This window comes from Orbicella franksi, chromosome 4 (assembly GCF_964199315.1).
Source record: "Orbicella franksi chromosome 4, jaOrbFran1.1, whole genome shotgun sequence".
Taxonomy (NCBI): Eukaryota; Metazoa; Cnidaria; class Anthozoa; order Scleractinia; family Merulinidae; genus Orbicella; species Orbicella franksi.
Window position 1 is genome coordinate 27,900,089 of NC_138148.1, and position 72,089 is coordinate 27,972,177.

The 72,089-nt window shown below is 39.0% G+C and overlaps 2 protein-coding genes, 1 long non-coding RNA gene and 1 pseudogene across 3 annotated transcripts in view; all 4 read left to right on the forward strand.

Moving 5' to 3' along the window:
• LOC145485375 (lactadherin-like) overlaps window positions 1-5,579 on the forward strand; it is an 8,696-nt gene extending 3,117 nt beyond the window's left edge. Inside the window, exons 4-6 of the mRNA XM_081464049.1 lie at window positions 1,419-1,557; window positions 3,715-4,031; window positions 4,993-5,579. Of these exons, the coding sequence (XP_081320175.1) occupies window positions 1,419-1,557; window positions 3,715-4,031; window positions 4,993-5,139 (603 nt within the window). The 3' untranslated portion in view covers window positions 5,140-5,579. The remainder of the gene's footprint in view (window positions 1-1,418; window positions 1,558-3,714; window positions 4,032-4,992) is intronic.
• A 1,565-nt stretch (window positions 5,580-7,144) lies between these two features.
• On the forward strand, window positions 7,145-8,424 carry LOC145485678 (retinoschisin-like; the record flags this gene model as incomplete). Its single annotated transcript, XM_081464311.1, has 2 exons — window positions 7,145-7,540; window positions 8,278-8,424. Coding segments are annotated over 2 exons (543 nt in total), but the record flags the coding sequence as incomplete, so codon positions are not given.
• Window positions 8,425-18,264: 9,840 nt separating this feature from the next.
• LOC145485377 (uncharacterized) lies at window positions 18,265-20,389 on the forward strand. The gene is made up of 4 exons (XR_014049194.1): window positions 18,265-18,506; window positions 19,390-19,518; window positions 19,682-19,810; window positions 20,191-20,389. It is a non-coding gene; the product is annotated as an uncharacterized LOC145485377 (long non-coding RNA).
• Window positions 20,390-26,368: 5,979 nt separating this feature from the next.
• LOC145485679 (autophagy-related protein 2 homolog B-like) lies at window positions 26,369-52,824 on the forward strand (annotated as a pseudogene).
• Window positions 52,825-72,089: the final 19,265 nt, after the last annotated feature.

The following is a 72,089-nucleotide window of genomic DNA, read 5'->3' on the forward strand; positions in this document are numbered from 1 at the left end:
ATTGCCATAGCCGTTACCATTACCATTACCATTGTCACTGCCACTGCCACTGCCACTGCCATTGCCATTGTCATTGCCATTACCATTACCATTACCATTACCATTACCATCATTACTGCCCAGACCATTATCATTGCCTATACCATTACCATTGTCATTGCCACCGCCATCGCCACCGCCATCGCCATCGCCATCGCCATCGCCATCGCCATCGCCATCGCCATCGCCATCGCCATCGCCATCGCCATCGCCATCGCCATCGCCATCGCCATCGCCATCGGAGAGATTGAGAAATCGGCATTGAAAAAGAGTTTGTTCTATTTACTGTCTTTGCAAAGTACTTATCTCACACGGATTTATAACATTCTATAAGGAGACTTTCTCTTTCTCGCTTCCCAGTCTCACTTTCGATGTTTGGTTACTGGAGTAACCAAAATCGGCCCAGTGGCCGGCATTGAGTTTCAATAACTATCATATATAGGGTGGCAAAAGTCCAATAAAAAGCAACTAGTTTTCCCTTTTTACCTTCACAGCGAGGCCCTAGGCAGATATATAAGCAACAGCCTCTATTTTGCGTGAAAATATACTCAGATATTTGTCCGCGGACATTATCTGTTCCGAGAGGCAGACAGTTTTTCGAGAGCGTAGCTCGAGGAAAACCTTGTGCTTTGAGGAACAGATAATGTCCCAGGACAAATATCCGTGCATATTTTCGCGCCAGAATCGAGGCTATTGTTTTTTTATCCTTGAAATATTTTTCGCAACACGCGCAGTTTTTAAAATTGGGGAATATCACTTGGATATTCGCCAGTTTTAGCTGGGGGATATTCAGTCATGTGACGCGTTTAAACCAATCGCGCTCGAGCGAAAGTATTTGATGAATTGTAAGAAATGTTGATTATTTTATATATTTTTTTTTTATCTCGTAGTGCTTTAAATTCTGTAAAAACGAAATTTCGCCCCGACGATCGCCAAACACTAGGTCGCGTAGACCATAAATAGTATCTTAGCCAGCGTCGGGTCGAAACACGTGATCATTGTTTTATAACAGGAATGTTTTTTCCCCAACAGCGCTTGCTCTGATTCGCCACTTCGATATCAGATGACACTTAACAAATGAATAAAACTATGTCCGGCCAAAAGACTGAGAGGGCGATATTGCAAAATCTGTGACGTCACAGGGTAACAGTGCATGGCTACCCGCAAACTTGACTGACGAGCGCCGTCGCACGTGAATTCCTTTGATGTCTTCGTCGTATTATACTGTATAACAAAATCTTGGTCGCTCGTCGAGAATGCTTAGGGCAACAAAATTAGTCATTTCAATCAGGAACAGTCTTTTTGTGTATAATATAGACTCCATAGACGAAGTTATCGCAAAAGTAGTGTGTATCTAAGTTTATTTTATTTATCACTAGGTGTTTGCTGGAAACAGTGATCAAGACACCGTCGTGAAACATCCTTTGATTCCTCCGATCGAAGCACGATACATCAGACTGATACCCACAGCATGGAACAGTCACATCTCCATGAGGATGGAACTCTATGGATGTTTTGGTAATTAGCCTCTCTTTAAGGACGTTCGCGCCAATTGTTTCTGCGCATCCTTACTGCACACGCAAATTTACACACCACGTCATGCATGAGAGTGCGCGCTAAGTAATAAAATGAACAATGATAGGACAGATGGCACTGCTATAGCTTTGCATGAATTTAACGATCTTGGACGCTCGGTGACCCCAATTTTTCTTTCCGGAACCGATTTTATTTAAAATTATCTCCACAGTGTCCAAAAATGAACAAAAAATAAATGTGAGAAATTAAAAAAAATCCTGCCATCTTGCGGCTGCAAGGCGCGTGAAGCTATGGTCGCTAATTGCGAACTTGTTCTTTAAGGAACCTCACCAGTTGACTAACTTCACTTAATACGTCCACTTAAACAATATTTGGCACAGAACATTTCACTTCAAAGATCTAATTGCAATATTTTTGGGCTTACAGACACTGTGACCTTATTCGTCAACGAAGCCCGATTTTTGCAGATTTAGGATGTTCTTCCGGGCATGTTCTCTGCAAAACGGAGTCGGTGACCCCCCATTTTTTTTTTTTTTTTTTTTTTTTTTTTACATTTCTGACATAACTAACTCATCATCTTACAGTGGTAAAAGTCTCAGAAAAAAATCAATGTTGGAAAATGTTCGTGCGAACGTGCTTAATCCTCAGCAATAACTATATTCCTAAATTTCTGTACTCACCCCATGATGCAAGTGCCAAAATGTGCGCCTTCGATTTTATTGACCGTAGATAAAGAATTCCATTGTATTGCTTCGGTAAGACAGTACAGGTTTGATGGCTGCTTGTAGTGCGGACGCAGCAAGCGTATGCTTTTAGTATCACTTGGCTCTATTTAAACCGGGATGGGGAATTCCCCGTGCTGACTTTGATTATCCATAACGTTTACAGTATTTAGGAACTTGTCAAAAAGTATTGGGGGGGGGGGGGGTGGATGGGCCAGAGCAGAGAGGGGGTGGATCATCAGTCTTTGAGCCCTTGGTAACGGGTAGGTCATTCAGTTCTTTGCTATCCAGGTAGGATGGGAGAGGCTGGGGGGGGGGGGGGGCATAAGCCATCCTATTTTATGGTAAGAATTGGTTAACATTTAAAATAATAATTGTTTTCTATAATTAAAGTCTTCATGCTACTGGAATAGTTGGTTATAAATTTATTTTTTTGTACGCATCGATCCGAAATGATCATTACTATAAGAAAGCTTCAAATTGTTATTCGTCTTTTGTGAATTCATTTATAATGAAGTTTCCATCTAAAGCACGCTCTGGTTGGCTGAAACAGCCCCTTCATCAGAGAAGAGATCCACGCTAGGTTGACTTTCAAATTTTTGCTTCGGAATTTTGACAAATCCGACTAAAACAAAACTTCCCATGTGACTCAGACAGACGCAATGGAAACTAGCTATTTGTCTGCAGAAACATAGTTTCGATGGAGGCTATTGTTAGAAACAGAACAACAGAATTGTTAAAACTTTACTACAATATCAAGTTTTGCTATATTCGCTTACTCACGTAACGAAATAAGCAAATTCTCAATCTAGCGAATGCTTCGATAAAAGACATATTTGTTACTTCAGAAGTAAAACAAGGACAGAAAACACCACTTGAACTGTCTCTGTTTACGATGAGAAGCTTTATTTTTGTAAAAACGCTCTTTCGCGAAATAGCAATCTCCGGTCGTCTCAGCGAAGTGAAACCTAACAATTACAACGCTCACCCGACGAGTGATCCCCCGACACTTCTCTCGTGCTCTACCGCTTCGTGCTTGCCTTAACAGAACAGAACAGAGCACGCACAGGCGGGGCTTCTTTATTTGTGAAATAAAATGTAACTTATGATCTGTAAATCTGCACGAAAGTCTAACGAACGAGCAAGGAGCCCCAGTGCAGAAAATTTCCAACTGACTACACTGTTTCGACATGTTGGTCTCCCGGAACACCAAATGGCAAGTTTGTGTCAATATCTGAAAATTATGTGCGAAAAATTTGTTGTTTTAGGACACTATGCTTGGAACATAATTTTTCCATGACAGCCGTACTTTGGCAGGCATTTTCTCTTCTTCAGGTTTGATATTTTCTTGTTTTTATGAAATGGAGTTATATTAACTGTATATTAACGATCATTTGTCATTTATTTTACTGTTTAGAGTGTCTGGCTCCTTTGGGAATGGAAAACTTGATAATAACAAACGCACAGATATCAAATTCCTCTCACAATGATTCAGATCACGCCCCATACTACGGAAGACTACACTACAAGGGTAATAACAGGGCATGGGCAGCAGGGGTGAATGACCTGCATCAGTGGTTTCAAATCGATTTTGGAATTGAGACAAAAGTCACTTCTGTGGCAACTCAAGGAAGACATAATACCAGCCAACGGGTGACCCAGTACAAGTTACAATACAGCAACGATGGAAATACATTTCAGGTCTTTAAGCGCCAAGAAGAGAACTCAGATGAGGTTAGAAGATAGCCTTTAGAAGACGAGAAAAAAAAAAATCAAACATAAAAAGCCAGCGGGAAATCAGCTGGTATCAGACAAACCAGATGTACTGACAACGTCTAGAAACATCACAAAACAACTTACTTGATTGAATAAAAAGCATCCTTCTTCTAGAAATCCTTGAATCGTTTAGGTTTAATTGAGAAAAGCCAAAGCAGAACAAAGTAATGAAATAGACCTAATTCACGATAGCCACCTTGTTATTTAACATTTTTTATTGTTAATTAGGCATGTGATATTTGAGGTGGCAATTTACTTAAAATGGTAAAACTTCAATTGGTATCCTATTGTTTCTGATACCTATCCACACTTTGCTTTAAGTATTGTAGTATAAAATACTTTATATTGTTGGTAATTCCGGTGCATCTCTAGAAAAGAAATGATTGGCAAAGTTAACATGCCAAGAAGTTGATTAACTTTTCCAAAGTAAACATAATAATGAAACAAATATTCCAAAATTTGGCCTTCCATAATCATTTTGGAACAAATGTTCCACTAATGGAATGAGCCGATTTCCCAAGAACTGTTTTTTTTACCCTGGCTGACCGCATGATAATTTGCATTATAATCTAAAAAGGTATTCATGAATTAATTTGCACTTTTTTTGTACTATTTCACTATATTTTATTGTTTTTATCACATGAATGAAGAATAGAGTCAATCAGAAAGCTGGCAAGTCATTGTATATTAAGAACTGATGCGCAGTATTCAACACTCACGCCTCGGTGAACTGAAAAATTAATATGTTTGGGAAGGCTCCAAACGTCTCTCGCAATCTTTGCAAATCTAGATCGTTAGCGGTGGATAGAATAAATGTACGATTCCCTGATGTCAAAATGTGGTTCGACAACTTCTTGTGAGTCTGAAGCATTACATAAGGAATATGTACATACGTTTGTTTATATTCGTGTTCCTACAGGTGTTTCTGGGAAACAGTGATTCTGACACCGTGGTAAAACATCACTTAACTCCACCAATCAAGGCACGATACATCAGACTGATACCCACGGCATGGAATCACCACATCTCTATGAGGATGGAACTCTACGGATGTTTTGGTAATTGACGCTTAAGTCAAACCCTTAAACTCAACGATAACTAATTTTTACTTGGTTGTACCTGTTACCGTCGCCGCGGTTTTTGTTATGTTTTCCGTTTGTACGCGCATTCCTTCCGTTTATCTCACTGGCACGTCGTCAGTATTCTGTTAGGTTTTTCCGCATAATTCGTTTTGTTTCAGTCCCTTTTTTGTACAAGTTTTACAGTACATTTGTGCATTTCCATCGTGTGCGTGACAGTCATCTAGTTTTACAGTGTCCACCACTGTCCCTTCATCGTGTTCCTTGTCATACAACATCATACATCGCTCTCTCCGCACTATATCGTTTAAATTGTACATTTCGTGGCTTGGTAATTAAAGTACATGTAGCGCATTGAACGCTGACTACAATGGTATCTTCATCCCAGGAGAATAGGCTCTAGATTATTACATCAGCGTGTGCGAGATGTGGGAGACTGGTCACTAGTAAGGAAATTAAAAAATGATGTAAAAACGAGCGAACCGGAAATTTATAGCAAAGTTTTTCTTGTGACTTTATTCGTTTCTTTTTTTGTTTGTTTGTTTGTGTGTTTGTTTGTTCGTTCGTTTTTTTTTTTTAAAGAGAAGATCATGGTGCCTTGATCTATTCTAGCTCTGAGTAATTAAGGTTTCGGTAAGCGCTATCGGCCGAAGCCGAAGGCTGAGGGTAATTAACAATTAAATCGAGGTGAATGGTGGCAAAATATTCTGTAGCTATTCACTGAGAATGAAAAGAATAATTGTTTTAGTTTATACACACTAAGTGATCTCAACAACAGACGAAAAGGAAACCATTACAAGTCGATTTAATTGACTTCTCAATTCATGCATGGAAAAAAGCGAGTTTATCATTGAAGTGCGTTTTCGGTTACAACAAAATCGTTTCATTTCCATTTCTTTATCAGATATTTAACTTTCTCCCCTTTATCTCCAGCGGTGTGAAAAAACCTCTTCCCTGTGTTTCGGAGAAAACAAGGGTTCTATGTTACATACCTTTGCAGGAAAAACAAAAGTATCAAGTTACAAAGTTGGTGTAAAAAGTAAAATTGTAACGATTGCTGCTTCAATTTATTATTGAATTTAAAATGAACGAAAGTAAACGTAAATCACTGGCCAGAGTAAAATTTAAAGGCTCTCATGACAAACATTAATTGTAAGTTATTTTTGGACCCTGAATGAAAATAACACACATGAAGCAAGCACATTACTAAGAGTATATCTTATCAGGGTTTCCTTCCGTTCATTTTCTGCAAGGGGAAAATACAAACCGGGAGTGAACCGGACAGGGGTTCTGGGACCTGTCTGACTACCGTGCCAGAGCTATCAATTGCGCTCTGATTGTCATTAAAAAAAAAAAGAAAAAAAATGTAGAGCGTGCTAAAAAAACGTGGAAGGAACGCTTTGAATTATATTAAAAAGCCTCCCTTCTATGAGAATGACGTCATTAATTATAACTTTAAAATGGCAACGCGACTTGTAACTGTGTTAATAATATACATGAAAAAATTACTCGATTCTGATTGGCTGCGGAGACCAGTGCAGTTCAAGTGTAACACCAATGCAAAAAGTGTAACATCAGTGTAAATTACACATCGTAATTCTGGATTATGATTGGCTCAAAGACAATAGGACGTTTTCTAAGCCAGTGATATCACGTAAAATGATGACGAAAATTTTGTGCGGTAACTTTGAAAAAAGTCTTTTCGAAGGAGAAAAAATGGCTATCAGTAGTCAGATGTAAGCCATGCTGGCCTCGTTGACAGTTTGTCGGTATGAAACGCAAAAGGTAAATTTCTCTCGTACTGTATCATGTGTGATAGCCCGGTGAAAATGGAACTTGCGTCTCTCAAGAAAATAAGTAATCACACGGTTTTTCTCGTTCAATTTGGAATTATTTACACTTGCGAGGTTTTCAAAAAGCCGAAATTGCACTCGCCGAAGCGGCCCGTGCGATTTCAGCTTTTTGAAAAACTCATACGGTGCAAATTAACTCCAAATTGAACGAGAAAAACCGTATGATTACCTATACATATATATCGGATGTCGTTTTCATTTCGTAGACGATATGCAAGCTCTTGGTATGGAAAGCGGTGCCATTGTAGACTCCCAAATAACTGCTTCTTCGGAATGGAACGTCTACAGCAGTCCCAAACGAGCGAGATTGTATATTAAAGAGACTGATAGCTATTCGTGGGGCGCCTGGTCAAGTCTGACGAAGGATGCGAACCAATGGCTTCAAGTTGATCTTGGTAAAATAACGCCGGTGACACACGTGGCTACACAGGGAAGGGATACCTGGGATCAGTGGGTAACGAAGTACAAGTTGCAGTTCAGCGACGATGGAGCATCATTCTTGTTTTACAAGAGACAAGGAGAATCTTTGGACGCGGTAAATAGAAATATTATATAAACAATAGCCTCCTTTTGGCGCGAAAATATGCTACGATATTTTTCCGCGGACATTTGCATGATATTCATTCAAGTTATATATGCTATTTGCCGGCAGAGAGGTCCGTATAGTGAAAAACCTATGACCTCAGTTACAGTTTTTCGGTATCCGGACCTACCCTAAGCCGGTAAATAATTTTTTTTTTCTCTCTCTCTCAAATCGCTTCTTTTGTTTTTTTCTAACTCACGAAAACGTTTACCGTGACCAGTTTTGCTCAAGTCGAAAACCTGTAATTCCCATCAACCGTAATTATCTGATATTCGTCGTTTCCATCGAAAACCACCATAAAGGAACCTTTCGCGTGTAGTAAAAAGCAACATGGGCTGCAACAGTTTTAATCGTAGCAGTAAAGAATGCAAGAAACCAACTTGTTCACCGAATAATTCAAACTTTGTCCCTACAGAGAGCAATCAGTCAAACCTCTATTTAACAAATCGAATGTGGTTTATTTAGCGTTGTCTTTACTCTTATCGACAACGATATGCGTCATCACAGTGGTCAAAATGTTGTGGAATCACGAGGTGCAGCCCAGTGAGTCCACAAAAAATTTGAAACAAAATAAATTGAACCAACCAACCAACCAAACATGAACAAAATAAACTGAACTTAAACACGAAAACCTCGTTTTGTTTGCTTATTGTTGTTGTTTTGTTTTGTTTTGTTTTGTTTTTTTTTAGGTTTTCAATGGTAATAGCAATCGCAACACCGTTGTCTATCGCCACCTAAATCCACCAATCACGGCACGCTTCATACGAATAAAGCCAACATTATGGCAGAATCATATCTCCATGAGGATGGAGCTCTACACTTCTCGAGGAAGTTAAATTTATTTATTTATTTATTTATTTGTTTATTTATTTAACCCGGCAACCGCACAAACAAGACACGCTCAGTTATTTCCGTTTGTGATTTGTGCTTTTTTGTTTTTTGTTTTTGTTTTTATCGATTTGTTGTTTCCCTCTAGGAGGGGAGGAAACGGAATAAAAATAACAAATAAAATGAATACCGCTGTTTCCTCATCCTTAGTTTAGTAGGTTTTATTTAACTAAGTGGTCATTATTATGTACTCAGTCAACAAACCCAATTTGCGCTGAGATTCTAGATAGGCAGCTGTGCAAGCGTCATCAGTCATCATTAAAGTGATCACAAACTTGACCGAGAGAGCGTATTTTATCTTTGCAAACTTCGGGCATATCACAGATATCCTTCCCCAGCTAGCAGAAGTGATATATTCAGACCGCTTTGAAGTGCGAACTTTTATGATAAAACGATCACTTAAGAGACGATAATCAGTCCGTGCGTAGGATGATCAGTAGGTTTAAGAATTCTCTCAACTGGGCGGTTGAAGCGACCCTACTTCTAACAGCCTGCATAAAATAAGTTTTTTGTCAGAACTTTATAGTCTGGTTATAATTTGGATTTCTTGTTTGGAGAAGTAACTTGTCAGCAATTAGGGTGCCGCGCTAAACAAGCAAAAATTTTAGCCAGAGGGATTTCCTTGAATGTTTTCACTAGTTTAACAATGTAATGCACCATCTGATGATATAATCAGTACTAATCCACTTTGGTTCTCAAATGTACTTTTGTCAGATGTAAGTTTCAAAACGTTGTTTAAACCTTTTTTACAGATGCGTAGCCTCTTGCAATAGAGGGACGTTATACTTAAACTGCAGGCGTACTACGACACTGGACAATAAACATTAGCTGAGAACTCGATGGGATTACCGTGTAGCACGAAATTTTTGCTCTTTCTGGGTTTTTGCGGTTTTTCCACGATCCGCAAAAAAATGTTCCCACAAAAATAACGTTCCCGCAAATTTTTTCCTCGCAAAAATTTACACCACCGGCGAAATTATACATACAAACCTCACATGTAGAATGTTGTTGATGCCATTGATTTAAAACGTATCTTAAACTAAAAAAATGATGAAATTGCCCATGGTTCACCACAGATGTAGCTGTTAAAATGTTTACAGAAAAGGAACAAGATGTAATGGTAATGGGGTAACTGATTACCGTGTTGGGTAATATCAGGAGCCATAATCAGGGACGGAGACCGTAAGTCTTGGGATCCGTGCGCACCTATGATACGGGACAATTTTTCTATTTTTAGAACAAATCGCGCCATCCTGACGTCATATATCCGCGCGGATCCACGCACATGTCGGGGGTTCTCGCGTGGATGTTGTCACGTTGCGTGATCAAATTGTGAGAGAGAGATGGCAGGGAATAAGGCAAGGAATAAGATTCAGGGCTCTTGTATGTAGTTTTATCCTCTGAGCTAATGGAAAAGGTGAGTTTTTCAAAGTCGAAAACAAGACTTCGTGCTGTGAATGAATAATATCTGCTCGCGCTAGTTGAACGCGTAAGCTTTTGCGTTTTTTCTGTGAAGAAAAGTTATGAAAGAAAACTCTTTACTCTGGTATCGAGTTAATTTGAGAGTTTTCCAAACAATGCTTAATCATAACCAAAACCTGTTTTTGATAGTTTCTTATTGTTTCTGCTTTCGTTGTCTTTTGCGCTGAGATGCTGCAACAATTTTCACCAACGCCAAAAGGCTACTTACATCATGTGTGTTTCTTTAACACAGTGAAATTTTACAACGAAAATGAAATAGACAAGAAGTTTTGATAACTCAACCAACAAAATCTAAATCGTTGTTCGGCTTCATCGTAACTTTGCCGATTATTTCTGCTGTATTCACATATTTTCAGCTAAGCTTTTAATATGTTCTCAAACATTTATCAACCTTAAACATATTTTAAAACTAGAGATATTATCTGAGTTCGATGTACGTTTTCACACGAAAGTGCGGGAGTCCAATTTGTAATGTTTTACTGACTATACAAAGCACATGCACATCGGCGGGCGCTCTTATTCATCGACAACAGAAAATTTGTTGGAGTTTTACACAAACAAAACTGAGCAGCATCTACAGACATTAACTTATTGTCACTCATTGGGCCTTGATGAAACATTAAGCGTTGCTTACAATTCGGGCGAAACTCATACTTGCAATTAATTTTTTTTACTTTTCGGTCGCGACAGACTCTGGCGAAATCCTCGCAAGCGTGTGGTAAGAGGACGGAAACTTTGAAGTCCTGAGACGCTGCTGTATCCAGATATATCCAACTAGTTTTTTGCTGTGTTATGGAAAAGCTGTTAATCTTCAACATATATGAAACTTAGAGTGGGGTAAAGTGGAGCTCTTGTAAAAGAAGCAGCGGAACATAACTTTGTCAGTGATATAAAGTGGGACATAACTAACCAGTCAATTTTATGGAACCTACCTCTGAGCAGAAAGCTCTTGTGGGATATATGATCAAGCAAAAGGGTTACACTCAGCTGATAAAACAGTACACAACAGATTATAAAACTCAGATAGACCACATATACACTAATATTCCACAACAAGTTCAAAGTTCTGGTACATTGGAGCCATATTATAGTGATCATAAGCCCATTTTTGTTTGTCTAAATGTAAGCAGCTAAAGCACATTGTTTTCTATTGCTAGTTATTTTGTCAGGATATGTAGGAATGATTTTATTGTTGGCTAAATCTTTTTGTTTTGTTGACTTTGCTTGAGCACAAGTTTCTTATTTTCATATTTGGGTTTGATTTTTAATAGCATTAACCACATGTATACCCATGTAGTTTACAGATATACAAAAGATTAAGTAAAAATTGTAGAGGAGAAAAATATACGATGAACCAAATAAAATGTGTTGTTTCTCGGTGGAAACATGACCTAACTTCTAAGAGTGAGGTCGTTGTGTGCCGTGGAGAGGTAGTGACTCCTCACTACCTGTAGTCAAGTTGAAATGTAGGTTAGTCGTATGTATTTTGAGGGGTTGGGAATTTATTTGAACTTGATTTAAGTTAGTATTAGAGCAGCAAAGTATATTTTACCAATGTTAACTGCTTACTGATTGTTTTTGTTACACATTATTTTGCAGACTGCTGTTTGAGTAGAATATGCCTAAATGTTCATGATTCTGAATGGTAATACATTACCAAGACACTGAAAGCACTGAAACTACCTACAACTCTTCATTGTGTCATCTCATTCAAGACACTACAAAGAACAGTAATGTGCATTTAAGTTTGTACATGATTGCATGTTCTATACATGCGTGCTCCATACAACATGCTATGGTATGCACAAGCTCAACCAACAATGGATGTTACTCTAAATATGCTGTTAAAGACACCTTCCGGAAATCACTCTGCATGGTCTACATTTCTGTTGCTAAAGAGAAGTGAGAAACGATTATGGATGTCACTCTATATGGTCTACATTTCTATTACTAAAGAATTCGAGGAAAAATTATGGATGTCACTTTAATACGCTGTGTAAGTCATCTGGAAAAAGATCTATGCAAATCAGAAACAACTTGCCATCATCATCTGCTTTCTCTCAAAGCAAGAACGACCACAAATGGTACTCTGAATATATAGCCCATCTACGAGTATGGAAAGTCACTTGGGTGGTCTTCTTAACGCAGTAAAAAGACACCAAAGAGGTTACTCAAAAGCAATGCAAAAGTATACATACACTGCTAAAGCTGTGCATCTCGTACACAATTCAAGATGACCAAGTTACTGTCATATATGTAGCTAAAATAAATAAATATCCTTAATTTACCGTCGGTCTGTTCATAAAGAATAAATTCAATGTCAGGAACAAATGAATCAAATCAAACAACAAGGTTAAAAACCCCAACTGGAAGAAGGCAAACCAGTTGACTATTTACGAGCTTGGCCAAGGTGTTGAACTTGGTTCTGCCTGAGCTAATCAGCCATGCTGATTTATTTGAGGTAATTATTTGTTGTGGGCTGTACAATCCAAGAACTGTTGCTGGACATAATGGTTTATGTGTCATTTGTAAACAACAAGGCATAGCATTTGTAGTATTGCAATCGGCAGAAATTGCCAATAATGGGACCTGCTAGGAACACTGGGATGCTGAGATGCGTGAAAGCATGGCAATTGCCCATGACAGTTGTTGTTCTTGCTGTTTATCCATCAAAAGATTAAGATTAAGAAATACAAGTTTGTGTTGAAAAAAGTGATGTCGAGTTATTTTTCTCTGATAAGTGCACACACTCACAATGATGACATTACATGAATGACTAAAATCAAGGTTTCTACAGTATACGCCCATCTTTGTCAAGGGGCAAAGCCCAAGATGTCTTTGGGATCACTACTCGTCACCTATGTAGATGACTGGATTACAACTGCTGTACATTACAGAGCTGACATTAACGGCCATAACCCATAAAAACCGGTGTCGTATGCTTGTTGGGCTCTTAATGTTATGGGTGAACTTGCCTGCTGTTGACACAATTCACTCAAACCAACAAGTTAAGAGTCACTAGATACAGACAAAGGATGCCTCAAAGCTTAATGACAGTCCTGCATTACACTCTGCACTATCTGAGATTGTCTCACTAGTTAGTGCAGAGTGCACTATTGGGATGGTTATGGGGGTTGCCTGCCGCTAAGGAACTAAGGCACTATGGCGCTATGGCACTATGGCCCTATGGCGCTAAGGTGTAAACTTTGATGTTTGTTTAATTAATTAATTTCAATTAATTAATTAGCCTAGAGGCAAGGAAGTAATGGGAGTAGGGTGGGAAAGGTACATGTGTACTCTACGTAACACACATTCCATCGCCGTCGCTTAACTTTGAACATCGCAAAGCTATATATTTGTTTCAGGTAACCCCTTGCTCTCCTTGTGGTGCCATTCTCCTCAGAACAAAACTAATTTGCCCTAAACGCATGCGCAGATTAGTTAGGGTTCGTGGCTTCTATATTAGGTGAAGGATACATTGCATACGGAATCACGCACAAATGTTGAGTGGTTTTCCTTATGGTAGAGCTCAACATGTAAGACGCATGCGTTCTAGCATTGTTAGTGTTATACACTATCTTTACACGCAGTATTTTATATATCGTGTCATGTGACCAAGGACGGCAGTTATTTTTCAGGTAGCGCCAGTTGTCCCTTTTTTTTTGCAAAAGTGAAACGTTACTGTGGCTGCGTAGCTTTTAGAATTACAAACAGGTCGGTTCAACAAATATCATCTGCTGTTTTCAATCTACAGTAGTGTGCTTGTCAGAGTTCAAATGTATTGCTTCTCCTTAGCGACTTGTTTATTTCTTGCCTTAATTGTGTCTGTAAGAGAGACCAAAAAGTTCTCAAGTTAGTGGCGTTAATACTCCGCAAATTGTGAATTTGTAACAAAAGAAACCAGGAAAATGCTCAAATATTGCTGCAGACGCCGTGGCACCTAATGAAAGCGCAAATTAATTTAATCAGTCCTTGAGGAGACTCATTCATATCGGCCAAGTAGCGCTGTTTATCTTCAATACTTTTCGTTGAAAAGCTTCGCAGCCATCAATATCGTTGTGTGTTAATTTTGAATTGTTTTATTGTTAACAACAAAGGTGGCAACAGAAAAAGAAAGTGGTATTTCGTGACTATCTGATAATTAAATTAGTTCTTGTTCATCGGTAAAAATTTGCATTTTTAGTAAAACATCCTCTCTGTTCCTTTTCTTCATCACTACATCAGATATTTAACTTTCTTTCATTTATCTCCAAAAAACAAGGACATCTTTCGTATGTTTTGGAGAAAACAGGGGTTTCATATTACATGGCTTTGCGAGGAAAACAAAAGTATCAAGTTACAAAGTTGGCGTGAAGAGCTAAATTGTCACGTTTGCTGCTTCAGCGTATTGTTGAATTTAAAATGAACGAAAATCAACTTAAAGCACCAGTAGTAATTAATTTGTGCGTAATGTTTGGACCTTGAATGAAAATACAACCTTGAAACATACACACTGCAAAGGGGAAAAGCCGTAGCAGACTACCAAGGTAGACACAAACCGGAAGTGAACCGAGTAGGGGTGAGTACTTATGGGACTATTGTACCAGAGCTATCAATTGCGCTCTGCACTATCTGAGATTGTCTCACTAGTTTGTAAAGTGAGAGAGCGGTTTTCAAACAAGGAACCGCTGCCAGCAAGGATCCAAGCAGCAATAGATCAAACGATGATCAAACGTAATAGTTTGGTGTAGTGCAGAGCAAGCAACTATCTACAAATCACTTAGCCGTTTCTGACTTTGTTGCAGTGGTGATCATATGTGTCGAAAGAGGGTCATAGATGTATGGTATTCGACCATTAAATAAGTTGACAGTTGGCGATGTACATCGGACGTTGTGTAAACAAAAGCAAACTTCTGCTTTATATGCGACGAATGGTGGCAGAAACACGTCAAATCGGCTTTTGGACCTGCCTTTTACAGCAAATAAGGTTAGAACATTTCGAAATTATCAGCCCTGTGTCGATTTATTTCAACTTAATATAGTTCAAGACATGTGGCGCGTGCTAAAATATATGTCTAACCCGCTAACACGCGAAAGTTTCCCGCGTCCACTGCCGTTCCCGTCTTGGCCTTCCCGTCCTTGCATAGTGTAAAGGTCCCTAATGTTGCTTGTGATGCAGAGGACATTAATGCCACGAACTCAAATTTTAAAACAATATTTCGAATTGTAAAACAGAATCTGTAATCAGGCCGGTTACATCACTGGGCGACTCAAATGGCACAGAAATCACGAATTCAGTGTTCGCGGTAATTCATTCCTCTCAAGGAAACTCGAATCCCTTTCGAGGGATTATTTAATCCTTTCGGGGGATTATTCAGCCCTTTCGAGAGATTATTCATACCTTTTAAGGGATAATCCAACCCTTTCGAGGGAGTACGCATCCCTTTCGAAGGATTATGCAGTCAGAGCATAACGCAGTCAATTCCACCGCGATTACATGAGAGTTCCTCTTAAGGAGATATGACTCTCTCAGTAGAGTGCAAACAAAAAGGTTCAGTTGACGAAATCATGACCATGGAAAACACATCCACAGAGGCTATGCTTGGTCGTTACGTAGCTAGTATTTTTTTCTGCAAATACTCGGAGTGAAGACAATCTCTCCAGTGGTTACACTTAAGCAGGGTACATGTAAGAGTAAATCTGTAATCTTCAATCAGTATACTTATCAGTTGCTGCATGTAGGAAAAGAGACAGAACAGTCTAGATTACCACGTGAAGTTTTAAAATCGGTTAAACGCAGAAAAGTAAGAGGCAAAATTAAACATTTCTTGAAGAAAAGTGTTCCCGATTCATCTGTTTTATTTGCTGTGGCTACCAGTTGTAAACTATGGATTGTCAAGCTTGCTCATGAAGAAGAGTCTTTTTTTGCTCGATTTTTTAAACAAAATTTGAACAAGAAAAGTGTTGGTCTTCTGGTAGGAATTATGAGTGTTATCCAGAATCTGTGTCCGAGTTCAGTTTGGCAATAAGAACTACCTCTTGTCAGAAAAGAAGCTTTTGTTATTTGAAGACATTGAATCAAACCCAGGTCCTGCAGAGATTCCGAATCCACTAACCCTAAGGCCGTGGATTCATCAAGCACCTATTTTTTCCACTGATTTCGAAGTGCGGGTCGTCATGCAGTCGACATTGCTGCGTTGTATATTATATTTAGGCCGGGATCGACAATTTGCCGGTCTATTTGGGTTAAAAGGGAAAAATAATGACTGAAGAGTTAGCTTACAGCTCTTAAAGAGTTATAAAGATGTCAACGAACACGAAGAGTTGGCAATTTGACTTTACGGAACGTGCAGATTTCGGAGTGTCAAAACATTTTTAGATCCAAACATTAATTTCCCCCGAAATACAGGTTAAAATGCGATGCAGTGATAGCCCACTCCTGCCTACTTCTTCAGATCAATGATTGAAAATAGTTTAAACATAAGAGATAAGCAGAGATGTTGGCAAATATCCGAGAATGAAGTAACTTTTCGCTTCGTTATTGTCGACCGACCGTAGTATATGCATAGTCAATTACTGTGTACGAACACAAGGTACGCAGATTTGCACATTTCCTGCTAGTAAATCATGGAAAATTCTTCGACAGTTTTAACATAAGACATAAGCAGAGATGTCGGCAAACAATATTTAAAGGTGAGGTAACTTTTCGTTTCTGTATTGTTGACCGACCGTAGTATATGCATAGTCAATTACTGTGTACGAACACAAGCTGCACAATTTTGCACATTTCGTACTAGTAAATCATGGAAAATACTTCGACAAGATCTTGAAAAGAGGTTCAGTATAGTATCAGTTAAATAAATACATTACTACTTCGCTGCTATTTTCAATGAAATGTTCATTTTACGTATGCTAATAACCTGGGTTTCCTCGACTTAATAGTTTGCGTTTCAGTTGACTGACAAGCGCATTCTTCTTTCAGCACGACAATCTCCTTCGGTAACTACAGAGTCGAATCTTAATCGTTTGTTCTAAGTCTGTGATTTAGATATATTTCGCTCCTCAAAGACGAAGCTCAAAGAACAAAACTATTCTGTATTCGGAATGGTCAGTGAGAAACGGCCGGATTACGACTTCCGGAATACTGCGTGTGTTTTTATTAAAATCTACAAATACGTAGCCAGCTACGTACAATTTCGAAGCCTCGACAATCTTATTCGCCTAGTTCTAGAACGTAGGTTTCGTTTACTATTCGAAAAACAAATATGATATGAAAACCTTTCGAAAACACTAATTTAATACGCAAACATTGCTCCTGCTCATGCGACATAACGCCGGTTAATTTGTCACAATGTCTTCGGATGGAACGAAAATGTATTCAAATGAGTATAAATAAATGATCTTGTTAATTTCATCTGTAATTGAAAACTATTTGAGCATTCTTGAAGAACTCGAGATTGTACGTATGTGAGCCAAAAACGATGAAAGATTGTAAAGATGTAAAGATTGAGATAGTTTTGAGGTGGTTTATGAAAAAAAGCCATTTGAAGTTGGGTAGGGTCTGGGTATGAAACACAGCACAACAAATAGTTCGAATTAGGAAAGGTTAAGAAACAACCATTTTGCTCCCAAGAAACAAAATAGCTGAGTATGGTTATTTTAGGTAACCAGTTATATCAGTGATAGTTTATCATTTCATGTGAGAAATATTCAATTATTAAGCATTGGAGGGACACACAGGCTAACAGCTCAAACTGATATCTTTCTAACGTCAGAATCTGCAAACAAAACTAACTAAACACCTTGGTGGAAGATACGTTGTTATTCATGGAACGAAACTTACTGTCAAGCGATGTCTTTTACCTGAAGACCAATTTGTTCACGCCAGTTTTCAATTTATTTAAATCAACAAATCGATTGTTAGGTTAAAATTAGTTATTACCACTAAACAATAGCAGAGAATTGAGCGCAATTTCGATAACATTTTGCGTCGATCAAGTTTAATTAAGAAATTTCTGGAATGAAGGGATATTTCCTAAGAAACACATGACAAACTTGCCTAGTGGACCCCAATTGGTGCCCTTTTGTCTTCTTTTGTTTAAAATCGTGGTCTTTGATCGTAATTTTTCTGCTCAGCATTAGCCTTAAACTTGACTTTGGAAGGACAAAAATGTTTGTTAGTCAGGACACTCTTTCTGGTTGGTTTTACGTTTCTTAGAATGTCTTCTATCGTGACGAATTTCCAGTTTTTCTCCCTCGGCGAAATTTTTTCATTAAGTAAACATTTAGAGACCCACCCTAGACAAATGCAGTTGGGCATGCGCTCTTTGCAAGGTTTACATGTGCAAGGAAGTCCAAGCCGCTGTGACATGAGCTTCAATTATACTCTTTTTCCAATGACAGCTGTCAGTTTCAAAATTATTTCTTCCATGCTCAGGACTTCTTAAAAGGAGGCCAAGTCACATATAACATTCAGTTCTCCGAAGAGAGCTAGCGTGTGAGGAAGGTTCGCTTATTGCGGAAGACTGACCGTTCGAAGGAAGATATCTAAAGAGAAGACTCAAGCGTGGTAAGTTTTGTTGTTTGTTATTCAGTACATCGTTAGCAGCTTGATGTTATCATGATATTTCCTTGTGATTCCATGCACCAGCCCCAGGCAACTGGAAGAAATAGGTTCTTCTTGTTTTTCAAAATTCTTCCTTTTGCTCTTCGTAGAACAAAAGAAAGCCGCGAGGCTTAAAATATTCTAGATGGTTAGATAGGAATCAAACCATTTATTAGCAGACTAAATATCTGAAACCTACGTTAAAAGGTTTTAATGTTTACTATATTTTTTATTTTTTGCTTTTTGTTAGTGCTTAAACTCTAGACCAATGAAGGGCAACGAATTTATAAGGACGTATTTATTACTGAAAAATAAAATCGTTATAGCAGATTTGAAGAATATTCCAGTCATCATTTTACATTGTTGTGAAAACTGCTGCATCCCCGAAGTTTAATTTGAGATGCGCAATTTGATGAAGCTGTTCGTTTTTGTAAACATTCGTCTCGTGAATTCATTTCGTTAGACAGTGTTGGAGGTGCGAGGAGGATGGGCCGAGAACTCTCAACGTCACAATGAAACGGACTGAAACGTGTAAATTTTTGACCTTTTTTCATTTCACTTACATGATGCTAAAAAAGGAAAGATTTAGTTCTAACTTTGATAGGTCACAAGAATCACTGTAACTTAACAGTCAGGATTGCTTAGGACCCGATTTAGTATGGACGGGGCCTTAGCGTGTATTGCCATTTATAATGCAAAAGACGCGTGCTGCACAAAAACGCATAAATTACACGAGGCCTATAAGGAATAAAACAGAGCGCCGGCCCCATTCTCCGTCAACCCAATTTCCAAAAAAAGTCGGGACTGATCTCATCAAATAGTGCTTCTGTATTTTCCTTTTTCGTAGAAAAGAAAGCTATGGAGGCGAAGCTTTGTTTGGTCCTGATGTTGATTATTTTGGGCACCCTTACCGTACAAGGAGCAGTCCCAAGAAGCAAGAAGAAGAACCCCTTGGAAATGTTTGCCAGGATAGTTTGTGAGTGTTTCTTTGGTCCATTGATGACGACTGTTTGTTTTTATAATTTCTTTTTAACTGCGTACTCTTAGACATGGCAATTAGAATGAAATAGAATTCTTAGTTTGTGTGTGGGATCGACACCTTGATGTCTAACAAGCGAACGACCTTTTCTTGTTTACAGTACTGTGCACTGACGTGGGCGGTTTCTGTACCGCTCTTTTGCCCTGCCCAGAAGGTTTTTATTACTGCCCTGGGTACGTTTGTGTGAACTCACGCTTCCCGTCTTGCTGCTGCCCAGTGTAGGGGACAGGTATGAATTTAGTGAATATATCAAAGTAACAATGACGTAGATGTCACTTTCACCCCGTCAGTAAAATTACACGAACGGAAATACGGGAATTATTACTACGGGAACAGAAATACGACGCCAAAAGTTCGCAATGTATCCAAGAAATCTGCTTCGAAACCCTCCCTCCTCGCCACCCCTATGTCTATATTGTTTTGCTCTCATAATTAAATATGATACCTCGTTAATAATACAAAAATTTTACCAGTCAATTAAAGCTTTACTACATTACCATTTTTGCCGTGACATAAAAAGACGTAAGTGCATGAATTTATTGGCAGAGTAGTTCCCATAACACTGGTGTGTAACCCTAGATAATTACGAGTTCTCTTTTCTTTTTCCAGGAAATGATGACGGCAATGATGTCTCATCAATGGAATGACGGCCTTAACTTAGTAACAAAATGATTATTTGGTAAAAGAAGAGGTTAAAGAAATAACTGAATAAATGCGGGTAATGAGTAAATGCGGGTATTCTTAAAACCTTGACGAAAATGTAACAAATAGGGGATAAATAAAGGCTGAATCATTCAAAAACATTTCTCTTGCATCCATTATTTATTAAGGTGTCTCGATATAGCTTTTTCTGGACCACACCAAGCATTTTCATTCAGCTTTGAGTACTTTAATTTTTCCTTAATCGGATCGATGTCAAAATTAGTTAAACCAGTAATTGGAGTGTATTGATTGACTGATTTCTTATGGCCGGCAATCTTTATTTCCATGGAAAACGATAAACAAAAACACGAATTTTGCAGGAGATGAAAACTGAGCTAGTACCAATGCCTTAAACTATGGTGTATGGCAAATATGATATACAAGATAATTAAAGAAATTATGTTTGTTTGATCTCGAGCAAATCGCAAACTTTTCAAATCATACTTTTTGTACCTTATAGTAAAAAAGAACTGACAATTGAACACGGTTTTGATGAAATTGTTTCAAATAATACCAAAAGGTGTCTTGAGGCTATGTTTTGAAACCATGAAAGTTTTGAAAATATTTTGTATAGTCCAGAAAATACTGTATCGATTGAGCTGACAACTTAAAACAGCAAGTAGGAATGAAGTAAAGAAGTAAATCAAATCAAAGGAACCCGATGTGAATTTTGGGATGCAACGTCAGTTGGCTTCTCTAAGCAAAAGAATAAACAAATTTGATACTCGCAGGACATTATGTGAAAGTTGACAAACTTAATTTACACTTTCTGAAATGTTTGGTCTTGTTAAAGTGCTAGTTTGAGTCAAAAGGAAAAACAACACGACAGCACTGTCGAGAAGGACGTAACCTTTACAGTTGACACAATAAAGCAAAAGCCATGATCGGGGACGGGGACTGGGGCAAAGTAACATTTTGATGGGCGAGATAGTTCCCATGATACGAATTTTCCTATTTTAGAACTAATTTTTGCGTGTTACTGAGAGGAACTACGGTAACTTACGTTTAAATAAAGTCATCCAGTAATCCAGCCATCCAATCCAACTGGAACCCCTCATAACATACAAGTAAACATTTTTATAATAAAGTTTCCATTAGCGCGCGCTCTGATTGGCTGAAACAGCGTGCTTTATCAGAGAACAGATGACTGTAAGCTGGCTTCGAACTTTTGACAAATTTACCAAAATGAAACTTCCCCCGTGACTCAGACAAACGCAATGGAAACGAGCTATTTGTCTGCAGTAAATATGGCTGCACGGAGACCATTGTCAACAACAGCAGTGTTAAAACTGTACTACAATAACAAGTTTAGCTAGATTCCAACAAAATACGAGGCGAAATAAACAAATTCTCAAACTTGCGAATGCGCCGATAAAAGACATATTAATTTTGTAACAAAAGCAGAAATTATACTTAAGATCAGCTTGCCCTAACGGTCACCCATACCTATGCAGGATAGAAAAATTCGATTTTCTCAAACTTTGTCAGGCAGAAAGCTTATACTAACTTGTTTCAAAACTGTAACTTTTAGGTTGTTTGGATTTTTATTTTCTTGTCGAGACGGCCTTACGTATTTTCCCCGACAAGAGCAAAACACGACCCTAAAATTACACCTTTTACGAGCGCTAGCAAGCCAAAATGATAAGCGTAGCTGGAAAGCCAACCCATATTGCTAAAACATTTTCTTTTAGCAGTTATTTAGCATTCTCAAATCCGCATGTTATTTAAACCCGAATTTTTAACAAAATTTCAAAATTATACGCTTCGAAGATGTTGCGTCACGTCCTAATTTAGGTCATTTTCGTGGCCAGAAAGTCAATCTGGTACATGGATTTACCTGCTCAAACTATTTTTCTGGTTAAAAGTTTCCCTTAAGCTAATTTTTTTATCGCAAATCTAGCTTGGGAATGCAAAGCAAAAAAGAATTGAGAGCGTCTCGAAGACTAGGCACTTGACCTAATCATCTGACATTTTGTGACAACAGGTTTTTCCGCTCTGAACTCTAAACTGGGGAACACGGGCGTTGGGGGCCTACCTGGCTGGAAACTTGTGTGCTTGACTCTAGGAAATTAACTTGACTCGGGAGTTAGCTCAGAGCAACTCGCTTGCTGCGGGTTCCAAAGTACCGTTAGATCTGCTACAACTGGAAAGAAGGACACTCAGAGAACTCGAATTTCACGCGTTTATTCTTCTTTCTTCAACTTCGACGTAAACGGTAGATGTAAATCGTATTACAATGATAAGAGCACTGTACTTATACTAATGAGAAACAAGTTTGCATCATCCTAGGTACAATTGAAAGAAGGCTATATAAAGTCAGCTTGAAAGCTGAAAGTAGGCTGAATAAGCGGAGCTGCTTGATGATTAAAGCCAGTTTGAAGCCTAGATAAATTCAGCAGACGAATGGCGACCTTAACAACTTGAGCTAGTTTCGCATGTACACCCGCTATTTGTAGTCTCAGCCTAGAAAGCTGTGTTAGCGCAGCTTAAATTTGTATTTTCAGCCTTGAAAGCTGTGTACAGGTAGCTTGTTCAGCCTGCAGAGCTGTTTACTGGAAACTTACATCAATTTACCTACGGAAAGATTAAATTTACTTTTTGTAAAATGTTTGTTTGAACAGCGAGAACTACCATTGCCTTGAATAAGCACTTTTTAACGCGATTACAACACATATTCATCTTAAGCAAACACTGAGTCTATTTAAAGTACATCATTGTAATTTCTATTTGAACAAGCTTGGCTAAAGCTAACCTTGAAATCGAACAAAAGAAACTCCCCTCAAAACACTAAAGATGGCCTTTATAATTCCTAAGTTGTTTAATCAAAACCCCCCTAACAATTTTGACCTGTCGCGCCGCGATCATTATCTCATTATTATCGATCATTATCGATCAACATTGATTCAGAAAATTTTCTAGGATCAGTTTGTGCAATTGAAAATAGGTATCACGCTACAAACGAGCATTTTAAACAGACATTTTTTTGTTTTATTTCCTCGGAGATATTAGCCTAGTCTAGCTACTCTAAATTCGAGATTAAATAAAGCCGTGTATGTGTGCATGTCTGTTTACATTTGGCGGCTGGCGAGTTCATGACAATGCACGCAAAGTTTCTGGGGCCCATCGATTTGATTCACCTCTATTTACTAATATGATATTTTGTCAGATTTGTCACTGTCGCCAAATTCGTCGTTCTCGCTAAATTCTCCACCCTTTTGGGGCCTTTCTATTTGAGTCATCTCTGTTCACTCATATAATTTTGTTATCATGCTAATCACTAAAGCATACAGATCTCTCGTGAGCTCCTTGTCCGAAGGTTAGTACTGTAAACTTGTAGTTTTTTGCTCGATGGTCAGTCCATTCAAAGAGTACTTTTGGAGTACAATAGAGTCCAATTACCGAGACTTCTCAAAGATTTTTCGTTGCAATCGATAGTTTTTGTTCTTGAAAAAATCGCATATCTGTGGATTTCAAGCTGTAGGAAAGGCAGAGAGGAGCAAAGACACTAACCTGATAATGAAAAGTGAAAATAAATAAATAAATAAATAACATCGTTGCCATATATAGGAGTAAGAGCTAGATGTGAAAGTTTAAGCTGCCTTAAATTCGGAGCCCAAACGTAAATAAGTTTAAATAAAGTTTTATGTCAAAATAGTCATGTGCAGCTTAAGCCCAAATTCAGCCTTACAGAAAGAATTGGATGTAGGCCTTTTCACTACTTTAACAAGTTTGTCGAGGAAGACACATTGTTAAGTCAATGTGCGGTTTTGAGAAATTTGGAAAGATGAGAAAATATATGTTGCAGGGAATCGCAAAAGGATCTGTTCATTGAAAAATTTGTTCCTCAGCCGATTTGATGCTGACTGGCCGAACCACTGGTCACTCACCATTATTAGTTAATCTAACTTTAACCTGAATCGGGATGTTACCCATGGGTTTGATCTGGTTTGTGGTTTGATTGCCTGAACTTCTCTCCTACTATCCAACCACCCCAACTCCCCACCCCCACGCCCTTCCCCAGCCCAGGAGCCAAACCCCTAAATGTGTTTAGTGTATTTAAATTCGGATGCTGTGTCTGCTGGCTAACAAAGTTTCAGGCCCCGTCCACATAAACTACACGGAAGGAATTTGAAAACTGAGGCTTTACTCTAAAAACGCATCAAATGTTTTCCGTCCACACTAAGATGTCATTTTGGATTTGAGTTTCAGGAAAACTCGGCCAGAAAAATCAAATGACTATTGTGGATTAGTGTGAACGGTAGGCCTAACCGTAGAAATAAAGCTGCGTTTTCAAATTTCTCCGGCGAAGTGTGGTCGCTGCCTTAAGACAGTTCTGCAGAGAAACTGGAACAGATATTAAAATTGCCAGACACTTGAAAAAATGTGTTAAATGAAATATTTGTTTACAAATAGGATTTTTATCTCCTTACCGTAGAAGGAGTCTTAATCAGTGAATTAATTTGAGTTTTGCAAGTGTATGAGTAACTATCAATTCGGGACAGGGTTAGTGGTTGGGGGCAATTCTTTATTCCCCTCTATAGAGCACATTGCGGATCACGTGGGGACGCGGAGTTATGTGTCATTCTTCAGTGTGAAACTTTTTCCCACCTTCTTCCCTCGCTTTGTCCTCATGTTCTTTTATTTGGCCTTTATGTGCCCTCACCTTTACTGGGTTGAATATTTTTATGTAGCCATTGTGGTGAAAGTATTCTTGATAAACTTATTGTGTATACTATTTATGTGATTCTGTTTATTACAATTAAAGCGGCAATGAACTTTTCCCATAGCCATTTTGACCAATATGAATTATTCAAACATGAGCAAATATATATCCTTAAAAAAATTACAGCCAAATTTGCGCTTTAATTTCGTGTTATCAACGTCATTCCGAAAAATTACCGTCAACCGACAAAGGGACCCCCCTCCTCCCATTGCGACAATTTAGCAACTGTAGAGGGTCTGGATGGAATTAACTGACTGGCCGCCTCTCTACTTCGGCCACTCGTTTTGGTCCCGGCGGACAGTCCATACATGCATTCACTCTTATTTCAACCACTCTACAATGGCCACCTCTCCACAACGGCTACGGCCACCTTTCCACAACGGCAACGGCCACTACAACGCGTCCCAACTGACAAAGTAAACTCTCCACAACGGCCAGTTAATGACGATAATCGGACTGACGAACGGTGTATACAAAACCTTGATCCGTACCACCTTTCTTTGGTCTACTTCTGTTTCTGCCTGGTTTCAGTTTTGTTGATGTATTTTGAGAATGTGCTGTAGACGTATTTATATGTTAAAATAGTTTTTCTCTTATTTTTTAAAAAACGTTGCATCCCAATGAAACAGGTGTCATCTTACACCCCTACCTCCCCATAACGGCCATTTCTCTACAAGTGTGTTTTTCCTCTGTCCCCAGGGTGATGGTTTTGGGGGAAGGGGGTTCGACTGCATTGTTTATTAAATGAGTCAACCAGGAGAGGTTTCAGTCATTGAAGACCTCTAGTTAATTATTAGCAGCCACTTAACTGACAACTGATATATAGACAAAATTTTAACTGACAACTGGCATTTGCACTCCCCCTCCCATCCAGACCCTCACTGTAAGCTTTCGCATTTGCGCCGAGCGATCGTCTTACAATTTTCCTCAGTTTCCACTCATATGTGGTAGACCAGCCATTCCAACAAACACAAAGAGTTTGTTTATGTTTGAGTATGTTTGTCCACCGAATTTCTGGATATCGAATCCGACAAAAGAAGTTTAGAAGCCGTAATTTGAAGACCTGCTAAGTTTCCCTCCAACCCCTCCCAATTTTTCTGGAAGTACATATATTCAGCCCCCACCCTGACCCACCTCGAGTGGTATAATACCTGCAAACTAACTAGTTCAAAAGTTATTGAAATACAGTAGTGCCAAGAAAGTCAATTATCAGTTAGCAGACATTTGTCTTAGCCTTTCTTCAATGCTTGGTTCAGTTAGTTTTGAATGGGGTGAGCGTAAAAAGCATCCGAGCCAATTTCCTTTTGTCTTTTAGAAGGAAAAACTGCACAAAGGGTATCCTAAAGAGAAACGTGGCTTGAAAATCGTATTATCCGACGACTAAATCCGACGATGACCGAAAGACCGACAACAGCGTTCATGACGGGCGAAAGGGATGATGGGAGAATCTAACGTAATATCCAAAACAACAACAACCTCAAGAGGAGAAAATGGCGGACACGCGAGGAGGACGTTCTGCCGACATTCATACGTCGAAAACCCCGATTTTATCTTATAGAATACCACGGAATTTATAGCAGCAATGCCCTGGTTCTTCCCTTGGTCGGACTTCATCAAGAAAAGGGCCTGCAGATATCTATTACAGCATTATCTTGGCCATTTTCTGCAAGAAAAGCTGACTTTGGACCAGTTGACTGTCGATCTGTACAATGGAACGGGACGAGTGGACAAAGTGCCTCTTGATGTTTGGGTGAGTAGCGACAAAGCCTAGAGAAATAGGATTGCAAAGAGTTGGCCTTGAGCTCTTTTTTCTTTTTTTTGGCGCGATGGGAATGTATCAACACTTTCTTTGCGCTTAAATGACCGGTTCCCTTAATAATTTGGGGTTTCTTTTAATTTCTTTTGAGCATTCAAACTTTGTATTGTCTTCTTTTCCCCTCGTCAGTTGTAACACCGTGAACGTTTATTAGGCAGAGAAGTGTTTGATTACGCTTAGGGATCGCATTCTATTTGTATATGGTTAAGCAACCAATAATTCAGAGTATATTTCTGTTTCTGTGTGTTTATGGCGAATTCGTCCGTGTTAACAGTGGTGCATATTGTACATGGATTTTGTGGCTAACCATCGGTCAGTCTTGTTTAGAAAATATAGATATTTTAAGTATAAATTTTATTCCAACTGTGTAGGTCTGCATGGAATCGTGTGAGAGATTTTTAATAATATACCGTGTGTAACTCATTGCACATATATTCTGAATATTTTTCATATTTTTCATATTTTTCATATAAATTGAGGTTTCCAAATTATACAGTTAGATGTAAGCTTATACATTTGTATAAGTTTATGCATATGGTGATGTGATCGAGATTTAAGTTTTAGATGGGATGTGATTTTGCATTATTTTGCACCAGCAACATTGATTTTTTTATGGCTCAAAACATTATGCTGGGTGGAACTCCTGTAATTTACTATTATACAGTCGAACCCCTATTAAGCGGCCACCTATTAAACAGCCACTCCTATTAGGGAGCCAGTAAACAAAGTCCCGATGAGGTCTTTTGTATTGTTTTTACATGTACCTCTATTAAATGGCCAACCCCTTTAAGTGGCCACTATCCATTTCCCCGATGGTGGCCGTTTAATAGGGGTTGAACAGTGTAATGCACTTTAATTTGCATGTAATACAGAACCAGTTTGCAATGACGAATCCTCACTCACTGAAATAAATGATAAGAAAAAGAGTGGAAGTTGACAGTTTGGAAATTAATGCAGACTGGAGGAAGAATAATACAAAAAGCTTATTTCTCTGATACATGTAGTCCTTAGCTTTCAGACAACACTGTATAGGTCCTGTGGTGTGTTTCTCTCTTCTAGTCGTGCTCCAGGGATTGTGAGAGTGAGCGTGAGCTTTAGCTTTTGTGATTCGTTGCTGAAAACTGTAGATCTCTTACGGCAGATGTTGTACATGTGGGCACCAGCTTCTATTGTAAATGACCTAGCCTGCATAGCAAGCGTTTCCGTGGGGTTGGAAGCAAAGAAAGACCGAGGAACGGGATTTTTCGGTGTTTTGTCTGCATGGAAAATGGGGCGAGAGCCAAGAAAAAGAAAGAGGGGGTTGAGAGAGTGGAAGGAAGGAAACACTTGCAGACAAACCCCTGGATTTTAAAAAACCTCCATTCGCCAGTGAACAGAGCTCGTGATTGGCTAGGCTAGTCCAATATTATTGACATGTGTCGTTCAAAGGTATTAAACTTCTGAGTGCCAGAAAAAAGAGGAAGACGCATTCGAAGTTTGTTTACAAAACGGGTTTTAACTTTTCTTGCTGAACAAGGATTTAGTCATCAGCTTCGACAGTACAGTAGAAAGCCTGTAGTACAATGCCGACACTTTGGTTTTTCGAAGCCGGCACATTATTGTAGAAGCAAGTGCGACATAATTTGCAGCTGTTCCTTTAATTTTAACATCACTTTCTTGAATGCCACATGCACCAAGGACAAAATAATAAACCACTGGACAGAAAATTTTCACTACTGCGTGGAAAACCTAGTGATTTCGTGTGACTTGTTACATAGCAACATGTTGTCGTAAGTACTCTGACATTTCATTAGAAGCATTTTTGTTGACAGCAGTTAGAATTACCTCTGGGTACAGTTCTGAATGAATTGTTATAGTGTTAGCTGCGGCATGCCAGTTTTTGTCACAGATTTGCCTAACCAAAAATTTAGTCGTGTCGTCGTGGGGAATTCTTATGAGGACATTTTATAAACAATTTTGACTTGGAGGCTGCCTAGGGGAAGATTATCTTTATTCAGATACTGGTGAAGGTTATCGTTATTTTCCCTCTCAGATGTTTGAAGCCTCTCCTACCCAAATTGCAAAGTTTTCAGAGAAGACTTTCCGTTGTTTGTTTTTGCTACAGGCCATAACACTCGAGCCCATTTGGTGATCTGGCGTTTCCAGCAAACGCTTCTTTACTGGAGTTACCTTTGTGGGAGTTGACTTGCTAATTTTACCTTGTATTGATTCCTGGATGAATGAATACAGTGATCCAAGATTTCGAATCTTGCAAGTACAAGGATTACTAATGCGACTTGAATACTTCTTAGATTTTAACTTTCTGGCAGATTTGTGTTAAAACTTCACCCTTACAGTCCTTCCTTTTAGATGGATTGAGTAGAAATATAGCTTGATTATAAATTACCAATTTAATTCATCGAGATTTCTCCGTTCCCACTGTGCATATTTTGAGAAGTTAAAGTTTATTTTGCTTCAAAGTTCACTTCCGCTACGGAAGGCCAAAGATTTTATTGGTTAATTTATGACAGCCGATGACAGCACGAAATCGCAGTGTGCGTACTCAGGCATGAAAGGCCAAGTGGGCGGTTTTGAAAATCCAGGGGTTTGTCTGCAAGCGTTTCCTTCCTTCCTTCCCCTCCCCCTCCCCCCTCTTTTACTTGCTCCATTTTTTGCGCTGTAATTCTTTGCTCCCAAACCCCACAGAAACACTTGCTACGCAGGCTATAAATGACCCAATTATAAGCAGGGTTCTCCTGAAAATTTGAAGTAGAGGGAGAATAACTTTGAGTAGGCGGCGGACAATGCCGATTAAAGGACGTGAAGTGGTTTTATCAGAGCCACGTGGAGGGGAGGGGGGGTGACCACTACCTTTTCTTGGGGGGTCCGGGATCCTCCCCGGGAAAATTTTGAAATTGGGATTCTAAAAAGTGCATTTCAGTGTATTTTAAGCAATCATGGTTTTGTTCTTTTCTCAAAGAAAAGCAATTTCACCGAGAAAAACATACATGTAATGTAGTGTGTTAGTTGAACAGGTTAATCATCGTCATCCGTATGAAATTCAAAAAAAATATCAAAAACATCAAAAATGTTCTCATTTTGTGGTCAATCACGTGTGTAAAAACAGATGAGAAAGCCAAATGAGAAAAGAGTTTTGCTGGCATTGAAGGCACTAGATTGAGGTTTGACATTTATTTTGTTAAAAGACAAGTTTTGAGTTGCTTTAACACAGTGCTAGGGATGGAATTCATTGAACGTGATGAAGCTTGTGATTGGTAACCGTTGCAAGTGGAAGCCTCTAATACTTGGTGAAGTTTCCCGCGGATTTAAGCTCAGAATCTTGTCTGATTAAGCGTGCGGACCATCATCAACGTTTTGAGCCTTTGCGGTAGTTTGGGTTTTTCGCTCATGTTTTCAAAAGTGATAAAATTAATACAATCAAACTTAAACTTGGCATATTTTGTAAATGTTTCGCTTTATAATGAAGCCTTGAAATAGTGCATGTATTTATTCATGCGTCCCTGCTCGATAAGCTCGCCTGTTTTATATCTCACTTTCAATATTTACACAAACATCTTACAGCTGCCGAGTTTAAAGACTGTGTAAGATCTTGCAAAGTTTGTTTCTTTTGTTGAAAGAAATCTTTGCAGTTATTTGCTCTCAAAAATCCTCCATGTGCAAGCCAAGCACTGGGTTGCATGTCATTGTGTTTAAAGAACTAATTAAATTACACTTATGACCTTCGTTTGTGCCATTTCTATTTTCTTTTCAATTTATCCCAGGAACTGAACAGCGATTGCTGGGTTTTTCGCTTCATTTTCAGAGGAAAACTGAGCTTTAACTTAACCCCGGCTGTCAAATATTTCAGTGCTGCTGTCACAGCTCAATGCCCATGTCACGTTTTTGGCGGCAATTCTCACGGCCCGAATGATTTCAGATTCTTTTATCTTACAGCTACTGTACAAGAGTTGTATTTTTTTAATCGCTACGTATTTGCTGAGAAAATTAGACATATTGTTTTCAGTTTATGCTTAATTTTATAGACGGATAAGCTCACATTGCTAGAAATATTTTTTTTTTTCATGATTTATTTACTATGAGTAGCTGGCGTGCCAAGGACGACTAGACGGCAAATTTCGCCGGTACCTGGAGCTTACAGAGAACTCTGTTATAAGTTCTGGAGTGGAGTAAATCTGGAGAATGATCAAATCATATACAGTAAATTCTCACCTTGTAGATACCCCACTACTACAGCCAGAAGCTACTTCCCATGCTCAAACTACAAAGTAATATATGGAAATAACTTCTGCTAAATGTTATGAAATTTTGGACGCTTCCTGTGGTCCCAAACTAAAATTTTTTAGGAAGTCTCAGATGCCTTGAACATTAGCCTAGCTTATTTCTAATAAGTAACATTGACATTTACAAGTATAAATCAGTAATTGATTACAGATGATGTCAAAATGTGGTAGAACAAACAAGTGGTACACATTAGGCAATAGCCGATTGTGTTGTTGATGTTCTTACCACATTTTACCCACATAAATAAAAGTTTGTTCTAGATGTGGAAAGGAAAATAGAAATACAAAACATACATGTATTTGGAAAAGGAAATATGAGGTTAACCCTGTAATGTTCCCTTAAATAATAACACATGTACGTATTACGTAAAAATATATTACATAATAATAGAAGCCACATATGGTGACAGTGATGGAAAAAGATACAATGTACCATAAAATGAAAAAGTTTAAGAGTTAATACTATTTACATTTTAAGAAAAGACTTGATTTCATCTGTAATCATTAGTGACAACTGAACAGACATTAAAATGAGTTTAATTAGGATGAAAATGGATGTGCAGTGAATTTTTGAATCAGTATGAGTATGTTCAACTCAGAAATTAACTTAAGTTGATAATATTAACTTTATATATACATGTAATTGGGGTGGTGAGGGACACAGCTGCAACCTGTTCATGAGTCTCCTGGTCTTCCTCCCAATCTGCGGATACATTGTACATGTACATCAGGGGTTTTATTAAAGCATTAATGAAATCCCTGCCATACTGTAGTTTATGTGATCACAATAATTTATAAGTTTAAGTGCCATGAATGATTTCAGTCAGTGAATGAGATGTTGGACAATGCTGGCATTCCAGTGGAGATCATTGATGGATTTATTGGCAGCATCTCAGTGTCTGTTCCATGGACAGCTCTTCTCAGCGAAAGCTGTTGTTTGGATATCCAAGGTCTTGAAGTTACTATCACACCAAGACAGCGTGTAGACACAGGTACTATCACTATAGTTATTTACAGTTCTTTCAATACATTGTAAGCTTTGATGGCCGAGAAGTGTGCTCCTTTTTCCCCCTAAATAATTTAAAGCAATTTGATAATGATTCGTTCAAACCTACGTAACGTAAAAATTCCTTTTATGGACTTAAATGCATTTTTTCCTTCAGTTTCTACTAATTTTCTTAAGATCAACCCCAACTGTGCATTCACGTGCCATTCTGGTCACAAATAATTGTGACTTGTCCTGGTTATTGTCTCACTTGACTCGTTTTGAGAGCGTTGTGACTGAACAACCAGCCACATGGAGAGAGTACATAACATAACAAGCTTCTTTGTTAGACAAGAAAAGATTGAAATTTCGGCCTTTAGAAAATCATGAATAATATAATAATATCAGAGTTTGATCACCTCTCAGAGTGCAATCGTAATGTTTTATGTTATTTAGGAGGAAGCATGACTGATTCCATGATATGGAATGCGATGACAACAAGCATGCAACTGGCTCAAGAATGCTTGAAAGAAGGTCCGTCCAACGGAGAGGAACAAGCAGAAGCTACCCCACCCTTTGAAGGTCTAGAATCCTTTGCTCAAACCATAGAATCAGGTGAGTATTGGCAGAAGCAAACTCAATTAACACATTAAACTCATCATACATGTAACACTTGGCTGTAATTGAGAACAATTAATTTTAGATTGTGTGATTCCAGAGAATATCCATACCCACCCCAAGGTGGGTTAATATTCAGCTATTCCAAGGGGGAGGGGGCCAAAATTTTTAAAAGAAAGTACATTTTGTATGAACTACATGTAAGTCTGAATTTCCAGTGGGATGGTGAGTTCAAACCAAAAGCCCCTCCATGGGAGGGGTAAGGGCATTTTCGTGGATCAAATTTGTTAATAATCCTGTTATTCTTATTTATTTAAAAGTTTTGTTTATGTTCACAGTTTTGGCAAGAGTAAAGCTCTCCTTTAGAGACACAGTTATTAGATTTGAACATTTACCAAAAGACACTATAACAGGAATTGGACTACAGATACACATTAGAAGGTACATGTAGGTTAATATCAGTGCAACCCTTTAATTTGAGAGGCATCAGTGAACCAACGTAACATACTGTATACACTACATTAAATCATGAGAACTTCAAATCTAAACAGGATTTTTTACTCAAAGTCTGCTGTTGTTTATAGAATTGATTATTCAGACTTATCTACTGAACTTGGTGAGAGGGATAGTTACTACAAAGCTAAGAGTGTTTATGAACCTGCTGCCTGTACCTGCAAGAACCTAAAAATCTTTGGAGTTTCTGTTCACCTGGACGAATTCCCAGAGGAATCCAGAACTATGCCTCAAGCTCCAGATTTTCCTCAATCACCCCCACCTTCCCCAGGTAGCGATTCATGCTCTCCACCACTTCACCACTCACACAGTCCTCTTGAGGGGCTTTCATTATCAGCTGAACAGTTGCCCACCCACCCCCTCTCAGGAAGTCTCTTACCACCAATCAAGATTGCAACATTCGCTGGCCATTCTGAAATCAAACTGAAGTTGAAACAAAATGTTGCTGTTCCTGGACCTAACGTGGGATTTTGAATGTTTTTTTTTTTTAAATAATTGTCATGTTTTATTTTGTAATGACTCAGTATATGTGAACATATGTAATAAATTACTCTGGATTTTTGATCAAGATGAAGTCAAGATGGCCAGATATTGGCTTTAACCTTTTTTTTTTTTTGCATTTTTTCTCTCTAACACAGAAAAAAATAGCAAGATCGATACTCAATCATCTTGACAGAACAAGCTTGGCCAATAAGGGTTTTATATGGCTTGAATACCATTTTCTTATGGGAAACAGTGGGGAATTTCAGGCAGACCAGAGAGTGCAATTTTGCCTGTTCAGGCATTCAATTCAATCACAATGTGGAGTTTAGTGTAATATCTTCCCACTCTCAGAGCTATCCATTAATAAAGTAGACTTGCATGTACAAACCTATGCTTTTCAGCAATTGGATTTTACATGTAAGAGCTCGAGATTTCTACTACAAATAGAAGGTCTAGAATTGCGTTTTAGTTTGAATCTTGCTTGGGTTTTGAAATGGGTTTAGAGTGTAAATTTATGGAATGGTTGAAAGATGTATAGTACAATGTATGTATTCACGTATTCTATTTTTTTTCTTTTTTTTTTTCAGAGAATAAGGAATTAGCTTTATTTAGACGTTAATAGTCAATTTTTGCTAGATTGCTTGACATGATTATTTGATGTCTTTTAGGTGGATGTTGAATGCTTTCTTGGAACACTAAATGTTTTCTTGTCACCTAAACAAGTTCATCTGCTTGTAGAACTCTGCAGTGGATTTTCATCACCAGGTTTGCTTTTAAAAAGATGTTTAGGACACAAAATAATATTATAAAGCTATAACTAATTACTGCATCTAACAGATCTAGACAATGAAGACAAAGAGAGGTACATTATACATGTACAGACACACAGATAGAAAGACAGACAGACAGATATACATGTATCTGTGCAGTAGGCCTGAGAGACACTCAACATTTCATCTAATCTCTCATTGCTGTGCAAACTGTTAAGTACCAGTTCAATAACTACAAAATTTTATAACACGTGTAAGCAATTGTAGACCTGTCTTTCTCTTTTAGATGTTTCTGGCCAAACTACAGGGAAAGGCCACTCCGTTAACAAACCCATGCAATCAGAAGACTTTCAAAAGATAGAACAAGACTTACAGAACCAGCTTATGTCTGCCAGGCAGCAGGACCAGAGACATCAACAAGGCCAGCAACGGGTAGACTCATGGAACTTCAACTTTGACTCTACTTATGGAACAAACGATGTACTGTCCCACGACTCCTCAGGTGTCGATTATTACAACATCTTAGGGGAGGAAGGAGAGGAAACCTTCTATTCCATGTCGCCTAGCCATGATGTGCTTCCTCCCCTTGAGGAACCAGTTTTACCAGCTGACATGTTTGTAGTAAAATCCTCAGGAAATCTGCTGCAGTCACCAGAATTTTCTGCCTTGGGGACTTTAGGGGGTGGGCATTCATCCCCGTACAACTTGATGAACACTATAGGCTGTGATAAGCGATTTATGAGCCAGAAAGTTCAGATACCAGGTTAGCTTTAAAGTAATGATTATGAGAACACTTATTTATAAACTGAAGGTGGATTTGATTTCTGTAGACCTGTTTTAGATCCAGAACTGCCCATTGAACCATCTTGTGACCCTCCTATTTTTTTAAAAATAGGAGGGTAATAATCCATTAAAATGGATTATTACCAACAAAAATTAATTTGTAGTTATATGATCATTGATGGCAACTTGGGAAAATTTGGGGGAGGTGGGGGTGGTTTGGGATGGGTTTGGGGGTTGGGTTTGGGAGGATATTCTGCCTTTAACAACTGCATCGCAAAATGGAGGCTGGGTGCCTGTGATATCCAGGAGCTTCCACTATTGGCAGCCAGCTCCTAGATGGAGACTGCTCCCATGGCTGGCAAATCCTGGCAAGCCAGCCATGAGCCCCCACGCAGAAGGGAGAGCAGGCACCCGTCACACTGTGTGAACAGTGGAAAAGAGGGAGGGAAATGGGGGGGAGGGAGGAAGCCTTGAAGATGAGGTCCCATGAACTGCCACGCAAATAACACGCTAGCGCCTGTAACGCTAAACACACTTCAGTCAAAGAGCACATGGGATCTGGCGCATGCCCATGTATGAAACGCCGCTGACTCCAGACAACACTGGCGCTCTTTGTTGTTGACTCCGTTAAATTGCATTTAACTGCATTTAACAACTGCATCGCAAAATGGAGGCTGGGTGCCTGTAATATCCAGGAGCTTCCACTATTGGCAGCCAGCTCCTAGATGGAGACTGCTCCCATGGCTGGCAAATCCTGGCAAGCCAGCCATGAGCCCCCACGTCAAGCCAGAGGACCTCCGAGCAGCGCGCTAGCCAGCTCGGAGAAGAGAGGGGCTCATGGATGGGGAGGCCAGAGCCCCGAGAAAAATGCCCAAATCCGTAGGCACCCAGTAACTGGCAAATTAGTGACAAAAACCATACCTGTTAGGCAAGTCGTTCAGCTACTGAAAGGATGGTTTCCACAGGTGTGCCCACATATAACAAGTAAGCATCACTCGACCAGCGACCCATTGTCTTAATGAGATGATCAGGAACACCTCTCTGGGCAGCAGTTGTAGCGGCTCCAATTCTAAAACTATGACCCGAGAACTTTCCAGGAAGCCTTGAAGATGAGGTCCCATGAACTGCCACGCAAATAACACGCTAGCGCCTGTAACGCTAAACACACTTCAGTCAAAGAGCACATGGGATCTGGCGCATGCCCATGTATGAAACGCCGCTGACTCCAGACAACACTGGCACTCTTTGTTGTTAACTCCGTTAAATTGCATTTAACTGCATTAAGCCCTAGGCACGTTGCACATTTTACCTGTATGGACCTTGGCCCTGTGTCAAGGAAAACAAATGCAAAAACAAAAACAAAACAAAGCAAAAACAACAAACTTGCAACAACTTTGTTTGTTTGTTTTTCACAAGGAGCCTCTCTAGCAGAAGCTGCGAATACTGTGTTTGTCAGTGCAAAGCAATCCATGTCATCAGTTCCTGACATGAGAACTGGTAAGGAAAACTAACAAAGTTGAATATGATCAGATTCAGGTGACATGTCTAGCTAATAGAATGTTCCTATATTATAGTTTGTTGCAAATGACAAGCACTTTTGAATGACATGTTTAGTTGTCTTGATTGTAAAGGAGAACAACCATGTTGTTCATTTTGAAATCACAGATTGAATAACTTTTGCCTTTGTTTACTAATACATGCAGATGCTCCTCAAAGCACGGTTTCTAGACACAGTATGTCGTCTGCAAATCCTGGTCTTGCTGGAATAGCAGCCCTAGATGATCCATGCCCTGATGTGACAAAAATAAGTATCAAGCTCACCAGCTTGGCAATGATAGTGCTTCACATTGATCCAGTGTTGTCACCATCATCAGAGATACAAGACTTCCACTCCAGTGACAGTCATCCGTTGTCTCTCATGGCAGACAAGTTCTTTTCTAGCCTTGGTACATACGGATTTGGAGGAAAAGACTTTGAAGGGATGGCAGAGAAGTTTGCTTCGGCATGTTGTGCAGATCATCTCAGGTAGGTGTCTTTGTGCAGTCCCTTAATTAGCCACCAGTAACACGATCGAGACTGCTACTAGCAGTAGCTGACAAGGACTTGCTGTATTGCACATGGCACTGAATATGACCTAGGATATGGGAGGAACCTGGGGATGGTGCAGTGGTTTAAATATGCACATGGTTTGGTGTTATTGGTTTGAATCTTGGTCAGAGTCAGGCCCTTAAAAGTTTGGTCCTTACTGTACATTGTGTTGGCAAGGCACTAGGTTTGTTCAAGTTCCTTGAGAGGGGGTGGGGTGGGGGTGTTACAATACCTATAACTGTCATGTATCTTTATCTATAGGCATGTGCTGTTTTGGTCTGAAAAGAGGAGTAAATTTTGACCACTTTGGGCTGAAATAGGGTATATTTGTTACTTTGGCTTTACAGGCACTGGGTATCTTGTGTACATTTATCAACTAATTTTTTTCTGCATCATTACTGGAAAATTTGTAGCTGCTCTCCAATTTTTATGTAAATGGAAATCATTCCTCGTTAGCTTTGATCATGCATGTGTGGTAATTCTAATGGTCTGAAATGGAGTATCAATTTTTTGGTTTGGGTCTGAGAAAGGGTATGGACAATCACAGATTTTGGTCTCTAGTAAGATAGGGGTTTCAAAGATTGGGCCATACACCCCCCATGAAAAACTTTGGGGGGTGCCCCCCACCCCCAAGGATTCAAGTATATATTACGTGTATTTTCACAAGTTATCTTAAAGTTTGTGACATTTGATTCTGCAGATGTATGGCTGCCCCTATCTCATTTGAATTTGAGAGAACAGTCAGCAGTTCACACCAGACTGGAAACATTGAATTGTCAATAGGGAAACTGGAGCTGAATGAATATTTATTTGAACGATTATCAACTTCTTCACCCACTCCAACTCCATACTCCATAACTCAGGTACAGTAGTTGTCAACTTCATGTATCCTTTCACATTTTTGCACTATTAGTGGTATGTTGGACATAACTGAACAATTTTGTATTTACATTCTGACAGTAGGCTGAAATAACAATGGGTCGTTATAATAATAATGCAGGAACGTGTACATGTGCAGCTTTTAGTCTAAATGCACAACCCCACCAGCTCTGCTTATTATTCCATTGGGTTTAAATACATAGTAGAAACATAGTACAGTAGATGGTCAAAATAACAGGAGAAAGGCAGTTTGACCTGAAAAATGAATATTTCTCAAGATTTACTGGGCAACACATTAGAAATACATTATAAGTTTGGCACACTCTTTTGTAAAGTTTTCAGGTAGATTGTTTGAATTTGCATACGTTTTAATATTTTATTTTTCCCAGTGTTCATTTTGAATCAGATGTACAAAAGACATGAAAACATGATAAGAAAGGAGAGGATTTTCTGTAGGACAGGATGGAGAGGCCATTGAACTTACAAAATATAAAAAAAATCAAGGCTTAGTTAAGGAAAGTCATGGAAAATAACAGTTAAGTCTGGTAGATGTACGTCCATCGCTGCAGGTGTCAAAACAAGTACAAAATAAAACAGAGGCGAGTTAACGGGCAATGAATAGCCTCCCACGCAGACGTTCTTGGGTCAATTTGTACTGCACCCATTTTGGCGAGAGGCTCTGAAATAGAAATTTACTGCGAAGTATCTCGGCACTTTTGTAACTCATTGTAGCTCTTCAGAGAGCACTGCATTTAACCTTTCCTTAGATTGGTAAACTTGTTACTGTATGTCCCGCATTTATAACGGATTCAGATGATTTCTAAGGTCTCGTCCACACTATGCCGGAGAAATTCGAAAATTACATTTTCACTCTGAGAACGCATTAAGTGTTTTCTGTCCACACTTAACACCGGAGAAATGTTTTCCGTCCAGTCTAAAACGCAAAGCTGGCGTTTTCAAATTCCTCCGGTTTGAAAAGCGTTTTCAGAAAGCTCTCAGAGTGTTTTTGTGACGGATTAATGTGGACGATAGGCCTAACTGTAGAAATAAAGCTGCGTTTTCATTTTTTTTCTGGCATACTGTGGTCAGAACCAAAGTGTAGAGGAACTGGTGAAGCATTTGTGGCTTAGTTTTCGAGTGATAATATTAGACCATTATTGTAGACCCAGCTCTGTTTAAAATAATCCGATGGGAAATGCAATTTTTCATTGTCAAGATTTTGAAATTCTCATTACAAATTAACGGAACCATGATCAAAAGCTACTGTCTTACAGTACATACAGTTTTTGCATAGAACGAAGTTAGTTTCCTTATTTTTAACCCGTGAATTGTGATAGTCACGATTTGTGTTGGGTGGTCAGGTCATTGTTATCACCAACATGGTACCATGAGGATGCTTCAAGTTGCTTAAGGTGGCCCCCTATAGTTTTACGATCGCACGCGCGCTGAGGACGAAAGCTCAAGTAATCTGCGCGCGCTTGAAGGAAAACGTCAGTGTTTTTCGATATTTTATTACGTCAACATGAGCACAACAAGCAAAACTGACCGTGAATTTTCTCGCGTTTCCTTCGGTGAAATTCCATAAAACTTGGCAGATTGGTAGTAAATATTTTACTTTAGTCGGAGCTCGTTTTTGAGGGAAATCTATAAGACCAGTTTTTTCGCAGCGGAAAAAGACGTACATTTACAAAAATCGAAAAACCTGCGTTTACAAACCCTACTTTTTCCGTGTTTAAAATTCGTGTCCCGCAGGAAGTGATATGCTGTGGAAATTTTGGAAGATTTCACCGAAGGAAATTCAAGAAAATCGCAAGTAAAGCCATAAAAAAGTAAAAAACATAATTTTTTGGGCATTTCTAATTCAAGACTAAATCCAATAATTTTAACAGAGATGATAGTAAAACACTATTTAATCATTGCTTATTACATGTAATTAGTTTGAGGGGACTGGGTGTAAATACGAATGCAAAAACGGCATTCAAAACATAACACTTACGCGCGCAACGCCATAAATGATTACCCTATGGAGCCACCTTAATTCGCAACCTTTCTGGTAGAAAATCGCAGGCCTCACTCTGAACTCTGAAATCTCTTCCTCTGACTGTGCTGCAAACTTCTGGCAATGTATTGTCTTTTGACAGAATCAGCAGGCTTTGTTTACACAAGCCATAGAAGATACTCTCACAGTAGAACAGCCTTTTAACATTCACCTGTCCTGCCCTTCACTTACTCTGGTCTTAAGATGAGCAATCGAGTCCTACAGCTGTATATAGACAAACTGGTACGGCTCATAGAAGTAACTGTTTTCGCTCCGTACACGGTCCCAGAGTGCATTTAATTTAGGGGAATTGGATATTTTAATTCGTTTTTTGAGCTAGGGGGACAAATCGCAGCTTAAGGTAGTTTCCGGTCCACGTAGGTTTCGAAAATTTGCTTCTCATTCAGGGGATTTAGAATAGTTTCACGTCTTTCGTGAGCAACGAAGAGAAACGATTTGACTACCCGTATGATTTGTGCAGATCGTAAAGGCATCCTGTACCAGCCTATCAAATTCCCACTGGGTAATTCGAACTCGTCTAAATAAATTTGTAAATTTATGATCATTCAAGCCAGAAAACAGTGATTCAAATGCATAACGAGGAAGTGGGATGACAATGTTAAATTGCTAATAGAGTTAGAGAGACAACTCTATCGACACTTGTTTGGTGCACTATAAGTACTGTCTTCTAGTGAGGTTCATCCCCAAAAAGTGAAAATCTGCTCAAGCCTGAAATTCTCTAAAATATTCTTCCCTAAATTTCTTCTTGTAATTTTAAGAATGATCGCGTTCTACGAAAATACCTCTCTGACTTCGTATTATTTGTGAAATAAGTACAGACCTCTGGAGTTACATCATGATGCCAACACAGATCTATCAGACAAAGTTATGTTCTTAGCAGTGGAATCAACTTATGTTTTCACTGGCATTATAGGTTTCCCATTCCTGACTTACGGCCCGCTGTAGATCGGCGTCCCTGGTGGAAACAGTCGTTGAGAAAGGAGTGCTTAATATTTGACTTTTCAGCCGTAGAATTCAACACATCCCTTACTGGATCAGAGCTTCCCTGCCATTACAATTTAAGCTTCAAAGAATTGCATGGTATGGAAAACCTAGGGTTTACAATGTAGTTAAGATACTGGTCTTGTCTTTTATTTACGATAACGAAGAAGTAAGTACTTTATTAATTGTATCTTGAATACAACACATTCCAAGCAGGCTTAGTTCCTTGAAATTGCTGCGAAGTTTCAAAAATCGTAGTCATTTCACCGTATGTTAATTTCCTATATTACTTTGAAATCAGCAAACTAGTGAATTGACAAAAAACTTTTTTTTTAAAGTAATTGTATTGAAAATGTGAACTTTCACTGTGCTCCAGCTCAGGTAGTGCTGCTTCAAGACAAGTGACCAGTTTTATGAGTCTTGGGCCAGTTATGGTGGCTTCCTAAAGTTTTAAAAACGCAGTTTAAGTCAAGACTAAATGCCATATATTGTTTTAACAGAGATGATTTGAAAACACTATTTCATCATTGTTTGTTACATTTGATAAGTTTGAGAGAACTGGGTTTAAAATACGAATGTAAAGCTAGCTTTCAAAATATGTAACACTAGCTTGCGCAACACGGTAAATAATTTCCCTGTCTGAGCATATCAACAGGGTATTTGAGGGTTGTTAGTAACACTTTGTTACCTTTTTCTAAGACTAAAACAAACCCTTAAAAGTGATGTGTTAGCCGTAAGGAGAGGTTTCGCTCTGAATGGTTTTGACAGGTTATTTCCAGGAAGATACCAGCGGTGATAAAATGCCTGTTATTCATGTCACGCATAGTCAAACTGAAAACGATACAGGAAATGGTGGCTTTGACTGGCCAAGGTAATGATGTTATAACCTGCCACACAGTACAAATGTACAGTGTTTATGGTGTATTTGGATGCTTTGAGTGTTTCACGTGTCTTTAGAGGAGCTCAGTCGCGGTATTTTGAGTATTTTGGCCACCTACAAAATTACCTTTAAATTGAAGGAAGTTTACTAAGATAGTAAAACACCAAAGAGATAATAATAAACCATAAAGGACCAGGATGGTTAAGGGTGGAGAAGATTAACACGGATTGCAAACGACGACCTTAAAAAATTTAGGCTAAACTTTTTAAGACGCGCAAACTGTGACATAGTATTCATGCACATCCGCTACTCTTTTCAAACTGTCTGCGAATTTTTTAACGCCTCTGACAAATTATTTTGATATAAAGTGTAGGATATAAGTCGTACGGCTCAACGTCCGATTGCCTGATCTAAAATAGTGGGGTTTTTTTTCGGTAATTTGTAACTAGCGAATCTGGCATATAGTGGCGCGGCACTTCCACGACAGAAGCGTTAAAATAACAACGAAAATATCACGCCGCTCGCTGTTGCAAGTTTAACTGCAAAGTATAACCGTTCTCTCGAACGGTTCGTGCCCGGTCTCTCTTCTAACCATTTATCTGTTACAAATTTCACACGGTATAGATCATAACAAATGCTATTTGTTTGAAGGATTGTGATTACTGTGCAGCCACCTGCTCTTTCGTCAGCTCTGGAGGAAGTTCCCTCGTCGGATAACTCGCCCCTCAGTTCTCTGGATCCTGTGATGAAGGCCGAACCGTCTCCCATCTCCTGCAGACCAGTCATGTTTGAGACAGAAGAGGTTAGTCTTGTTTTCAGTCCATGAAGCTTTTCTTAGTATGCTGCTCATAATGGTCAACAGCCAGCCCCTTAACAGGGATTGTTCAAAGACTTCTAGTGGCAATAAGACCACTGTTCATAAATTCCTTGCTAAATGATGCTAACTAATCTTCTACCTTCTTAACTTGAGAAAGAAAAGTGGATTTCTGCATACATATTGCGAATTGTCACCACTATTTGTAACCCCAGCTATCCAAATCGATTTAAGGAACCTCTTTATAACGAAGTAGTCCGTCTTGAGTTCTTCGAGATCACAAGGAAAAGTATTAACCCAGGGGATTTAAAAAGTGTGAACGCTATGGGGTGGCCCTGAGGAAAGACAATTTTTTACGCACGCTTCGCGGCCGTTCTCGCGCACTCGCATCGTTCGTGCGTTCGAAGAGAAATAACAATTTGGCTAAAATCCTTGACGCAGTTCCTTTAATAAACACTGGCTGAGTCAGGAAATGATGGCATTTGCTTTAATATAATTTACAATGTGGGTTGCTAAGCTATTTTAATACAAGTAGATCAAAAGCAACAATAACGGCTACAATTGAAGTATGGAACTGAATGTAATAAGCGTTTGGATTGCAGCTTTTAATGCCTGGAAGTCAGGAGGAAATGACCAAATTTCAAGACGATACAGTGGCATCCTCTAAAGTACATGTTGAATGCACCTTTTAAAGACTAGATGTCAACCTGCACACGAAGGATGTCTTTGAAAATATTTATAACAGGTGGGTGAGACTATAAAGAAGAGATGGAAGTTTTATAAAATACATGGAATTGCAGTTCCTGGAGAAAAGAGAAAATATTTGACTCTCATGGATTTAAGAACACATTTTATGTCTGGATCAGTTCCCTGTCGCGCGCTCTGATCGAGACAGTAATAGTAATAGTAACTGAACCGAGTAGGCTGAGTACTATTCAGGGGCTAATTGGGCGAGCTATTTCAAAATCAGACATTTGCGCAGCGCAAGGCTGTTTTGAAATAACGAGTGGGATTACTCTCCAACTATGCAGCACGAGGTCCAATTACTAATTAATCGTACCAAGAACTAAGTCTTTTCATGAGAACATATTTTCAGCGACAGTCATTAGTATTTCCCATAAGTTTTACAAACAGTATGTAAATCTGATCAGCGTGATCTCGCGCCAGTGACATGACAAACTAGCGCGCGGAGGACCTATCAGATGCGGTTAAGAGATGAAATTGCACTGTACAAATGCAAACAGAAGACGTAGTGTAAGGAACAATATGATTCCGTTGTTGCCCCTCCCCCACTCCCTCTTTTTTTCACCCCCTGTCCGCCATAGCATTTTCAAAACTTGATAGAGGATCAGGAACGGACTTCGTCAATTTCGTCGTTTTTGTTTTTGTTTTGTTGTTGTTGTTGTTGTTTTCAAGGCTAGCCAGTGACCTGTTGTTATGGGAACCTATGGCTCCCTCCCCAGCGGACCGGCCTGACCCATGTGGGTTTAATATTGGTACAGGGCTGAACCTAGCCAGTCAGATGATGCAGGCACAGGGACCGGAAATGTTTGTCACGTGTAGATCAGGGCTACGCAGCTACGATGATGGCAAGTAACTTTTTCTTGAAAATATCTAGTAAGAAAGCTCGCAGTAAAAGCCGTACTTCTATTTACCAATTAGACCACGAAAAGCGAAAAGTCTATGAGGCGTACATGAGCTGAGTTGAATATCACAGAAAACGAGGGCTAGTAGTTTAATTGTTTTAGGAGACACACTAAAGAATTACAGCACGAAACCTACACTTGTGTGCACTTTTTAAGCCGAAACTTAAGAATAATTTTCAGTTTCAAGAGCAGCGCATGCGATCATTGTCTATCAGCGATTATAGTTCACCACTAAATTTTCTCCGATTCTTATTGGTTTAAACTGATCACGTGACGCGATAGTATTCATCGGCGGAGAGACACTATTTGCCCTTCCCGTCCGAAGAAAATACACAGTTGAATAGCACTCGTCCGTGAAATTCTTCTGTACAGATTCTACACAAACGTGGGAACTGAACTAAACTCTCTCTCGTGCTATGCATCAGGCTATGATGACAGGCGTGTCACTTTGTCCATTTTCCCAATATGTTCCTTACTCTTCAGTGTTGTAATTCATTCCTTTTTAACTCGTGTTTGCGTTGGCAAGTTACGAAGTTGTAGTGGGTGATCAGACTATTCCTTGTTCATAGATGCATCCTCGTCTGATGAAGGCAGCCGTAATTTAACATCACTGGATAACAAATTTAAACGAACAACGTCCAACCCTAACGGCCAGACATCCTTTACACTTACGCTCGATGTTGGCAAGGCCAGACTGGCGGTTTTTCCTGTGAGTGAGGTAAGGCAGATCTAGGAAGCTGTTCTTGGATGAACCTTCATCGAACCAAAGAGAATAGTAAAGAGCACAAACACAACCATCCTTTTTACCCTTTAGTAGTTCGAAGCTCTCCTTTGTTATTCTACTCACTATAGTCCAGTGCAAAAGCGCAAACGCCTTAGAAACTAGCATGTGGAATCTCTTTGATCAAAAGCTTATAACCTAACTTAGGACCTCCGGATCAAATCACCTCTGTTTCTCAGCAAGCTCAAGGAATGTTTTTTTTTTTTAATTTATTTATTTATGTCGTACGATCCATCATTTCCGTTCTACGACTAACGCTTAGTAGGAAACACCTGGGTTGATTTACAGCACTCCAAAATCGCTGAACATAGAGTTTATTTTCTATTTTCCAGCTTCCAATAACAGTGCTGGGCAGCGGGACGCAATATTGCGTTCACCACTATTATCTACCTCATCACGAATTTCTACCGAAATTCCCCACGACCTGTTCCGGTCTGGCCTCCAAGCTCAGTCGGCAGAGCAACGGGGATCTAATCCGAAGGTCGCGCGTTCGAATCCCATCGAGCTCAAATAATTTTTCCTTAATTCGTTTGGTCACTCATTTCCTTGCTAAGTCTATCTTAACGCTGAGAAGGAAATACTTGCGTTGAATTCTAGCACTCCATATTACTTTAGAGCTAATCTTACACTTCTCAGCTGCTAATATCAGTGCTAATATCAGCCCAACAAAGCATTCGCAATTGCTGTATCCGGAATTCGTACAAAACCTTGGTAGATGTATCAGGCTCTTACGCGGTAGTTTTTCACTTGAACTATGGCAACTCCTACTGAAGCTTCTGAAACATAATTTGGCGTTTTCCTGGTGTAAATAGAGCTAGTTTTCAATTGTTAACTCAAAATTATCAAAGTACCTTCGTATTTCCTTTGTATTTCACAAATACTTTACGATTATACTCTGAATTTTGTAGATTTTTCAAAGGGTTTTATTGTGACTGTTTTCTTTTCTTTCAGAGTTCCTCTCCAAGTGGAAGTTCCAGGGATTGTAGCTCATGTTCTGAAGAAGTATTAGGAGAAATAGCAGCTGAATTTAATGACATTACATTCTTTATAGCAGCTTGTTACAAAAGTCAAGTGGATCTGAGCTATCTGTGCCTTCAATCTCAAAAGGTCGCTTTCCAGCATGCACCAGTGGTCCCACAGAGTGCTCACGTGTCCATGGAGTCTGCATTCAGCGGAGCTGAGCTCTAGTCCACCCTCTACCGCACTGAATCGGGTGTGAGACAAGTTGACGGGAAGACGGGTGAACCGATGTTTGCATTTGCTATTAAAGTTTCAGGGGATACGTCGAAAAATAGTGAGGTACGAATGCAAATTGAACAAACAATTACCTAGCACCAACGTGAGGTTGTACTGCAGCTCACAGAAGTAGAGGGTTTCTGGGCTATTTTCTCTGGTGCTCTTCGCCCATGTAGTGAGCGCTTTTCCATAGTTAGAATAAGGATAAAGAAAACGTCCTATTGCCTTTGTAGTTACATGATTTGAGGAATTTTTTTTTGCCACCCTGAATTAAAGATGTGCTTATATAGTCAAATTACATAATGATAAGCCATTCTCGGTATTGGACTGGAACTAGCTTGCAATGGAGGCTAAAGCGGGGGAATATCTTAGATTAATGTCATTTGCATTTGAGAAGGTTCCCGGATTAGTCTCAGTTGCAAGCTAGTAATTCCAGTGCAATACTGAGAATACGAAAACGGTCTACTGAGGTGATGTGGTGTTACATGATTTTTTAAAGGAAATTCTACTTTCGCTGGGAGTCCGCAGAAGCACTATTCGCCACAGAATGCTTCCTTCTAAACAGATGTGGCTCACTCGGGTATCAATTTAATGCTTCTTTATCCAAGTGTTGTGTTTGTTGTGTGATTTCAGTCAAACTGGGAAGCGTTTTTCACACCGTTTTAGACAAGTCTTGGTAGAACCACTAAATTGCTAGGTCTCTCTTAGCGGTTCTTGTTTATCCGTGCACAAGGATGGAACTAAAATTTGCCTCGCCAACATGTTGCCTTGAAAGGTCTTTTTGTTCAACAGTGGTGGGCTCAATCGACTGAGGGAAACAAAGAGAAGCGCAGTTTTCCAAGGCGGTTGGTGCTGACTGGATCACTAAAAGTTTACGCTTTGCAAACACTCGCCTGGTTAAATGCGTGTGACTATTGATTTGTTATAAATCGGTCACCACTAGACCAGCATTTATTTTTGCAGGTGACAGACTTCTTTGACGTGAAGGATGATCCAGTCCTTGGTTTCACTCTTCCAAAGGTTGTGACAGTGTTCCACACACATGTGCGGGAAGGGACTATTGACTATAGGTTTGTTGTTGGAATTTTTCCATACTCGACACTCTTCTATCGTGTTTGTTTGGTAGTTACTCAGGGTGCTTTCCATTCGACAAAAAAATTCCGAAACTTTCAAGGCATATATATTGAACGAAAACAACCTAGAAGAGTTTCCGAAATATCTCAGAATTGCTGACTTTCAGAAATGGAACCATTCAATTCGGGGAGTAAAGTCACATGGAACTGAAATTCACGTTTATAAATTTTCGAATATTCGTGTATATCCTGCGAGGTTGTCCTCTTTTCCGTAAATCCCGGAATCGAAAATGCCCTCTATCATTCAACTGATCTGAGACACCACATGGATCTATCGAGCTACGTTATAACTATGTTTCTATAGGGGGGGAAGGGGGGGTTGGAGGGGGGAAGGAAGCGAGTCTTCAGGCGTTTCTCGAGCGGAGGAAGAATTAACCGTAGGTAGAAAAGTCTTTCCTTTTAGCTTACCCTAAGGTGGTCACAAGTAGAGTTTTATTTTTATATTACATCAACTTAATTTTGATTCTGGTATTTGGTTTTGTGGAAGGATAGTTATAACGCGTGTATTTCTAAGGTCAGCGAAGAACCATCAGTTTGTCATTAATTCTAAACTTGAATGTGTCAGCCAGGACAATAGTTCCTTTTCGTGTCATCGACCAATCGTCTTGATTTCGACGCAGTACAGTCGCTTGTACTTGTATTAGCTTGTGTTACGTTGCATATATGTTTTTCTGTAGCCCATGAGCCAGTGCAGTCGATGTTAGTAACGTGTTACTCTCTGCCTACAGGCCAATCCACCTTCCTTTACGTGTTCTTGTCACCATGGGAACGTTCAGTGTCTCAAATAACATCACGATTGAGTCTAATGTCTCTTTGCTGAGGTAGGTTCCACAAACGCTGACTGTGTACTGTGTTGGCGCCCAAACGTGTTACCTAGAACGCAAGAGAGCTAGCAGTGATGGTTTGATCTTGAAGAAAAGTGCTCAACAAAAACCAGCAAGCCTTTAGGAAGTGAGAATGACTAACGACGAGGAGTGTAGCCTCTTGTAAGCGTTCAGTTAGTTAGGGTGCAGTGCGAAAGACGGTTTGAGTAAAAAAGAGTGGCTTACTGCCAGGAGCGAAGAAACGCGTTCTCTGACTTTCTCGTGTCGTACTACTGCCCCACTTTTTTCTTGACAACGTCGCTCTGTAACCCAGCTAACCGAGAAAAGTCTTTAGAGCCTATGACGAGAATGAAAGTAGATTGCATTATGGAGAAACTTGAGAATGGGAGTCAGTAATTTTCCAGTGTGGCTCAGATTTCTTAGTGGGAATTCGCTTCCAAAATGCCAGTCTCGAGCACCTTCCCTGTGCAATCCCGGGCTGCTGGTCTTATTTTCCTATTTGACAATGACATTCGGAAAGTGTCCTCCAACCACTCTGAGTGGCTGTTGTCAAACAAGTTTCTTTCTTTTGGCAAACCGATATATTCTTTACAGTTACGTACTTTAGTTTTAGGTGAATTGCTTGAAACAGCTTTTGTGTTTTCACTGACGAATTGGCTTCTAAACTGATTTTCTGGTTGGTTATTTGGCAGATTTATCATTGATGATGCGGCGTTACATCTCTCGTACAAATGCGGTGGTTCTGCAAATATTAGAAGTAAGTTCTATTAATTGATGCAAATGATTTATTTTCGTGGATGATTTATGATTCAGGTATTGTTTTTCTTCCAGATTATGTATGTGTTTTAGATCTTGGAATGTTTGAGCCGTCCCTTTTCACGTCTGATGGCAGTGAACAGGTAAGAACACCAAACAAATACATTGACGTTTTTCATGTAAATGAGTTCTTCCATTGAAGAAATAGTAAGCAGTGAGAATCTTCTTGTGTCCATGAGGAAGGAGAGACAATAACCCAAGTTCGATATATCAAAATTCCAACGTGTTACCGAGGGCTTCGGCCAAATCTCGACATTTTATCTATATTTTCTTTGTATCAAGTCTCTTATGGGAATTACAAGACAAAGGAATCCTAGAAAAACTACAATTTTGGTCAGAAAGCGTCAGAGTCTTGCCAGAATTTTGATAGATCAAACATGGGCTATTGACATTTCCAGGCTTACACTAGATATATAAAAGTAGGTTTTCAAACGTTTGGGAAGAATGCTAGGACCAAATTAGATCTAATCGCGATTTCCGATAACGAACCTTCAGGTCACTAGCTCAATTGTGAATAGCACGCAAATTCTCGAGTTACAAAGTGAACCAAAGGTAACAATTGTTGTAAGAGCTCAGTTACGTTGGTACGCCTGGTTTGTACTTTATCATATGAATTCAAATTATTCTCGTTGAACGATGCATATCAATAATAATTTCGGGTTCCTTGAACTTCTTTAATTGGCTGAGAGTTTGCTGTTTCGTAGGAGAACAGTGTAGTGTCTTAATAGACATTGTTTTATTGAGTTACGAAGTCACAGAGAGGTATGCCGCTTCAGCGTATTATTTAATTTAAAATGAACGAAAGTCAACGTAAAACACCGGCCAGAGTAAAATTTTAAAGCTCTCGTGACAAGCATTAAGTTATTTTTAGACCCTGAATGAAAATAACACACATGAAACAAGCACACTGCTAAGAGTGAATCTTATCAGGGTTTCCTTCCGTTCATTTTCTGCAAGGGGAAAAATACAAACCGGGAGTGAACCGGGCAGGGGTTCTGGGACCTGTGTGACTACCGTGCTAGAGCTATCAATTGCACTCTTCACTGTCTGTGATTGTCTCGCTGGTCTTTCATAAGAAAATTGTAGAGCGTGCTAAAAAAAAAAACGTGGATAAGATTTACATAAGTATGAAAATTTATGAGTTTAGCTGGACATCCATTCATTATTAGTGTGTGTGTTCAAGGAATAAAACTTTTGCCAACCGGAGTAGTTAACAATGTCATTAATGACAAATTCAAAATGGCAACGCGACTTGTTACTGTGTAAATATAAATAAAAAAATTGCTCGATTCTGATTGGCTGAGAGCAGTGCAGTTTAAGTGTAACACCAGTGCAAAAAGTGTAACACTAGTGAAAATTGCACATTGTAATTCTGGATTATGATTGGCTGAAAGATAATAGGAGATTTTCTAAGAAAATGATATCACGGAAAATGATGACGAAAATTTTGTGCGGTAACTTTGAAAAAAGTTTTCTCGAATGAGAAAAAAAAGGCTTCAAGAAAGATCTTCCGGCACTTCCTCAACGCGACTTTTTTCATGTTTATATTATTAATAAGTAATCATACGGTTTTTCTCGTTCAATTTGGAATTAATTTGCACTTGTAAGTTTTTCAAAAAGCTGAAATTGCACTCGCCGAAGCGGCCCGTACAATTTCAGCTTTTTGAAAAACTCACTCGTGCAAACTGAAAAACTGTAACTGAGGTCACAGGTTTTTCACTATACCGACCTCTCTGCCGGCAAATAGCAAATATAATTTGAATGAATATCTTGTATTATAGTCCATCAAATATTGTCGCTCGCACGAGATTGGTCTAAACCCGTCACGCGACTGAATATTAAGAATATTCAAGTGATGTTTCCCAATTTTCAGATCGGGCGTATTCAGCGAAAAATATTTGAAGGACGATCAACGCAATAGCCTCCATTTAGCGTTTAAAATATGCTCCGATATTTGTCCTTGTAACTTACCTGTTCCTTGGAGCTCACAGTTTTCCTGGAGCTTTACTCGAGGAAACTGTTCACTTCTCGTAGTAGATAATGTCCGCGGAAAAATATCGTAGCTTATAATCCATCAAATATTTTCGCTTGCGCGCGATTGGTCTAAACACGTCACGTGACCGAATATTCCCCACCTAAAACTCGGGAATATCCGAGAATATTCCCCAATTTTCAAAACTGCGTGTGTGAAAAATATATGAAGGATAATAAACACAATAGCCTCCATTTGGCGCAAAAATATATGCACGGATATTTGTCCTTGGACATTATCTGTTCCTTGAAGCTCACAGTTTTACGCTCTCGGAAAACTGTTCGCTTCTCGAAACAGATAATATCCGCGGACAAATATCCGTGCATATTTTCGCGTAAAATTGAGGCTATTGTTTCTATATATATCCAAGGAGTCCACGCACTAGTCAACAGATTTTGTGGTAACTTTGTCCGCAAGGCAAGCTTCGACCGTCTAAAGAGGATCATTGACAGTTTTGGCATCTCATTTAAGGTAATTCCTCTGAAATGAAAGTGACAATAGATTTTTGTTCAAACTTTGTCCACTAAATATTTGTCATATGATAACTTCAATTTTGAAATAAAAAAGGGGGATGCCCATCCTCATTAAGGAGCAGTGAGGCATTGAAAATGCCCCATTTTGGCATTATTTAATGCTTATTATGAGAACGCATTCCCAGTAATTGTAACATCTTTGTAAGCCCGGACTCATAAGAACACGCATTAAACTACAGTCAATACATTGTGTCGGACACAAATAAACGTTTAAGTTTGATTCAGACAGAAAGCTAAATCCTTGATTAAAAACTTGAACCAAATTTCTTGACGTGGCTACCGACTGCAAAATAGAAAAGACCACAGTGTATCTGCTATTTTTCTTATTTATTCAATTTTCAGCAATAGAAATTAGATCAGTCTTTTCTCACGCAAAGCTTATGATTAGTTGATTACAACGACTGGAAAAAAAATTGGGGTGCCCATGCTCGTTGGTGAGCTAGAGCCATTTATCAACTGACAGAGCTCAATATCAAGGGAAATCCGTCATGTTTTGAATATGCGCGTGCACAAGCGCGCGCTAATGACGCCATAAATTATGCGCAGTAAGGATGCGCAATGCAAATGTGAGGAATGACCTTAAAATGAACTGAGAAAATCAGTTATGGTCGTCGTTAATAGAGGGTCACCATTTAACAGAGGGCCACTCGATAGAGGTCTGACTGTAAGAGCTTAATTAAAACATACCTTGTTAAATATATGAACCAAAATAAACTGAACTTGAAAATAAACACCTCTTTTTGTTTGCTCATCGCTATGTTTTTTTTTTTTTTTTTTTTTTTTTCAGGTTCTCGATAGTAGGATCAACCGCAACACAGTTGTCTATCACCGTCTAAATCCACCATCTAAACCCAAATTCAAATGGTAAAATTGAGGCCTTACACTACTGTAAAATGATATTAAAATCGTTTAACAAATCCAAGGTTTCGCCGATCTACGGCATCATCAGCGATAAGAAAAAATATTCCGCGTAAGGCTTATATACAGATGTAAAGTAAAAAAGTGTGAAAAGCGAAAGTACGTGGGCAGTGAAATGCATGAGATAAATAATAAGGTACAAATATGAATAAAAACGAATGACATGATCTAATGAGCGAGTGTCAAAATACATAGAGTCTCTAGATATGTGAAAATAATTATTAGAATAAAAGGTCCGCGAATTCGCTGCATTCCTCTCGGGAGTTGAGGGCAGGTTTGTAGTTTCGTATGTAAAACGCTTCGAACAGTCGTAGATTTGCGGGGTCGTTTTCTAGTACAATGGTCTTGATTTCGATGCCTTTGTGGACTTTGTTTTGGCACTTTGAAATGTGTTTCTTCACGGAGGAGTTGTCATTGTTCAGGTGTTCTCTTACAGAGGGATTTCCTTTAATGTGTTCACTTGTTTAACAATGTAATACACCATCTGATGGTGTAATCACTACTAATTAACAATTAGACCCGTAGCCCGCAAGGGCTACGGGTCAATAGCCCATGAGGCGAAGCCGAATGGGCTATTGACCCGTGGCCCTTGAGGGCGAAGGGTCTAATTGTTTTAGTATCACCCAACTAGTCGGACAGAAAAGGTAATAATAAAGTTAGCAAATGCAAGTTGAAGAAATATTTATCTGGGAATAAAACGAAAGAAAGCATCACGCTCGATGGCGCCAATTTCGCTACTCGATGACTATTACTAATAGTCCCCTAGTAGCGTAGCCAATCAAAATGCAGGATTTGCATTAGTCCACTAGTTGGGTGATACTAATCTACTTTAGTTCTCAAATGTACTTTTGTCAGATGTAAGTTTCGAAACGTTTTAATCTTTTTTACAGATGCGTAGCCTCTTGCAATAGAAGGACATGACACTTAAACAGCAGGTGTGATGCGACATTGACCAATAAACGTTAGCTGAGTACTCGATGGGACTACCGTGTAACACGAAATTTTCGCTGGTTCTAGTTTTTGCCGATTTTGCGGTTTTTCCATGATCCACAAAAAAAATGTTCCATCAAAAATAACGTTCCCGCAAGATTTTTCCTCGCAAAAATTTACTCCACCGGCGAAATTGTACATACAAACCTCACATGCAGAATGTTGCTGATGCCTTTAATTAAAATGTATCTTCAAATGAAACTGATGAAATTGTTCATGGTTCACCACAGGTGTAGCTGTTAAAATAACTACAAAAATGGGACAAGACGTAATCGTAATAGAGTAACTGATTGCATTGCCGTGTTGGGTAATATAAATAAGCTGACTATGTCATATTTTAAGGAAACGCGACTTCCTGAAAATTGAAAAACATCGATACCCAACTGGAAACACCAGTCTTACCCAATCTCAAAAAAACTCCCGTAAAACTTTGTGCCACACCGTATCTTGCTAAACTTCTATGTCCCGTTATTAAAGTGTTAGTAAATTACGACCTAATCAAGACTGATGCCGTGATTTCACGAGAAAGGTTTACTACGGTTACTGCTCACCGAGGTTTCGTAACTAAACCGCAGTTATTAGAGAAGCTGTTTACACGAAACTAATTAACTACAGTAGGGCGCATACAACGGACGGTTTGAGGTATTCTCGGAAAGCAAGTGCTGCAATGTTGCTCAGAAACTATTGGGAAATTATAAAATTTGATTTTACTCCAATGTCGAACGCAGGTCGTTGTCAATTTGCTTAGGGTGATGTCGAGCTAAACTCTCTTTAAGTGTAAAGCTTTGTAGATGAATAGTGGAAAGAAAATTTTGATATCTCGCTGAGCCTCTTCCCTCAAAAAACCTGAAACGGCATCTGCCACGGAGCCCGGGCTTCGTAAATGTTTACCGGTACTTTTTCTTATTCGGGGCCGCTTTAAATTCCAATATGTACTTTTCTTCTCCATATACCTCGATTATGATTTTTTTTTCTCTCTAATTGTGGTAGGTCTTCTTCTAGTTGCGCCTGTCTGTACACTGCTACTAAGCTACTGAGATTCTAACAGAAACGAAACGCTTACGGCACCTGACGATGAAAGGGAAACAGCAGTCCGGGATTTCTATGCCTAAACATGAGTTTAGTTAGCTTTTTTTGCCCGTTGACTTGAAACCTACTTACATTAGGAGGAATCTTTGTCTATTTTCGTTGGGTGCCCCTGTATTTTTCTCTTCTTTACGCGCTGCACGCGCGAACACTCGCTGCCAAGATATCGCGGCAACGTCTGCTTTTCCTCGGTTACCGTCGGTTACTGAGCTAAACCATGTCTGATGAGGCATTTACCGAGGCTTGCTACTGTGTTTACACGATTAAAAATTTCACCTCAGTAAAGTTAAAACAAAACCAAGGTAAAAGTTTTCTCGTGAACGTGACGATACAATACTTTGAAACATACCAAATTTAGTTTTAATTGCTTAAAACCCAAAAATGAGCCTGGTGACTTCCATTTTCATTATCGAATTGAGATTAGCTTGTTAAAATGACACTTTTTGTCAAGGTTAAATACATTTTGGGAAAGGGGTTAAGAGTGCAGTCTGGCACTTTAATTTTTCGACAATTTCGGTTGGCTGTGAGACTGCGCCACTTTTTTCGCTATCTGAAATAAAATAGTCGTGTTGTAAATGTGGGGGAATACGGTCTCTTTTGTATAATATGCAGTATTACATCTTATACTCAAAAGTACAAACTGTTCTTATCGAGCAGAGCAATTAATACATGGAGATCTGTTTCGCGAAAGTTTTTCCTACAGAAACGTAAAAGCACACTCGACAATGCCAGTGTTTCAGCACAATAGGAGAAAAAAATATATGAATACATCTCTTCGTTAACGTTTTTCTTTCCGCTAAAACACAAAGGTTCGGTCAACAAACGCCAATATAGCACAATCTTTCGGCATTGTCGCGAACGTTTTTGCTTTGCAACCTTTCACGAGACAGCTGTAAACAAGCACCCAGGACCCGCGGCACCCACAAGTAATGTTCACGAGTCAACGTATCTTTATATCGTAGAAATAAGTTTAGCATGCACTAAAATAGTGTTACCGCTGACCGCATGTGGTGCAAATAGATGGATAGATACAAGTTTATTAGGGAGCTCAAGCAAACCACGACGACGACGGCAACGAGAACGTCACTAAACAAAAGGTTTAATAAGCAAAACAATAGCTGTGCACGTGCGTTATAGATCTTTGTACATCTCTTTGCCGTCCTCCGCAAAACAACAACGTGAAATGATCAAGTTCTGTGTCGTCTACGGAACGTGGGCGAAGACAGCTAAGTTTTCGTACTTTCATTTGGAATTGAACGTCGTCGTTGTGCATTTGGCTTAAGGACGTTTTTAGAGCCATTGGCGTACCGAACAGATCTAGGTAAAGGTTAAGTCTGCATACGAGCCCAGTGGCTCATCAAGCAGGAGCTTATCCCGGTTTCAGTAACATGAAGCGACTAGGAGTATTTCTACTCCCCCCTGGATGGGATGCTAGTCCATCACAGGGTTACCTCCAGCATTAAATTCGCCGGTACCCATTTATACATCTGAGTGGAGAGAGGCACCGTGAAAGTTAAGTGTCTTGCCCAGGGCTCGAACCCAGACCGCTCGCTCCGGAGTCAAGCGCACTAACCATGAGGCCACCGCGCCTCCCCCGACAATCGCGAATTTCGCTTGTAAAATATAAAATCATTTTTTACTAGGCGTCGTCCTAGGCATCGTCGTCGTCGTTGCTTAAACTCCCTGTTAGAATGAATGGGTCCAGCGGCTATTGTGACGTCTACCCAGGAAGGTTAAATATCGCACGTCCCCTCATTTCCCTCAGGTTGGTGCAATACACATTTCGAAAAGTGCGCAGAAATGCCTTCCAGAAGTGCTATCTTGGTTTTTTTTTTTCTTTTAACCACGAGGCCATGGGCCGAGCGCGGTTCATGTTTTACCCTTGGTTTATCATCTTTTTTAACCGCGCGGCCATGGGCCGAGCGCGGTTCATGTTCTACTCGTGGTTTATTTATTCTTTAACCGGTTCACGTTCTACCCGTGGTTTATTAACTGCGCGACCATGGGCCGAGCGCGGTTCATGTTCTACCCGAGGTTTATTAGTGCAGAGTACACTATTGGGATGTTTTAGGGGGCTGCTGTTCGCTTAGACACAAAAGCACTAACGCCATAAGGTGTAAACTTTAATGTTTGTTTAATTAACTAATTTCAATCAATTAGCCTCGCGGGAAGGGGGACTGGTGCGGTAGGTACCCGAGTACATTACGCAAAACGTTTCATACTTACGTTGCCTTCTTTGATAACATGACAAAAATGCATATATGATTTTGCAAATCTCATGCTATTCTTGTGGTGCCATTCTCTCAAGAACAAAAGCAATTTGCTCCAAACGCATGCGCAGATTAGTTAGCGTCAAAGTCGACTATATGTTAGGTGACAGATACATTTCATAACATATAAGACGCATGCGTTCTAGCATTGCTACTGTGATAAACTCCGTTCTCGAGTTCAGATGTACGGGCATAGGCGGGGTTTTTGACGTAACAAGTCTGCCCGTGTTTGGGACTTTTAATCATTCGCCGAGCCCCGGGGGTTGGAACTTTTGACTTCAACCGCTAGTGGACTGAGCCCTACCGACGCCATCTTGGATATCCGCAATATCCGCCATCTTGGATGACCGAGAATGACTGGAAACAAACTGTACAGAATTGGAACAAAACAATGTTCCAGATCGCTGGCCGGGCATGAGATGCTCAGAAGTTTGGTGTGGAACTGAAGATTGTTGCAGACATTCTGTAAACAAGGCCTTTGTTACAGATCTTAGTTTTCCCTTAGTTAAAGGTTAACTCCATTGCTAAACATCATTGATTTGTATTTCGAAAGTTGTGTATGGAAACAAATTTCCGAACCCTACATAACGTAAGACTGTTTTTAATTTAAGCTCAAGTGAATTGAAATTATGAAACATTTTACAGGATATTCACCTTCATACATTCTATTTGTAATGCATGTTGTTTCTAAGCATGGTCATAATTTTAGTACTAAAACGAAATTGAATTATTGAACTTCATCTTTATGAGCCTACCATGTGCAGTGTATTATTATGAATTAGTGAATACATCTAAGATCTTGAGTCCTCTTATGGGGCTTTTTTCATATTTCTCCACTACAGATAGAGGTTAACATTTTATTTCCATCGTTTCTGTTTAAAATGTAAGTAATTAAAATGTCACGATGGTGTAAGACATTACCCGTTTTAAGAATTTCCATGTTTTCAGTCTTGTTTAGTGATATAAGTTTAGGCAATCGTCACAATTTTAATATAAATTAGATGGCATTTCTATATTAAACAGACGTTGCATTTTGAAGTTGTTGCTTTGTAGCCTTTTATTTACAACTTTTTGATGTTTAATTCTTTTTTTGACAGACCTATACTTTTTTCTAGGTAGAGGTGGAGAATTTGCATTTTTTTTGAACGACACTAATATCCCTGGGATAGGGAATTTGCACTCTTTTGACCAAGGTTAATTTCCTTGGGGTCAGGCATTTGAGCTGAAAAGATGATCGAAGTTCAAATCCCCCGCCTTTGCCCGGCCTTTCCACCCCCCCCCCCCCCTCCCCCGGCTCCAGCGGCTTAACATTGATAGGTGCATAAGTTTGATGTGGCTTTATTGTTTACACCAACTCGGCTGGCAACAGAATTAGAACGCACTAGACCAGGGGACTGTAAATATCGAGAATTGATTTTCAAAACTGAAATCACGGATTTTTTCATATTTTGCCAGGAGAAACCCTTTGGTGAACTATTTTCGAAAATAAGACTAAAACTTGCCAGAGAGTTTTTGATATATTGAGAAATCCAACCAAAAGGAGAATTGCGGTTTTCGCGCTGCGGCCGCAATAAACTCAGCCGAAAAATTGGACATATTCACATTAGTCTCAGAGAAAGACGGCTCGGTCTATTAAAATGATCTTTTACATTTATGTTTGGTTTTTCATTTTTGTTTGCAAAAACTAGCAATTTTCGGGTGCTCCTAACCCGACGTGAAAATGCAACTCTTGGCAGTATTTTTACCTCGTTGTGTTGTAGTTGTGATGCCAAAAATACAAATCTTTCTTATATTTTCGTGGAAACAAAGGTATCTTGTTGCATACATTGGCGAGGAAAACAAAAGTATCAAATTACAAACGTTGGCGTGAAAAGTAATGCTACAAAATGAACAAAACTCATAAAATACCACGATAAATTTAAAACCGTCTTGACAAACGGTAATTGTAAGTTATTTTTGGGCAAAACACAAACATGAAACACACACACGGCTAAGATTATGTCTTACCAAGTTTTTGTCCGCTCACATTCTGCAAAGTGGAAAAGGCCTAGTTGACTACCAAGGGAGAGAATAGCAGGGGTGAGGAGGACCTGTGTGACTACTGCATCAGAACCGTAAATTACACTCTGCACTATCTGAGATTGTCTCACTAGTTTTTTGTTTGGAAAAAATATAACGCCCGGGCGGAGTATGGGGTTTGCACGCCTGGATGTTGCTTATACAGGATAGACGTGTTAATAAACCGCTGTACATGTTTACCTTGCTTGCTTACGGTTAACACGGTTAGGTTTGCTTGCGGTTAGTGTCACTCCATTTTGCTTGCGGTTAGCTTTCATTTGTATGTTAGGGTAACTCTATATTAATTTATATTACTGTTCATTATATGTAGTTTAAATTTTGAGTTTTCCGACAGCTAGCAGCACGGTGGTACAGTGGTAAGAAAGGGCACAGGGGCCCGGGTTCGACTACCAGTGAGTGCAAAATTGTATAGTTCATTTTCGTCATAAAATAGTTTCAAGACTTGAAATTTTAAGTCATATTTAGTTGACATAGTGTTTCTTCGTTTAGGAACCCGAGAGGAAGTCACCCTCAATCTACGCCCGTGAGGTAGAAACACCCTTTTTGTTTTGTTGGTGACCAGAGGCAGACCTCCGCTCGGCCAATCACGCAACTTATGATGTTTGTTCGCCAAAAGCTGTTAAACCATTACTGTGCTGCAAATTTTATGAATATTCTACTCTCTATTTAGTAAAGAATAATCGCCTTTTTGTGTTATTGAAGTGCTTGCTTTGAAGCGAGTATTGAGTACATAAAAAAGTAATTACGTCATTCATGAAATATGTCGACGTTGCAACTTTCTCTTGGGCAGCATGTTGATTAAGATCGTGTTTGTTTTAAACTTTTATTTCGCCAGAAGCGATAAACGTTAATCTAACTATAATTTTCCGAGAATTTTTCATATTTTTAGACAAGAGAAGTGACTTGTCGTGCTGTTTTATTGAAAAGAGTTCAGAGATCGGAAGGAAAATTTCATGTAACTATTTGCCAACCAAGCAAAGAACTTGTCAGAACGTGCAAGGATTACGTCAAGTTGGTAGGGAAATAACCACCGTACTACAGATAGCCGTGGATAACGTAATTGTTGAATTATTTGACTCGTGCGACTTCTTTGCTAGTCCTTTACGCAAGGAAAAAAACAATTAAATTTAATCCGTGACTTTTCAGACAGAAAGCTGTTGTTAATAGTGTTCGTATCTTTATGCCCATACATATCCCGAAGAAAGTCCCAGATTAAAACTATTACGTCATCGGAGATTTCACAACGGCTACGACTGATGGTGCAATAATACAGTTTGTGCTGATCAAATGATGTGGTGTCTACAGTAATCGATAGGCACCTTAGTCGCTGGCCTGACGACGGCAACCGGAAACGGGACATTTCTTTGAAGACGTCACTGCACATGTACAACACGTTGTGACCTGGCGTTGCCCCATTCTCGTCCCCAGAGCCTCCGTTTCTTTTGGTCACGTGGTCGGAGAAACGGAGGGCTCTGGTAGCAGCCATTACCGGATGTCCGTAAATCACGGAAATCCGGTAACGCATGCGTAATTTTGGCCTGCTTATCTGCTCATGCTCAGAAACTAATCCTGAGGGAGGGGAGAGAGGAATAGAGAGTATTCTTCAGATGTAAACAGATCGGAACGCTGACATGTGTTTTCACTTCGCTGCAGTTAGGTGATTTAGAGTTAAAAAGAGAGTAGAAAGCGGCCTTAAATGCCGTCGCCGCTTCAAACACGATTGCCAGCTTACGTAATATTTTACCAACGGGTTTCGCGGTGCATTTTGTGGTGGACCGTCTAGAAAAATTCAGGAATCGATAGCTGTGTTCTTGTTGTTTCTTCTCTTCATATTCGATAAAAAGGAGAAGTTTAAAGAGCGAGGTGCAGTTGTGAAAGCTTTCAAGCAAAGTAATCAGGATACGGCATGTATTACGTTTATCGATGACACGGTAAAATTTGTTTATGGACACACGGAAGCGTTTGTGGAAATCAGCCGTGGAAATTGCATCACTGACCAGAGGATTTAATTATAAGCCGTGCTGATAGATGAAGGGAAAATTTTTTAATGGTAAGAACTATTTACTTCCTGGTTATTTACATAGGTTTGTAAGCTGCAGCAGAATAAAAATCTGTTGAGCTCAGGAAAGTTTTGTTTTATTAGAATTTTGCTCATGTTTCCTTGCAAGGAATGTAATAAAGGTGCTCACTTTTATGTCCTCATTTTTTCAAGTGACCCCATTCTGTTCTATTTTTTTTTTTTTTACAAAAAAGGGTCTTACACAATCAACAGATCATTAAACTATCAAATTAAATCAATCGATCGACTTTTATTGTGCATTATTTACAGAATTAATTTACATCAGTATTATAATTAAATAAATATGAGAAGAGAAATCTATTTTGCATATGGCTATGGAAAGAATAAAAAAAATATGTGTGTGGTAACCGGGGTATAGGGAAGAAATTGACTTTTTGAAGTGGTTACTACCATGTTAAGAAAAACGCCAAGAAAAAAATAAAATTCCTATGCCAGTTGTTATCGAGTGGTTATATATGTGTGCTGGGGGCTTCCATAATGGCTCTGCAGCAATTTTAATTAGCTTATGTGGAACATGTAATGATGATTTTTGCACATTCAGGCTTGAGAAAAGCCTGCAGGCATTACAAAACTAGATATAGGGCTATTCCACCATTTTGTCCCCCACCACCCACTGCTTTTGTCGATGTAATTGTTTTTGCTCATTTTATACCTTTCAACCAGCTTATATAAAGCTTAATCTTTTGGGTGCTTTCGACATCAACAACAACACCAATTTATTTCAGTTTTCCCATATGAGTACATTGTGTTACCAAAAATATAATACAGCTAAAATGATGTACCTGTAACATTAGTATTTGGCATTGATATACATGTAGAGGTTCCTGATGTGAAGAGAGTGATTCATATTGGTGTGCCTCAATGTACATCAAGGAATTTGTTTTTTTTAGGGTAAGGCTCTTCAGCCTGTTATACAACCATGTACAACAACAAATCTCAAACGTATACTTTCTACGTCTTGTGGTTGATCAGAACATCAGCCACATAGCTTTACTATCAACAATGGTTCTTTCTCCATCTCCTTTTTTTTCAGTATTATTTATTGAACTGCAAGAGCAACATTGCTATTTGAATTATCCATATATGGTCACCCTTTAAGGAATTTATGTAGCACTATTATGGTCTGAAAATTAACAAAGAATGGTAAATAATGGCAGGAAATAAATTATCTTTCAAAGGTTAACAAAAAGATTGTGATATTTTTCTTATGGGGATATTAATGTAACTCTGTACACCTTTAACGTTTGATTTGTTTTTGGTAGAGATAATTCCGACATTACGGTTGGAAACCCACTAGTCCTGATGATTCGTTATCAGTGATACATGTATAAACAATTGTCTCTTATATTTGTTCACAGTTGCTTGCATGGATGATAAATTATTGTTATTTACTGATTAATGTTACTGTGACGGAATAAAGTTTTGCTAGTTGCAGTTGCTTCCTAACTAAAGTGGGGACTCGGAGGAAAGGGCCTCAAATTTCAGCTATGGTTATCTATGGTTATTTTCCTTTACACATCTTTTCCGCTAGTAAATTATGAAAACATAAATAAATAAATTTGGGTGAAGGCTCTAAAGCAAACTAAAATCTTGTCTGACCACAAAAGGTTTGTTCGTGTTTTTTGGGGGGAGACTATAGGGGAGGTCTCAATAATAAAGAGAGGGGAGATTAAAAACAGATATTATGTATATCTATAACAGCAGAAGCTTCTTAACAGATAGTAAAAGATACATACATAACAATATGTGGAAGAAACAAACCAAACTTCATGTTCAGACCATTTGCTACATCATCCAGGTACGTAGCAGAGTATTATAACACGGACCTTTGACTCATTTTGGCAATTTACAGCTTTGTAATTTTCATTTCTGCTGCGCATTCATTTTTTGTCAGCCAATGAAAAAATTCGAAGTTTTTGGTGCGTCCAGAGCTACTCGTCAACGACATTTTAAGACGAGTAGCACTGGGGACGAGAATGGCGTTGCCCAGTCGCGACTAAAATGTGAGTACTTAATCTTTTGTTTTATCTCTTTTAGCTTGCTTTTGTGCTATTTTGGTGCCAAACTAAGGTAAAGTTGCATAATGATTGCCTTTATGCTTAAAACAATGTTCTGGAAGTATTCCTGAACTCATTTTTTCTTAACTGAAAAATTGTTCTTCGCATGTCAAACTAGCCTTCAGCGAAGAGGTTGCTTTCATCCAGCGTAATGCCGCTTAGTATAATTAGTTTTTTCAGATTTTCTCAACGTATCATCGGTAGATTGCTATAGCTTGAAATAACATTGATTTTATTTTGGCAATCCCCTCGTCTTGGTATTTCGTTTAACATAGAGGCTTTTTTAATCGACTCGATGAATTTTGTATTCGAACAGTGTGCACATGTATTTTTTTAATGTTTACAAGAGCTGACAAACTTCTCGCCACCAAATTGTCTCGCTTGGATTTTATTTCTTGTACATACAAGATTATTGCATCCTTCGCAGAATGCTGTTTACGATTCTTTATCAAAAGAGCTAGCAAAACCTCTGTATTTGAGCGGCCGATCAATATGTCGAATGAAAAACGCGGTGAGCTGAGATGTTGTTCAAAATCTATGTTTAGCAATGAAATCTATGTTTAGCACAACAAGATCTGTGTGTAATCTTGGCAGTCTAAAAATACACCTGTCTTTTTCTCAGTGAGCGGTGATACAAACTTCGGTTAAAAATCGCAATTAATTGCTTTAGCAATACACGTTTTACAAGTAAAATAATTTTTGCTCTGTACATTTGACATTTCAAAGCAGGCAAAGTTTATAAACTTAAATTGTTTCGTTATTTTTCGCAATAATTTTACATCTCTTAGTAAAACATGAATAGTATAAGGTTTAATTCCATCGAGTTATTTTTCAACTATAGTTTATCTTCAACTCGTAGATGGAGTGGACAGAACAAAAAGATGTGATGCTAACCCGAGAAATCCTTGATGGTAACTTGCTGTCGTGACCGCAACCTGAAGCCGTTCTAGCCCCAGTTTCTTATCGGTCGTCACGTCGCCGTCGTCAACGAAAACGTCTGTTGCTTAAGGTGCCTAATGAATCATCAAGGACTGCTTTGGAATGTGCACTGCATTTCGACTGTAGTGCTGAGAAAAAATTTAAATTTTAAAAGCGCGGTTGTAAGATCTAAAAGATCTTTTTTTTCATTTTGTGATTCATATTTTATCAAAACTGGACAAGATTTTTAACTGAAAGAACTGTGTCATTTAGCATTACAATTCGGAGTCTAGCTACGCTTTGGAAGGCTGCGATGTACATATATTTTTGAATCTACGGCCGGAGGGCCATAGATTCTATGTCATCGAGCGTGTCCGTTAACGAAAAGCTGTAACAAAAGATTATTCGTACTTAAAGTGCCTATGAAGTGAAAATTGTTTTTGTTTAGTTATAATATTTACCTTATAAAAAACAAGATTCCAAAGTTTGAAACGTCTAACTTTAAAACTAACGATTTTACAAGCGCTCAAAGTTGTGCTATTTTACCCTCAAAAATGGTCAGGGGAATGGGTCGAGTTTAATCCAAAAATACCAGGCCGTGACGTCACTTTGGTGCCTCACATTTGTTTTCACAGTCAGAATTTCTTGTATCCAATGAGTATTTTCAGTACGAAAAGGTGTCGAGCGATACAGAAACGAGCGAAATTTCAGAAATATCTAGCAGCCCCGAAGACGAAGAAACCAGTGAGGGAGCGGAAGAAGACGTCGAGGTAATATACAGCCAAATTAGGCCCTACCAAGACGAACCTCTAGCAGAAGACGCCGAAGAAAACACAGAAGAAAATGAAGTCGATGAAGATGGCCTTACACCAGCGGCCCTGGAAGCGAGATACGAAAGAGAAGTTCCGGTTAACTCGTGGTCGGCATACAGTATTTTTTATCGTAGACTTTTACGCTGTAATACCCAACTTTAAGTTGCGAAATCATGGAGACAAACCCGACTTGCTGTATTAGGCACGTCAATATTTACATCATAGAAGATCGAACTTTTAACTTACACTTCCCGCTTTCTTTCTGCATCCGAAAGTAAAGGATCTTTCGGCATGAATCTCTCGATTTCTCTTTTTTGTGTTAAGCTCACTTCTATCGTATGACTTTCACTTGTCTTTCAGGTGCCTATGTGAACTATACAATGACGAAAACTTAGTCGGTGCGCGCGAGTTTCGTTGCTGTAGGGAAGTCGCCAATGCGTCTGGTAAAATGACCTTCGATGGATCGATTGAACGCTGTCGCATCTCCTGTATAACACAACACGACAGAACAGCGCTTCTTCAAGTCGCTCCACTACTGAGGGACAAGGATGGGCGAACGTACCGCCGTCGAACCGGAGTACCAGAGAATGAGTGAGTTCAATTCTGCCATGATTAGATTTTTCGCAGTGGCTATTCGTACGGCACCCGTACGCGGATATCAGTTTGCTATTCGTACGGGAGTCCACAATTTTCATAGAATTTCTATGTAATAACTTATTTTTGCCGATCCAACATATTATATGTATATTTTGTTGGCTCAAAAAATCACATGCCAAATTTCTGATCCTTGAATTTTTCATCACAAAGAAAAACATCAGAAACTGAAAACCATTGAAAACCATAAAACCATCTGCAAAACACATTTGCTACAACTTAAACTTTATGTAGGCGAGACTCTCCACAAAATACTTGCCATTTTTCCTACCAAAACCCTAAAAATGCTTCATTCCTTTAATTGAAATCCAGAGTAACCCCCCCCCCCCGGGGGGACCTGATAAATGACAAAAATAATGTATTATTTTATAACATCTAAGTGAAATGTAAGCAAGTAAAGGAATGAAAAAAATTGATAGTCATTTTATTTTAAAGATTCATCCGGGCAGTTGCATTTCGCTGGATCATTAGCTGGCTGTTTTCTTACATGGGATGGGAGAACAGAAGACCACTCCCAGCTTGCATCTATGACAATATAAGAGCATGCTACCCAATCCCACACAGACAGTCAAGAGGCTATGATGATGTGTAGTTTTACTTTATTAATAGGAATCAAATCTATTATTTTTGGTTTTAAAAGCTGATAATCCTCAGCTGTAATGGATGTTGTCTTCTTGAGATGCATTTTTTAAACATAAAACTGCCAGTGCATTCTCTAAAAAAGTTGTGAATGAATAATAATTATTACTTAGTTTTAAGAGTGCACAATTATTAAAACAGAATCAATTTTTTGGGTGTATGTGACTTCATGGGACAACTCTGTTGCTGTCTATCCTTGTGATGTGAAAAGAAGGGTCTAAAGCTTTCTGCTATGTTTCAAGGTGATTTATTGTACTACAATCGAAGGTCAATGCAAGTGTTCACAAGTGGTAAATATTTTCAATTTAATCCTACTGCCACTGAAGCCCCTTTTTAGTGCAGAGTGCACTATAGGGATGGTTATGGGGGTTGCCTGCCGCTAAGGAACTAAGACACTATGGCGCTATGGCGCTATGGCACTAAGGTGTAAACTTTAATGTTTGTTTAATTAATTAATTTCAATTAATTAATTAGTCTAGAGGCAAGGAAGTAATGGGAGTAGGGTGGGAAAGGTACATGTGTACTCTACGTAAAACACATTCCATCGCCGTCGCTCAACTTTGAACATCGCAAAGCTATATATTTGTTTCAGGTAACCCCTTGCTCTCCTTGTGGTGCCATTCTCCTCAGAACAAAACTAATTTGCCCTAAACGCATGCGCAGATTAGTTAGGGTTCGTGGCTTCTATATTAGGTGAAGGATACATTGCATACGGAATCACGCACAAATGTTGAGTGGTTTTCCTTATGGTAGAGCTCAACATGTAAGACGCATGCGTTCTAGCATTGTTAGTGTTATACACTATCTTTACACGCAGTATTTTATATATCGTGTCATGTGACCAAGGACGGCAGTTATTTTTCAGGTAGCGCCAGTTGTCCCTTTTTTTTGCGAAAGTGAAACGTTACTGTGGCTGCGTAGCTTTTAGAATTACAAACAGGTCGGTTCAACAAATATCATCTGCTGTTTTCAATCTACAATAGTGTGCTTGTCAGAATTCAAATATATTGCTTCTCCTTAGCGACTTGTTTATTTCTTGCCTTAATTGTGTCTGTAAGAGAGACCAAAAAGTTCTCAAGTTAGTGGCGTTAATACTCCGCAAATTGTGAATTTGTAACAAAAGAAACCAGGAAAATGCTCAAATATTGCTGCAGACGCCGTGGCACCTAATGAAAGCGCAAATTTATTTAATCAGTCTTTGAGGAGACTCATTCATATCGGCCAAGTAGCGCTGTTTATCTTCAATACTTTTCGTTGAAAAGCTTCTCAGCCATCAATATCGTTGTGTGTTAATTTTGAATTGTTTTATTGTTAACAACAAAGGTGGCAACAGAAAAAGAAAGTGGTATTTCGTGACTATCTGATAATTAAATTAGTTCTTGTTCATCGGTAAAAATTTGCATTTTTAGTAAAACATCGTCTCTGTTCCGTTTCTTCATCACTACATCAGATATTTAACTTTCTTTCATTTATCTCCAAAAAACAAGGACATATTCCGTATGTTTTGGAGAGAACAGGGGTTTCATATTACATGGCTTTGCGAGGAAAACAAAAGTATCAAGTTACAAAGTTGGCGTGAAGAGCTAAATTGTCACGTTTGCTGCTTCAGCGTATTGTTGAATTTAAAATGAACGAAAATCAACTTAAAGTACCAGTAGTAATTAATTTGTACGTAATGTTTGGACCTTGAATGAAAATACAACCTTGAAACATACACACTGCAAAGGGGAAAAGCCGTAGCAGACTACTAGGTAGACACAAACCGGAAGTGAACCGAGTAGGGGTGAGTACTTATGGGACTATTGTACCAGAGCTATCAATTGCGCTCTGCACTATCTGAGATTGTCTCACTAGTTTGTAAAGTGAGAGAGCGGTTTTCAAACAAGGAACCGCTGCCAGCAAGGATTCAAGCAGCAATAGATCAAACGATGATCAAACGTAATAGTTTGGTGTAGTGCAGAGCAAGCAACTATCTACAAATCACTTAGCCGTTTCTGACTTTGTTGCAGTGGTGATCGTATGTGTCGAAAGAGGGTCATAGATGTATGGTATTCGACCATTAAATAAGTTGACAGTTGGCGATGTACATCGGACGTTGTGTAAACAAAAGCAAACTTCTGCTTTATATGCGACGAATGGTGGCAGAAACACGTCAAATCGGCTTTTGGACCTGCCTTTTACAGCAAATAAGGTTAGAACATTTCGAAATTATCAGCCCTGTGTCGATTTATTTCAACTTAATATAGTTCAAGACATGTGGCGCGTGCTAAAATATATGTCTAACCCGTAAATTGAAATTTGACGACGGACGGTCAAATATCTGCATTTTTAACGTACTTTGAAAAGCTCTCGCGTCGCTCACAATCATTTGCCCAAAGAAATTTTTACAGGAATCTGTAGACCATCCTTCTGCGATTCAACCACCAGAAGCTTAATCCATTTGAAGGTTTCGCACATGGTGAAAATCAATTATTTTTACGAAGTACTTTTAAGTGAATGAAATACATATCTTCGAAATTTAATTATTTTGCACTCAACAAAAACCGCAACATTCCCTAAAATCAACCCAGTACACAATTAAACATTGCACAAAAATATTTGAGTGCTTTAAAGACGTAAGAATGATGTGGTTTTGCATGCGAGGCTCTCAAACTTGTTTACTAAAATAATGCGTCAAATGACGATTTTAACGGAATTTGGTAATTTGCATAGTTCTTTGAAATAAAAAGATATTTTGCCAAAAAAAAATTACTCTGTAGTTTTTGTCATGCCCTAGCCCATCTACCGTAAAAATATGAGTGAAATCGAATTTTCGACCCTTGCCGAGTTATTTTCCATATTTATGGACAGGGACTCTTAACAGAATAGAACTGGCAATAATTGTTTTCCATCACGGACCCGAATCTGTCTCTTCGCAATAATGTGCGGAAATTTGCATACCAATTGTCGACCCGTTGTGCGTGACCTGTAACGCAAGTTTTCTTGATAGAGATCAAGCGCACTTCGACAGAACTCACTAGTAAACAATAACATTTTCTTGTTTCAACATCTCTCCTCAGAGTAGAGCACTAAGTTTACTTTAATATTACGTCCTGTCTGTCTTTTGGTAATACCTTGTCAATCGATTTGATTCATTGTAATATTCTGGATTTGAGTTTTCCAAAGAGAAAGAAAGAACGTCTCTTCCAATGGCCCTTTAGAGTCTGAGTTTTAAGTTTGTTTAGTTCAGTTAGTACCTCATGGAAGTAATACGCGAAAAAATTATTGTGTAGTTGCCACGACAACGCGATGCGCTGTCCTAGCGACTGATATAGATTGGCTGTTGTTAACGTGTTGCGTTACCTGTCACAGTGGTTGTTGCATAATTTCCTTTGTCAACATTGGTAGTCCCATCAAACGTAAATTCGGAAAGAACACATTTCGTCTCTTTTTCAAAATAGCTTTTTTCACTACTAAGGTGAAAATTGTAAGCGGGTGTTGTGTGGGTTTAATTGCTATCGTTTAAAGTTTCCTTGACAATCCGCTCGAAACAATCGTAACACAGCATAACATGAGCCGTTATGACATCTGTTCAAAGTATTTATTTCTTGAACCATAATTTTAAATATATTTTTTCTTTCAGAACGGACAAACGTGGCCGTTTGAATCGGAAAGGTTGAATGTTTGTTTTAAACGAACACAGCCATTCGGGCGGCTGTATAAAGTTCCTTCTAAACAGATAATTCCAGCCGTTCGAAAGCCTGAATCCCAGAAGATACCGTTGGCCGATCGAACGATCGAATAGTTTTGTGTGAACGAATAGCAGCAGCCGTTCGAACAGCTGGATACTATTTTCCCGAACGGGTGACATTAGCTGTTCAGACCACCGCAATTCCTTTCAAACGAATAACATCAGCCGTTCGAACGGCTGCATTTTTTTTTCCGAACGGATTACCTCGGCCGTTTGAACGGATAACTATTTTTTCGAACGGATAACCATTTTTTTTTTCAAAAGGATGAAGATTTTATTCTAACGGATGACCGCTGCCGTTCGAACGGATGACGATTTTTTTCGAATGGATAACATCAGCCGTTCGAACGGATGAAGATGTCAAAGGGATGTCATTGGTTTTATGAGAAACTTTTATGAAGCTAGAGTAATTGACGTCGCCGTCCTATACGAAAATTACACAACTTAAAGCATTTTGTCATCGGCGACACGGCACGCGAAAGTTTCCCGCGTCCACTGCCGTTCCCGTCTTGGCCTTCCCGTCCTTGCATAGTGTAGAGGTCCCTAATGTTGCTTGTGATGCAGAGGACATTAATGCCACGAACTCAAATTTTAAAACAATATTTCGAATTGTAAAACAGAATCTGCAATCAGGCCGGTTACATCACTGGGCGACTCAAATGGCACAGAAATCACGAATTCAGTGTTCGCGGTAATTCATTCCTCTCAAGGAAACTCGAATCCCTTTCGAGGGATTATTAACCGCGCGGCCATGGGCCGAGCGCGGTTCTAGGTTTACCCGTGGTTTATTTTTTTTTTTTTTGTCGGTGACCAGACGCAGACCTCCGCTCGGCCAAATTCCGAGTCACGCAACGTGTGATATTTTTTCCGCCAGAAGCTGTTAAAACATTAATACACGGATAATTTTACGGATATTGTTTCCTTTGTTGTGGGTAAAATATATTTTCTTTTGGTTTTATCGAAGCGTTGGATTCAAAGGGATTAATAAATACGCTAAAAAAAGGTATTACGTCAGCCATGGAATGCGTTAACGTTGCAGCTTTCACTTTCGCTACGTGACTAATAAGATCGTGTTTACTTTGCAAGTTTATTTCGCCAGAAGCGACGGTCATTAATTTATTTGCAAGTTTGCGAGTATTTCTTGTGGTTTTAGGCAAATGAAGTAAATTCTTTGGCTATTTCATCGCAGCGAGTTCATAGATCGGAAGGAAAATGAAATATTTGCAAGCCAAGCAAAGAACATGTCAGGACATGCAATGATTACGTCATTGGTAGGGAAATAACCACCGTACTAAAGATAGCTGTAGATAACGCAATTCTTGAATTATGTGACTCGTGTGACTTCTTTGCTAGCCCTTTACTCAAGGAAAATATTAAATTTAAACTTGACTTTTAAGAAAGAAAGCTGTTGTTAATAGTGTTCGTATCTTCATGCCCATACATATCCCAAAGAAAGTTCCAGATTAACACTATTACGTCATCGGAGATTTCGCAACGGCTACGACTGATGGTGCAATAGTACAGTCTGTGTTGATCAAGTGATGTGATGTCTACAGTAATCAATGAATCATCAAGGATTACTTTCGAATGTACACTGCGTTGCAACTGTAGTGCTAAGAAAATAGTTAAATTTTAAAAGCGCGGTTTTAAGATCTAACAGATCTTCTTGTTTAATCCTTTCGGGGGATTATTCAGCCCTTTCGAGAGATTATTCATACCTTTTAAGGGATAATCCAACCCTTTCGAGGGAGTACGCATCCCTTTCGAAGGATTATGCAGTCAGAGCATAACGCAGTCAATTCCACCGCGATTACATGAGAGTTCCTCTTAAGGAGATATGACTCTCTCAGTAGAGTGCAAACAAAAAGGTTCAGTTGACGAAATCATGACCATGGAAAAC